This window comes from Squalius cephalus (assembly GCF_949319135.1).
Source record: "Squalius cephalus genome assembly, chromosome: 17".
NCBI lineage: Eukaryota > Metazoa > Chordata > Actinopteri > Cypriniformes > Leuciscidae > Squalius > Squalius cephalus.
The window spans coordinates 34,400,769-34,472,857 of record NC_137138.1 but is presented as its reverse complement, the minus strand read 5'-3'; the positions used below and the strand labels follow the sequence as shown (position 1 = coordinate 34,472,857).

The 72,089-nt window shown below is 38.5% G+C and overlaps 1 protein-coding gene across 1 annotated transcript; it reads left to right on the top strand.

Annotated features, from left to right (window-relative positions):
- Positions 1-20,981: 20,981 nt before the first annotated feature.
- On the top strand, positions 20,982-66,232 carry pdlim4 (PDZ and LIM domain 4). Its single transcript, XM_079847175.1, has 7 exons — positions 20,982-21,159; positions 29,265-29,416; positions 43,961-44,042; positions 52,197-52,396; positions 57,719-57,882; positions 62,821-62,974; positions 65,916-66,232. Exons 1-7 carry the CDS (start codon positions 21,067-21,069, stop codon positions 66,118-66,120), a joined length of 1,050 nt encoding a protein of 349 aa, XP_079703301.1. The 5' UTR covers positions 20,982-21,066; the 3' UTR covers positions 66,121-66,232.
- Positions 66,233-72,089: the final 5,857 nt, after the last annotated feature.

Genomic DNA, 72,089 nt, shown 5'->3' with positions numbered 1-72,089 from the left:
CATAACAGGACAGGCTCAGAATCAGGATCAGAGGTTCCAGATTTACCTCTGTGGTCATGACAAGACAGACTGAAACAGGACAACCTCTGTAGACATATCTGGGCCAATACAGAGTAAAGGGAAGACCTCCGTAGACGTATCTGGGCCAATAGAGAGTAAAGGGAAGACCTCCGTAGACGTATCTGGGCCAATAGAGAGTACAGGGACGACCTCCGTAGACGTATCTGGGCCAATAGAGAGTAAAGATAAGACCTCCGTAGACGTATCTGGGCCAATAGCGAGGAACGGGAAGACCTCCGTAGACGTATCTGGGCCAATACAGAGTAAAGGGATGACCTCCGTAGACGTATCTGGGCCAATAGAGAGTAAAGGGACGACCTCCGTAGAAGTATCTGGGCCAATAGAGAGTACAGGGACGACCTCCGTAGACGTATCTGGGCCAATAGAGAGTAAAGAGAAGACCTCCGTAGACGTATCTGGGCCAATAGAGAGTAAAGAGAAGACCTCCGTAGACGTATCTGGGCCAATAGCGAGGAACGGGAAGACCTCCGTAGACGTATCTGGGCCAATACAGAGTAAAGGGATGACCTCCGTAGACGTATCTGGGCCAATAGAGAGTAAAGGGACGACCTCCGTAGACGTATCTGGGCCAATAGAGAGTAAAGGGTAGACCTCCGTAGACGTATCTGGGCCAATAGAGAGTACAGGGACGACCTCCGTAGACGTATCTGGGCCAATAGAGAGTAAAGAGAAGACCTCCGTAGACGTATCTGGGCCAATAGCGAGGAACGGGAAGACCTCCGTAGACGTATCTGGGCCAATACAGAGTAAAGGGATGACCTCCGTAGACGTATCAGGGCCAATAGAGAGTAAAGGGACGACCTCCGTAGACGTATCTGGGCCAATAGAGAGTAAAGGGTAGACCTCCGTAGATGTATCTGGGCCAATAGAGAGTAAAGGGACGACCTCCGTAGACGTATCTGGGCCAATAGCGAGGAACGGGAAGACCTCCGTAGACGTATCTGGGCCAATACAGAGTAAAGGGATGACCTCCGTAGACGTATCTGGGCCAATAGAGAGTAAAGGGACGACCTCCGTAGACGTATCTGGGCCAATAGAGAGTAAAGGGTAGACCTCCGTAGATGTATCTGGGCCAATAGAGAGTAAAGGGACGACCTCCGTAGACGTATCTGGGCCAATAGAGAGTACAGGGACGACCTCCGTAGACGTATCTGGGCCAAAAGAGAGTAAAGGGACGACCTCCGTAGACGTATCTGGGCCAATAGAGAGTAAAGGGACGACCTCTGTAGACGTATCAGGGCCAATGGAGAGTAAAGGGACGACCTCTGTAGACGTATCTGGGCCAATGGAGAGTAAAGGGACGACCTCTGTAGACGTATCAGGGCCAATGGAGAGTAAAGGGACGACCTCCGTAGACGTATCTGGGCCAATAGAGAGTAAAGGGTAGACCTCCGTAGACGTATCTGGGCCAATAGAGAGTAAAGGGAAGACCTCCGTAGACGTATCTGGGCCAATAGAGAGTAAAGGGAAGACCTCCGTAGACGTATCTGGGCCAATAGAGAGTAAAGGGAAGACCTCCGTAGACGTATCTGGGCCAATAGAGAGTAAAGGGAAGACCTCCGTAGACGTATCTGGGCCAATAGAGAGTAAAGGGACGACCTCCGTAGACGTATCTGGGCCAATAGAGAGTAAAGGGACGACCTCCGTAGACGTATCAGGGCCAATAGAGAGTAAAGGGACGACCTCCGTAGACGTATCTGGGCCAATAGAGAGTAAAGGGACGACCTCCGTAGACGTATCAGGGCCAATAGAGAGTAAAGGGACGACCTCCGTAGACGTATCTGGGCCAATAGAGAGTAAAGGGGCGACCTCCATAGACGTATCAGGGCCAATAGAGAGTAAAGGGACGACCTCCGGAGGGCCAATAGAGAGTAAAGGGACGACCTCCGTAGACGTATCTGGGCCAATAGAGAGTAAAGGGACGACCTCCGTAGACGTATCTGGGCCAATAGAGAGTAAAGGGACGACCTCTGTAGATGTATCAGGGCCAAAAGAGAGTAAAGGGACGACCTCCGTAGACGTATCAGGGCCAATAGAGAGTAAAGGGACGACCTCCGTAGACGTATCTGGGCCAATAGAGAATAAAGGGACGACCTCCGTAGACGTATCTGGGCCAATAGAGAGTAAAGGGACGACCTCCGGAGGGCCAATAGAGAGTAAAGGGACGACCTCCGTAGACGTATCTGGGCCAATAGAGAGTAAAGGGACGACCTCCGTAGACGTATCTGGGCCAATAGAGAGTACAGGGACGACCTCCGGAGGGCCAATAGAGAGTAAAGGGACGACCTCCGTAGACGTATCTGGGCCAATAGAGAGTAAAGGGAAGACCTCCGTAGACGTATCAGGGCCAATAGAGAGTAAAGGGATGACCTCTGTAGATGTATCTGGGCCAATAGAGAGTAAAGGGACGACCTCCGTAGACGTATCTGGGCCAATAGAGAGTAAAGGGACGACCTCTGTAGATGTATCAGGGCCAATAGAGAGTAAAGGGACGACCTCCGTAGACGTATCAGGGCCAATAGAGAGTAAAGGGACGACCTCCGTAGACGTATCTGGGCCAATAGAGAATAAAGGGACGACCTCCGTAGACATATCTGGGCCAATAGAAAGTAAAGGGACGACCTCCGGAGGGCCAATAGAGAGTAAAGGGACGACCACCGTAGACGTATCTGGGCCAATAGAGAGTAAAGGGACGACCTCCGTAGACGTATCTGGGCCAATAGAGAGTACAGGGACGACCTCCGGAGGGCCAATAGAGAGTAAAGGGACGACCTCCGTAGACGTATCTGGGCCAATAGAGAGTAAAGGGAAGACCTCCGTAGACGTATCAGGGCCAATAGAGAGTAAAGGGACGACCTCCGTAGACGTATCAGGGCCAATAGAGAGTAAAGGGACGACCTCCGTAGACGTATCTGGGCCAATAGAGAATAAAGGGACGACCTCCGTAGACGTATCTGGGCCAATAGAGAGTAAAGGGACGACCTCCGGAGGGCCAATAGAGAGTAAAGGGACGACCTCCGTAGACGTATCTGGGCCAATAGAGAGTAAAGGGAAGACCTCCGTAGACGTATCAGGGCCAATAGAGAGTAAAGGGACGACCTCTGTAGATGTATCTGGGCCAATAGAGAGTAAAGGGAAGACCTCCGTAGACGTATCTGGGCCAATAGAGAGTAAAGGGTAGACCTCCGTAGACGTATCAGGGCCAATAGAGAGTAAAGGGACGACCTCCGTAGACGTATCTGGGCCAATAGAGAGTAAAGGGACGACCTCCGTAGACGTATCAGGGCCAATAGAGAGTAAAGGGACGACCTCTGTAGATGTATCTGGGCCAATAGAGAGTAAAGGGTAGACCTCCGTAGAGTAAAGGGTAGACCTCCGTAGACGTATCTGGGCCAATAGAGAGTACAGGGACGACCTCTGTAGACGTATCTGGGATCTGGGCCAATAGAGAGTACAGAGACGACCTCTGTAGACGTATCTGGGCCAATAGAGAGTAAAGGGACGACCTCTGTAGACGTATCAGGGCCAATGGAGAGTTAAGGGTAGACTCAAGGGTAGATTCAAAATCCTGCTGTGTGAATGTGTCCTGACTGAAAACTACTTCGGCGAAGACCTAAAGCAAATGAGAGAGCAAGAAACAGGACAGTGGGATGTTCGGGGAGGAGTTATAGACCACAATATCAGTATTTTAATAGATTATATCAAACAGAAACAAAGCACAAACATTTGCCTGACCAGCAGCACATTGCAAAATGATTTATTTACCCCAAACTCTCTTTGCAGAACACACAGTCCTTGCTCCCCTCGTCTCCCCAACAATTCCCTCCTGCATAATCCGTTTTTTTTCTTCTCCTTCTCACTGCAAATCAGCACACAGACAATTTGGATCTCAATCGATCAGGGTATCATTTTTAATAACAATTTCAGTCTCGCGCGAGAACTCCGGTCTCATGCGTGATCTTGCGCTATTTCCTTATCACTTCTCGCACGTTTGGTTGTGAAATGTAGTTTGCGAACCAGCCTGAAGTTGTTTGCGATTCTATCTTTTGTAAGGTCATGCAGTGTGAAACCTGTCGCCGATCCATCGTGCAGTGTGAACACAGGAATGACTGAATGTTACCCCAGATACCCCACGCAGTGTGAAAAGAACAGTGACCCGACTACTTTGAAAATCGTGCAGTGTGAACTCGGCATTAGTAGCTTCAGGTGCAGCGTCCATGATGGCTTTAGACTCTGCCATATCGGCAAAGAGTAGTTGTAGGAGTCATTTTAATGCAGTTATATATTTATCCATTGGGTGTCACTCTAACAATGGTATATTAGGAGCACATGGGTAATTAGCCAACAGGTGTGTTTGGTGGCAGGAAAGCAAACAGTTTTTGACCATGCTTTACCATCCAGCTATGTGCTTATCATGCTCACAACTGTGTCAATTGGATTATATTGTGTTGGACTGAGCTTAATGCATCCTGTTTTTCGGTTGAAGTCCAAAGTAGTCGATTGCCGAGTTCACGCGCGTGATCATAGGTATTAAACCTATGCGTGTGAACTCTGCAAATCGACTACTTTGGACTTCAACCGAAAAACAGGATGTAAACAAAGGTATTTGCGCTGGCTTAAATAACATCATTTTTATACATTTCTTTCACATCTACTGCAGTCAGACTCACTCATGTTCACTCAGAAGGAATCACTCACATTTTCTGTGCACTTGTAATGACACATCAAGGATGTTAAGAGGCTAAAAGCAGGTTTAGTACTTGCCCCATTGAAGTCAACAGGGTGCAAATTTTAAAAATAGAATAACTCGGTGTAGGCAACTCCGATTTTTGTCGTTGTTCTCTGTATTGACAGCACTCCAAATGTACAAAAAAATGAGCTCAATGTTAAAATTGACCGGAGTTCTCCTTTAACCGTGCGAGGAGCAAAAATGGATTATGGACAATATGTTTGCTCTATCTGCAATACAAATTCACATTTGTATGTCATGAACTCACATGAAGCTGATTGGAAGCAATGTTCATTGATTGGAACACAATAAAGAAGAACACTGTATGCATTTTAACATCTGTGTGCATGGATTTAATTTACACGCATCTAATTACTTGCTCACTTCTACCACCAACATCAGTGGCCTAGTGAAAGGATGTGATAGTATTAGAAAGGCAAAAACTGCCTATTTTGGGCAATTGATTGCAGAATCAGGAGAAAATAGCTCATCTCTTTGGAAGTGCATTAACAAACTTTCTAAACGAGAAGGTATGCGAAGAAAACCATTGTTGGAGCTGAACATAAATTGAACACTTATTAGTACTTGTTTTCTAAAGACCTTGGTAAATTTGATTAATTTATCTATTTGAGAAAGTAAATTCCTCTCAAATTGTAAAACTTCTATTATAACCCCAATTTAATTTTTTAAGAATTATAGGCCAATTTCTATACTCCCTGTAATTTTTCAAATTCTGTAAACTTAAAAAGTCATATTCTTACAATTTATGTGTATGTTAAAGCTGCAGTCCGTAGCTTTTTTTGTGTTCAAAATTGACAAAGTTTACATAATAAACGAGTACATCGTGAATCCATTTTCTAAACCTTGGTTTTGTCTTATCCTGAATCACTACAGTACGCCTATAATAAGTGTTTATATTGGGACTATTTTAGACCGGCCGGGTCACACCTAGTACCTGCGTGACTCGTCATAGACATAAACAGAGAAAAGTAGCTCCGGCTACAATGTTCTTCCGCAAGATGCATGCAGTTCTGTTTATTAACCACTAGGGCACCAAAAGTTACGGACTGCAGCTTTAAGTGAAGTGCGACACTTTATGTGTCAAGCACTTTTTGTGAAATACATTTTATTATAATTTATTATATTTTTTATATATAGGAATTAGGTGAAATCCCCCCCCAAAAAAAATAATAATAATTGGGTCGTGGCTTAATGATCATGGAAAATGTGGGTCCCATGACCAAACCAGTTGAGAACCACTGAAATAGGACACACAAACACTGTTATTTTAACAAGAATACTTAGTATATGACTACCTTGAAAGGCTCAATTGTTACTTAGAACGGACTTGCTCATTTGAGATCATCTGAACTTGTTATATATGAATACCGAGGTCAGGTTTATATTCTTACTTTTCTTTTCTCATAACATTACTTCACATGACCACTAGATGTCATGCTGAATTCAGACAACACTATGTCCATCCATGAAAGTCAGCATTAAATAAAAATGGACCCGTTAAAACTATTATACATTCTGTTGCATAAACATAATCAGCCTTTTTCTTTGTCAAACTTGTAGTTTAAGTGTAAGTTTTTATGCAACTGACTCCAGTTGCAAAATTACATTCTAAAGTGTTCATGAAACTTACTGTAGAAATGAAGCAAATTTCCTTTAGACCCACTTCACCAAGCCCTCGTGTCGACTTTTGTCAGTCCTTGGCTCTACCATTGGAGAATGCATAACAGTTCAATTGAATCATGTGTTTTTTTATTGAAACAAATGACTCAAAAACATTGATTCCAGCATACCAGCATACAACAACAATGCTTCACAAGACAAATATCACATCTTTAAACAAATTAACAAGTCATTAAAAAAAAAAAAAAAAAATTAAAAAAGCTAAATATTTCCTCCTTTTTTCTATTGAGACATTCAAGATTCATAGAATTTAGTCAACATAGTGGGGACATTACAATATAAAGAATTTCTCCATAAAATTTAACAAAATTTCATTCTTTTTATTTTTAATTAACTTTAACGACTTCTTTAGCGATTCCATCTCGATTAAGAATAAATTACATTTAGGTATGCATTTTGCACATTTTTGTTTATGGATGTAATATTTACCATGCAAGATGTAGAAGTTCACCACATATTCAAACATTTTGCTTCTGTGAGTGAAAGAACATATAACATCTTTTAGAGATAATTTATAATTCACCTTTCTTGGGGCAAAAAGAAAAGAACTAACATCAGACCAAAATTTTAAAGATAAATCACAGTTGTGAGCCAAGTCTTCCTCGTGTGCAGTACAAACATTACATTTGTTGTCAATGTCCATGAATTTTGATAACAAAGCTTTACATGGCTAGATTTTGTGAAGTATTTTAAAATGTATCTCTTTAACTTTATTCAGCATACAAAATTTATTTGGATTTAACCATGCCTCTTTCCAATGAATATCAGCGATTTGTAAATCACGTGTGCCTTGATAACCAATCACATTATAGCCTTGACATCACTGAATTGCTGTGAGAGTTGTGATGGTCAGTTAAAGCTACACTGTGTGATTTTTACCCCCATCTAGCGGTGAAATTTTATATGACTACCCAGTGAATATTAGTTTCTGTTCCTCTCAATTCCGAGGGCATTTTAACACCTACGGTGGCCGTATTATTCCAAGATTAACATGGCTTCCAGTTATCGACTTCGTCCATGACAATAATAAACAATACGTCTAAAATGAATAAAACTACAGGACAGATCGTCAGGAGGTAAACGTCACCCTTGGAATCGGCTATCCCAGCATAATCAGATTAGGCTAACGTTACAATGTGTACAAAGTAAAAGCAATTAAAAATAACTAAAATTTACAGTGTCCTTTTTTTTATATAGCTTAAAAAAATGCGCCTTTAAAACTATTCATTACCTGTGATCCGTCGCAGCACAGATTTATGTTACAAGGTAAACAATACTTTTTCACCATTGACGCGAGGATGAAGTTATACTAGAGGTCGTTCTGGCGTTATGCACAACCATGCTATGGTTAGACAAGCAACTATAAAACTTCGAATTTACACAAATGTATTACAACAGGCTGAATTACCTGTCGAGAAGAAAGCAGGCATGCCTTGGCGTCCGTTTTAAAATCTTTTCTCCTCATGAGCTCTTTCCATCTGGGAAAAGTTACTCCAATATTGACTATGGTCTTGCTGATTTGTCTGTCGCATTGACGTTTTAATTCTCTCTTTCAAATGTGAGTACGCACGCACACACACACACACACACACACACACACACACACACACACACACACACACACTATCTTTCAAATCTGCCGGCACTCGCGAGCTCGCGAGTAATCTCCCCCTCGCATTCGTCACGGTGTCACTGAGTGAAAAACGCAAAAGGCGAAGCTTGAATTTACAGGTATGTCCCTCTTTGGCTAATGTAGTTTCAAGATGGAGGGGCAACATGGCGACCGGCACTCGAACCCCTCACCCGTATGTACTTTCAATGGCAGATTATAAACTTAAGAGAATACTTTATTACTTGAAAGAAGTAAATATACATTAATGAGCACATATATTTTTGAAAAAACTAAGTGTTTTTTGCTAAGAATCAACTAAAAAAGTTACACAGTGTAGCTTTAATGTTTGCTGATATCATTAGAAATTAACGTGAACATGCAAACTATCAAAAATAGATCAATCCCTATTTTTTAATGGGCCTTAATCATGGTAGCACCGTATTTAATTTCTGACAGGAATGAAGATGAGGCTGTGCGGGATAGAAGTCGGTACAGTGCATTCAGTGGATTGTACTGTTGTTAAACAACATATTGTTCAACTGACAAAACATCTTTCTGAGATAAAAAAAAAAAACTTTCAGTAGACAAAAAACATTTTGAAAGTTGTGAGTTGTGAAAAATTCATGATCTCATATCTCTCACAGCCCCGTTTTCATCCGAGTCAACTTCAGTATGGTCTAAGCTGACTAATGGCAAACAGGTTGAAGATTATGAGGCACATCTAAGGAGACGATCAAGCAGAAATCAACAAGAAAACTACAAAAGGCCTACAAAACTGGAACAGGAAACGGGAACACAACCTTCAAAATACAAGTCTAGACAGGACACAGAGAGCATATAAGAGTTACGCTTTGACATATACAACAATATTATGTTTGATTGGCTCACAAGGAAAATTTGCATCTTCAGTGACTACAAACTGATTTACCCTGACCGGAGCTAAACACACAAGATCACACAGAAACGTGCTTACATTGAAAAATGTTCCATTATTCAGTAACAGGCTTTATTTAGAATTATAATTATTAATAAAAACTTCTTTAGAAGCATTATAAAGGGAAAATGCAATGTAAACCTATTGAAGGCAGCCACTTTATGGTTTCTATGTAAGGTCCAGATGCATTATTATTATCATCATTGTTTTTATACATCTCAGTTTTTTATTGGGTATTGTTCATCCTTTTTTTTTTTTTTTTCTCCATAACATGAAAAGTCATAGAATCCTATAATAATACTAGAATCTTTTTAATAGGTGAATTAAAATGGCACAGTTGCAGATATAAATGTTTAGGCCATTGCAATTACTGAACAACAAAAAGGTGATTATTGCAATTCAAATTTGTTAAGTGCTTTTCATAGTACATAATGCAATTGATTTATAGTTGTCGCTGAATTTAGAACATTGAAAGATTACACACTTCAGCGTTATATTATTTACGTGTGGATTTAAAATGCTTATCAAAATGTTGGGATTGGTTCATCACAATGCGGGACAGTAGTAGATATAGTTTGATTTGTCTTCGAGAGGACATTTGTTTCCACTGTAGATGCGCACATAACACAAGACAACACATAACATGTTAAATTATCAACATATCATAACACAATCACAGACATCATCACACACACACAAAAGAGAGAGTAAAGATGATGTATATGACAATTATTAGCATGCTGTTTCTGTGAGAGCCTCATTCTGCTGGACAATCACCATCTCGTCTGCATTCATTTGTCCAGAGGAAAGTTTTTCCAGATGCGCGAATGCTTCCAGATGGATGTGATTCTCCAGGGTTTACGGCTTGTTAGTCGTGCACAAGCACAGGGTCGTAAGGTCACGTACCGTTGAACAGACAACATGATGATAAAGATCTCGTTGCTTTGTTCCCTTCAGTCTGCCACAGTCGGCCAGACACAGAGATCGCAGGCCTTGTAGCAACTCGTACCATCATAACTTACACATCATGTCATAATAAAACGTTCATGACGAAATCATTTTCTCAAAATGTAATTAAAATCTTGAGCTCCACATTATGAGAAACGTATTAGCTACATTAAAACTCACCATATTATCATAATAGCTTATTATTATTGTTTATTAAACATAATTTACAGTGTTTTTTAAAATCTTAATCCAGTCTTAAACTACCCATGAATGCACCAGAATTAAATATTCATGCAATTATTACTATTATTATTTTAGGGGATATTATTATTACCTCTATAGCATTATTATTTATGTTTATTTTACTTAAATATACACAAGCCAAATACACTTGTAGGCTTTAGTTAAAAGTTTTTTTCAGTTTGACTACATAAAAAGTATACATACTGTGACAAAATGACAAACAGTGTACAAAGTATAGTCTATGTTGTAAACAAAAAAAACTAAAACAAAAACCTAAAAGTATCACAAACCTGAACAAAAACATAGTGAAGAACTTGTCATAGCATGACGTTTACTTAAAATAGTTTACTTAATTTAGCCAATAATGTCTTTAGTTTATTAGTTATCTAGAAAATGAAAAGCGGCTCTATAGAAATTTAGATCACTAAAATTATAAATAAATTATACATTTTTGTAGAATATAAGCAAGTTTTTAAACAACCTTTTGAATGACTATATCTCCCTTTTTTAAAAAATGTATGTTTAATAATTAGAAAGCAGAATCTTTTATATTTTATTTATTTAGTGCATAAAACTTAAAATGTGGGTCCAAGCGATTCAAAATGGAGCACGTCATAATCACAACATTTTATGAAAATGTTACTTTCACAGTGTAGCCTATTTGTGCTCAAATTTGTTATATTGAAAGATAATTATTATATTGTTTGACTAATACATTATGTGCTGGTATAACCTTATGAACTAAGATTACATTATAAGTTGCTACAGTGGGTTCATAAAGTAATACATCTGTCTTATAACCTATTAAATTACATGAAAAAATATTACATTTAAAAAAACGTTATCACACATGATCTCAGTATTTTATTACCTTTTAAGAAAATTATTACATTGTGAACATTTTATTACATTAATAATATAATACTTATTACATTATGCTTTGTTATTACATTATGAGTACAGGCCAGATTTCTAAATACATTATTAATTAAAGTAAAGATTGGATCCTGACTTAAAAGTTTCATCATGTAATGTGTCTATATTTCTGTCATTCTTTTCAGAACGTACAATCATAATTTCCACCATCTCAAGTAATGAATTTTGTTTTTGTGGAAGAAATGTCAGACTCCTAATTGCATTAGATGCATCCTAAATATGCACAAATAAATCATATTTTCACAATAATAAATGAACATGCATCATTTTTAAAAAATAAAGTATTTTACAGTAAATCTATTCTGACGCGTAACTCAGATCTACGGAAGCCCTGAACCGCAACGTAAAAAATAAAAAAAAATAAAAATTATGTAAAAAAAAAAAAAAAAAAATTATGTAAAAAAAAAAATGCTATCATTTCGAGATTAAAGTCGAAATATTTCAAGATTAAAGTCGAAATGTTTCGAGATTAAAGTCGAAATGTTTCGAGATTAAAGTCAAAATGTTTCGAGATTAAAGTCAAAACGGAAATGTGCCGTTATTTCACATTGCCGCACAGGCATTCATGCGTGTGCGTGTGCGTGTGCGTGTGTGTGTGTGTGTGTGTGTAAAGAAATGCGCTTGTGAAGTCGAACTGCCGTCTATAATAGGCACCGTACGTTCTGGATACATTTTAAGTGCATCATTCTGTATCCAATCATTTGGCCGATCCCGTGATTTCCTCAAATATAATAACCACTGGTGGTTGAGGAGAGATTCCCTGAAATGATTGTAAAGCGCTTTTAAGTGTAGGCCTACAGTAGACATATGAAAGCGCTATATAAATGCCTCATTCATGCATTCATTCATTCATAAAGCTGGATATCTTGATCCAGTCTGACAGTATATTTTATAAAGTCCTATAGCCTAATGCCATGTTGGTAGACCTGTAGAATATCCCTTTGTTGAAAGCCCAGATAAAAGTAAAAAGCTATTATTTTGTGTAGATCCAATTTACACACACACACACACGTTGCGGTTCAGGGCTTCCGTACAGATCTCTCAGACCGCATGAAAACCAGTCAGTTTTATGCAATATAGTGGCTTTAGAGCTGATTCCCTGCAATGTGCATTGAATGGTCAGTGAACAAACTGTTTATGTAAAAGCTCAACTTAAAACGAGACCTGATGTTTGTTTCTCCCTTAACTACTGAGTTAGCACAGTGGATTCTTGCTGTGAACTCTGGAGGCGTCCTGCATGTGTTGAAGTCATCAGGAGTCAGTGTGTGCAGACATGCGACTCTTCAGAGTCAAATACACACCCCTAATGCACTTATTCTGATATAAACATACTCTTTTAAGCCCAGTATCCATGTGCTGTATACATCTTGACCTGCATAACATATCTATCCAGTCTTAGCATGCTATAAACAATTAACTTTTCAACTGTTTCAAAACAGAGCAGAACATCTGATCCTCTCTGTGTGGAAAACTTCAATATTCTCAGATGTAATAAGCACTAATGATTATTATTAATGGCATAATGGCGTATCTGAATTGGCGTAAAAGTTGAACTCAGGACATTTGTGAGCTTCGAGGAGAAGTGTCTGGAGGAACAGGGTATGTTTCGCCTGGAAGTCATTATAAAGGGAAAATACTGGTTACTACTTTACAGCAGCAGTCTCTTATTCCCTGGGGATTTCCAGGAGAAGGCCAGTGTTTAAAGCAGCAAACTGCACAAATAAACATTTTGTAAGAAGAAGTAAGAAACCTTTTCAGTTTAGACTTTATATCTGGTCCATATTGGACCTGAATTGTATTAGTTTCACATTGCCAGACTCATCAGCATTAAGCTGGGTCCGGTTTGAAGTTGAAAAATCTCCAGAGCACATAAAAACCAATGCAATATAAGAGTGGCTTTAGAGCTGATTCTCTGTGCAATGTGCATTGAAGGGTCAGTGAGCCAACTATGTTAGTAAAGCTTAACTTAAAATGAGACGTGATGTTTGTTTTCCCCTTAACTCTTCAGTTAGCATAGGGGATTGCTCTAACAAGATGCCTCAAGCTAATCCTGGCCAAACAAGCCGAAGAACGGGCCAGTGGACACAACACAAATGCCAGAAAACAAACACAACTCTTGACACGGGCCACACAATGGCCTTGGTGAGGACGATGGATCGCTTTATAGTGTGTGTACAACAGTACACAAATCTTAGATTCTTTTCTTGTATATTTTATGACTCTTATCTGTTGACGCAGTGATGCAATAGCACCACAAATCAGATCCCGAGAGGGCGATCAGTGTGCAGTTTATGAATCCTGCTTACTACACACTTACTCAGCAAGTCATCAACGTGAAACAGTGAGTTGTTAGCATTAGTGTGATATGTCAGAATTATGTACAGTTTAGCCATCGTGATCACGACTGATACAGTGCCACAATATAACAAGTATTCCAGAGAACCGAGACATGAGAAAACACACGTTTGATTCAATTAAATTCAAACATTTATAACTTCTGTTCAGTTTGGCAAGTTTTTGCTTTGTTTATTCCCTGAATGCTTTTCTGTGTCTTTCATCATATTGCCTCGCATAAGCATGAACTAAGCACAACATTGTTTATTTATGTGAAAAGGCTATATAAAAGAGTGTTTTGTGTTCATTTTGTTGCTAGTCTTCACACACTTGATGGAAAACAGGCTGATGTTAGAAATTCACTAAGCGATTAACAAGCTTGGCCTTGTGATGACTGGACTTTGCCCTTAGACCAGTTATAAGCCCTTAATGGCTGAATGACTCCAGTTAAATGTCCAGGTTTGGGAGTGGAATAATAATGATCATGACATGATTTTTGTAGTAATAACTAATACAGATTTTCTCAAGTCTACACTCTAAAAAAAACACTGGGTTGTTTCTTCTACCCAAATGCTAGGTTGAGCCTGTTGGGTCATTTTGTTGGGTTATTTTTTCCATAGTTGAGTATTTTTTTGTTATCCAGCCGTTGGGTTAGTGGCTGGGTAAATCTGGTTACAAATTTGGTTTCAGACGTAAGTTATTAAATATTTAACTTTTAAAAAGCAATCTTTCTTTTCTGCACTTTTTTATTCACACACATGTACAGGTTGTTTTAACTCTTGCCTATATTTTTGTGCATTCCTGGGTGTTGTTACCTTATTAATAAATGTTCAGCTTTTGTTTATTACTGTTGCCCTGTGTTGCTACTATAGTAATTATGTGTGCGATTTTAATTTTCAACGTATTCTGGGTTTATTTTAAGACAGCAATACAGTGATTTTTAATCAATAGTTGAGTTTAATGAAAACAACCCAGCATGTTGAGTCAACATTTAACCCAACCAGCTGGGTAAAAACAACCCAACGCTGGGTTTGTCCAATTTTGACCCAGTACTGGGTTGCCAAATAACCCAAATTGGGTTGTTTTTAACCCAGCATTTTTTTTAGAGTGTATAATTTCAGCTATGTTTGGTAAGAAGCTACACATTTTCTTTGTATTTATGATTTTTTTTTTATTGGCGTCATAAATGGACAAAAGAGAATCTCAAAGGTGAGGGAATCCTCTCATTGGTTGCTGAAGAAACTCAATCAGGAATTCAAATGCTGGGTTGTTTCAACCCAAATTTGGGTCAAATATGGACAAACAAACCCAGCCGTTGGGTTACATTTTTAATCACATTTTTTAACCCAACGGTTGGGCTCGTCCATATTTGACCCAAATTTGGGTTAAAACAACCCAGCATTTTTTAGAGTCTTCTGAAGTGTTCAGAGCAGATTCTGTGTTAATAGAGACCTCGTTCTGTCAGGTGACCTGACAAAAGAGTAAGGCTTTGTAAGCATTTTACGATTGTTCTTAATCTCCAACCTTTGATCCGATACCCTCTTTTCCTATGCCAGATTCTCTGTTTCCCATATGTTTGTATGCATTTGTCTATGATTCAAAAGAAACGTACATGTCATCATCTCACAGACCATCAGCTCACATGTGTGAGCCTTACTTGGACTTTGGCATGTCAATTTTTTGATATAATCAAACCATATCAGCGGTCTAGTATTCTGTCACGTCACAAACAGGCAAAACACAGCAGAACTCAAAAAGTGCAGGTACTTTTAATAAGGGTTAAAGCAGATTACCAACACACAGTAAAACATGCATTGTTGTGCTGTATTTATTTTAGAAAGGCTTTTATGTGGAGTTCTAATAAAACATAGTAATGATTTGTGTGTAAGTAACTAGTTTAATACCAGTTTACGAGATAGAATAACATGTTTTAACAAGCTACCTTGGCATTCCCTTGTGAAAAAGAAGTGCACTTAATTGTACAAAATATTCACTCGTTAAAAAATTGTACTTGCAAATAATATAATATTACTGAAATAAGTGTACACTTAAGGGTACAATTTCATGACTAGGTTCTTTTAAAAGGTGTTGTAAATTATTTCTGAAACACTGTTGAAATTTGATGACACTTAAATGACCACACCCCTTCCTTCATTGCTCCGCCCCCAAAACAACACATCTGCTATGCAACACAGGCTGGCGCATCAGACAGCTTGTGCAGGTATGGATGAATCAGCTGTGATTCAACAACAATATTCAACAGCTTGTTGCAATGTTACTCACGTATTCTGACTTTTTTCCTCGCAATTCTGATTTTACATCGCGCAATTCTGACTTTTTTCCTCGTAATTCTGAGTTTTAATCTCGCAATTCTGACTTTTTTCCTCGTAATTCTGAGTTTTAATCTCGCAATTCTGACTTTTTTCCTCGCAATTCTGAGTTTATATCTCGCAATTCTGACCTTTTTTTCTCGCAACTCTGAGTTTACATCTCGCAATTCTGACTTTTTTTCCTCGCAATTCTGAGTTTATATCTCGCAATTCTGACTTTTTTTCCTCGCAACTCTGAGTTTACATCGCGCAATTCTGACTTTTTTCCTCGCAACTCTGAGTTTACATCGCGCAATTCTGACTTTTTTCCTCGCAACTCTGAGTTTACATCGCGCAATTCTGACTTTTTTCCTCGCAACTCTGAGTTTATATCTCGCAATTCTGACTTTTTCCTCGCAACTCTGAGTTTATATCTCGCAATTCTGACTTTTTCCTCGCAACTCTGAATTTACATTGCGCTATTCTGACTTTTTTCCTCGCAACTCTGAGTTTACATCGCGCAATTCTGACTTTTTTCCTCGCAATTCTGAGTTTATATCTCGCAATTCAGACTTTTTTTCCTCGCAATTCTGAGTTTATATCTCGCAATTCAGACTTTTTTTCCTCGCAACTCTGAGTTTACATCGCGCAATTCTCACTTTTTTCCTCGCAATTCTGAGTTTATATCTCGAAATTCAGACTTTTTTCCTCGCAACTCTGAGTTTATATCTCGCAATTCTGACTTTTTTTCCTCGCAACTCTGAGTTTACATCTCGCAATTCTGACTTTTTTCCTCGCAACTCTGAGTTTACATCGCGCAATTCTGACTTTTTTCCTCGCAATTCTGAGTTTATATCTCGCAATTCAGACTTTTTTTCCTCACAACTCTGAGTTTACATCTCGCAATTCTGACTTTTTTCCTCGCAACTCTGAGTTTATATCTCGCAATTCAGACTTTTTTTCCTCGCAATTCTGAGTTTATATCTCGCAATTCAGACTTTTTTTCCTCGCAACTCTGAGTTTACATCGCGCAATTCTGACTTTTTTCCTCGCAATTCTGAGTTTATATCTCGCAATTCAGACTTTTTTTCCTCGCAACTCTGAGTTTACATCGCACAATTCTGACTTTATAACGCACAATTGTGAGTTTAAATCTCGCAATTCTGAATTCTTTCATCTTTTCCTCAGAATTGTGAGATATAAACTCGCAACTGTGAGAAAAAAAGTCTTTACCCTTTTTAATTTTTATTCTGTGGCAGAAACAAGCTTCCATCTATGGCCGCTTTGTTCAAATTGAGCTGAAGTTATATTTGTGTGATCAAAACAGCCTGTTTCCAAAAGATTGTTGGAGTTCAAGGCTTCTTTAAGTTTCCATCAGGATCAGTAAATCAGGATAGACTCAGGATTACAAATGACAAATGATTTGCACATTTGCTTTGACGCGTCCAGTGTAGACCAGCATCAAACTGTTGCAGACGAGACATGGCACAACTGCTGATTTTACCTTTTAAAGCACAATTGTGGTGACAAATATAGGACATGTGATATCCAAAATGACAAATGACCATCAGTGATGTGACAATATGAGCCTCAACATCACTGAAGTGAAGTCTGCATTTAACCCATCCAAGTGCACACACATTTGGAGCAGTGAGTAGTGACTGAGATTGTGCACGTCTCGAGGCTCGAAATGTTTAAAAATCCACAAATGCACAAGAAACGATCCACAAATGCGTGCATCCGTCCACAAATGTACAGGAAGCGATTCACAAGTGAATGCCAGGCAGAGTTGTGTTTGTGACATAAAAAGATATTCGTGAATATATATTTTCTTATTTGCAAATTTAACTTTATTTATTTGTGAATTTAAGTCATTTTTGTGGAATTCCTAACATATATTTGTGGATCTCATTATATTTATTTATGGATCATCATAATATTTGGAATAACGGAACAATTCTACCCCTGTTATGATGTAGGCCTACTTAACTTGACTTCTTTTCACATAGTTTGCCATGACAGAAGGCACTTTGTACCTATACCACTGCATCTTTCATGCTGAAGGCTATACATTGAATACTGGGTGACAATAATGCAAAGCTGTCGTAACAGAGCCCGGATTCAGTCCACTGATGTCAATGAAAGTTTAAAATGCAGTAAACATGATGTGGAAATGAGGAAGCAAAGAATCAACAAATGAAATGCCTAAGGCTGTATGTCGGAGCGTATTATTCACTTGCTATGCATATGTGACATCAACCTCAACTCCTTTTTTGACACACAACACTATTAAGTATTAAACAGGAACATCTGTCAAACACAAATTTGTGTTATTCGTAGAAAGGCCTTTGAATTGCCCCCCATTTGATGTTTTCTTATTCCATACGGCTCCCTAAACGTGTTAACACACATACTGTACTCTGATGTTGGACATTGCGTCACCAGTAAATACATCTGCTACTAATATTACATAGGGTTATGCTAACAACATGAGTCTAACTGTTTCCAATATGTTCACTGACTTCAGGAATTGGTTAGGGAATCTATATTACCATCCCGCTGATTCTCATACTGTGAGGCAAATGATTAATTTAGAATTCTTGGACTGCTGTTTGGAAAAACAATGTTCTAAAGAGCTGATGTCAAAGAAAATTGATTACTGAGAAACAATCAGTGGTGAATTTAAAGTCCCCCTGTAGTCGATCATTTTATCCCTTAAAACTCATCTTTGATCACCAAAATGACATTTTTAAACGTTTTTTCCTTGAAAATAAATTTCTTCATGCCTTAAAATAGCTTGAATGGAACTGACACCCTTGCCTCATTTAGTATAGGCCTACGCGGTTCTATGAATATGCAAATGAGCCCCGCCTCCACTCACTCAGCTCAGAGATCCACTCGTGGACGATCACACGTTGATCTGATTGGTTACAAGGTAGTTTGTGACGGGTTCACTGCAGTTTTAAGGAGAAAATACTTAGCGTTGAATTATGAATTTGCACATGGTTTGTCTTAAAGCATATTAAAAACACCACATAGACATATTTAAACCACATTAAAAACTTGATTATCATCAGGGACTTTAACTTTACCCTTTTACTGGTGTTTTAAATGTTCAAACCATCAAGGTGAAGATCACCCATAGGCATTGGTTGCTTTATTGTGAGACATATTGAGACATTTCTTTTCTTTTTTCTTTTTCCCCCCATTTAGTCATCACTAGCCCCGTTTACATGCACACTTTTTTGCTATTCTGATTGAGATCGTTCTGATTGACGGATTCCGGTTGACTGTTTACATGGGATGTTATCTAAACCGATCTGGTGTTTACATGTGCTGACGCTTTCAGTCGAAGTCATTTTCTGACATGCGCACACAGCTTGTCTGACGGATCTGGAAGCTCATTATTTCCACGTTTTCAATCCTGTCAAGATGGTGCATCACTTAATTGTCGCGTTTAGTTGTAGGCATCAGACGCGTTTCCACTGTCGGGCCAGTGCGAGCCATAAACGGGCCGTTTTATTGTATTGTGTAGGCTATTGTTCTTTGTTAATTATTGTCTTGTTTTGTAGCCTATTTGCATCAGTTTTTCATTCTCATACTCATATCACACTCATGATAGCATATAATTAAATATAGGCCATCATTATTGTAAAAAAAAAAAGAAGAAAAAAAAGGAAGTTTTATCAGAAAACTGATCGGAAAGAAATCACTGGAAACAGCCTGATCGATCGCAAAACAAGAGCGACTGTTTGCTGGCATTTTTGTTGTTTAATTGAATTTTAAAACCCAAGAATAGATGTTTTACCACAGGTTTACAATAAAAATCGATACATTTATCATAATGAATTAATTTGTGTCAAAATTGCACACTAGTCACAGAAATAAAGTGGTTTACCGTTTATGACGTTTGTGAACGTTTACAAAAGAAAGAGGACACAAAACTTATTCGCGTCTGTTTCTGTTTATTTGGTAGCCTAGTAACAGGACGTATTTACATCACATTTAGAAAGAATGTTAATTTCTACAAATATGCCACCAAAAATATGACCTGAGGAGCTTTAGCACTCTCTCCCAGAAGGATACAGTTATATTTTCAGTCAGAGAAAAAGAGGATAGTCCGAGACATAGGCTACTGAAAGATAAAATAAAAACAGGATTATGATTTGTCTGATTTCTTCAAGCATATTTTCCATGTTTACTATGGTAATGTTTAGCGTGCATAGTTTTTTTGCATCGGGTATAAATATTCCTACCTTATACGGTGATCAGAATCCACATCAGATCACAAACAGAAGGCATTATGTTAGCTGACAGAATTATCTGGCGCAAAACCAGGCATGCGCAGAAAGACGTACGCTCAAAGTAATCGGAACAGCTCGTTTACATGGTGTAATCTTTCGTTTGATCGGTTCATGAAAAGGTTTATTCCACCCCCTTCAATCCGACTGAAATTTCAATCGGTTTGAGCATTTTTATTCCGATTGAGGTGTTGACATGGAGCATTTTCATTCTGATTGGACTTGCACCTGGTTATAATCGGAATACAATGCTACATGTAAACGGGGCTACTATGCCATGATTCATTCATATGAACACTGCTGGCATTTCCACTTGTCTTATAGGCCTAAACAAGTATTTTCTTGAGTTCAGTGAATAACTTTTAAAGAACATTAGGGAAAGTTGTGGGAATGTTTTATTTTATTTTATTTTATTATTAAATCATTTCATATAACAAACAGGCATTAACATATTATCATTGTTAAACACATTAACAATAAGACCAAGCAGCATATTGTAATAATAACATAAATAAATAAAATAAATAGCCTAAATATAAATAAAAAGTACAAAAATATGAAAAGCAAATTATAACAAAATACATTACACTGGGTGTTAATCCATATACTGCCCGTAATTTAGAGAGTTTTGCCGTAAATTTGCCGCAAAACATAAAGAAACTTTAATAAATCTACATTTATGTAGATAAAACTTGGCTACAATCAGCCAGAGCCGTTGAAAAACATATTCATATTTAACGGCTCTGCGATCAACAAAGTTGTGGGAGCGTTGAGTTTGTGTATGGTTGTCATGGCGACGCTGGCCCTTCCTCCCCCGGAGCCCCTGTGTGAGAGTTCAGTTGCTCCTCCTCACTCCTCAGTCAAGCACTGGTTTATTAAAGAGTGAATGAGGACTGCAGTTTTCCTGCTGTGGATACTGGATACTGTCTGAATCAAATATGTCTCACACTGTGACTCTCGCCGGTCCCTCGCCGTGGGGTTTTCGCCTGGTGGGTGGACGGGACTTCAGCACACCGCTCACCATCTCCAGAGTACGTCTTTTCTCATTCTTCTCTTTTAATGATGGACTGTGTCGATGCGCGGCCCCTTTACAACCGGCGTGCTATTTCATTGTTGTAACGTGGACATTTGGGTTTAACGTTAACTTACTTCTCTAAATGTGGCTTTACTTCTCAAAATGAACTCGATGAACTTAGTTTTTCTTGTTTGTCGCGTAGGTTCGCCTCGCTTTTACAGTAGTTTATCTCCCACTCTGTAACGAAGATATTTCAATTTCACTTAAGCCATTATTCTCAGCAAACTTAATAGAGTTCTTGTTTCTGTCCCGTTAAAATATCAACGTTATCTCCTAAAATTTCTTTGGAGAAAATAACGTTAACAGGAAAAAATGAGACAATAGTTGACACTTATTTGAGCATATAGCTGTAAAAATTAATTTGGCCTTTGAACAATTTTAAAGGATAGCATAAATGTTTGAGCTCATATTGAGACCTCTCACTTTGTAAACTTTGGTACCTTGGCTTTTTATTATTAAAATGATTATTATTTTTAATATGCTGGAGACTTGAGGAGAAGTCTCCATTTAATCTAACTGATGTCTAAGAGAAACATTTGAGATATTAAAGTAATCTTCTGTGTTAATATCAATTTCCTTTGGGCATTGACTTCGATGCTTCTCAAATGAATGAAAAGCTGAATCATGCTCGACAAACCCTGTCATTTACTGCACATTTGTGGTCAGTAAATGCCTATGTCAGAAGAAATCTTATTCGACTGCCTTACACTTAACATTTAGAAAAATGGCAGCTGGTTGTCACCGATTAATATTTACAGCCAGTCAGGGCTTTATCTGTGGTCATGGATGTTTAGTCTAGTCCAACCAACCTTCCACTGTCCAGTGGATGAATGAAGGTGATGCCGGTACTGTTTTCTAAAAACAGTTTTTCGGCTAAAAACTCAGTTTGAAAGTACTATCTATCCCCTACAATAGCCTATACCAAAAACAAAAAAACACTGGGTTAAAAATAAAATAAACTTTGGGTTGTTTTTAGCCCAACAGCTGGGTAAATATAGGACAGAACACATGTTGGGCTAATCTTATACCCATACAATTGGGTTGTTTATTTAACCAAGCATAATGAGTTGATTTTATTAATTCATTTTTTACAACAATACTATCTTATTATAATTGACTTGGTAGGCCTACTTACAGATTAACTTAAATCCTCCTTTTGAAAAATACTCTGCAGGTTTTATTAAGGGAAATTTAAGACTTTTTCAAGACCTTTTTAAGACCAAATAAAGACAATTTACTGAATAAATTAAAAGGAGAAAACAATACATCAGTATGTCTAGGGAGAGACACAAGTTGCATTAGCAACACTTCAGAGTTTGAAAATACAACCTTAAAAAACGATTTCGATATCCATTACTTTTTAATTCATTTTACAAAAAAATAAAGTAGCTTGAACTGCTCTCATCCACTAGAATATAAGTTTTACTGTATCTTCTGATCACACTGCAAAACAATCATGTTCTTCCTCAGTATTTTTGTCTCGTTTCCCAGTGCAATGTCTAAAGATTCTTAAATCAAGATGCAATTACTGGAAATACAAAATGACTTGTTTTATGTAAAACTGATCAAAATGAATCGAGCTCATGCTTAAAAACAAGAACAAATATTTGCTAATGACTGACTCCATAACCTGCCCATAAACAAACAGTTCACAGTTCTGAGAACATTTTTTAACATCCTTATAGTATTTAGATTTGACAAAGGAGTCAGGTTTTTCCATCAAGCGACATGTGATTTACCTTTATGTTGCTTTGCACAGTAACTATTTTACACATGACATAAAACAAACCTGCATTTCACAGAAGAAATGCACCTATTCGGCAACACCTGAGAACCGTTCTCTCCTGAAGAGGATGCAATAGTCTCTCGACCGCTGGGTAACACACTGAAACCCCCCCCAAAAAATGACCCTACAGGCTCAACCCAGCGTTTGAGTTGAGAAATGAACCTTACGTTTTGGTGCTGAAGAAACATCTGCACCATGTAAAGATAGCAGCTTGATGCTGAAAGCTGTTGAGAGGCTCATCAGCACCACAGGACTGAGGATGGATCTGGTGAAGCGAAGCTACCGCTGGAAGGCTTGGCTTCGGATATCTTGCATTTACGTCCTATGAAGGCTTCCATCTGGCACTGTGGATCCAGTTCCCAGTAAATGCTGAGATTAAACCTCAGGTTTTGTTAGGGAAAGTGTCTGTTAGGGTTGCAGATGTTAAGTTGCCTGTTGCCAATGGAAAACCTCCAAATGGAAAAAAAAGTTGGTATTACATTGTGAGTGTAAATGAATAGTCTTGGATTTGGTGCTGGAAACCCAAAGCACAGGACAATAGAGACACCAGAATAACAATATTCATGATTCTGAAGATGAAAATACTGAATATTCTCTGTCACTGACTAGATATATTTAAAATAATGTAGGACACTTTTACTGGTAACATCAGACATTTGGCATTATCACGACACACTAATATTCCCCCATTGCATTATTATACTCAACATTATTTAGTAGTTATTAATGACACTAAAACTTTGAAAACTTGAATGTTTTCTCACACAGTAATTTTTATGTTAACTATCCACAATATTGTCACTATACACGATGCATATTGTTGCATTTTTGTATTGCGATATATTATGACACGATATATTTTTACACCCCTAGTTTAAACACAATCCAAGATGCAGTTTTAGTAAAATGAATGTGGACATTCAGACAATATGGGAAATAAATTAGTAATATGGAGATTTAATTATGCAGTTACTTGGGATATTCACAACCTTGGACCATTGGTTTGTTGTAAAATGCTTTTGCTTCTGTGTTTCTGTTGAACATTTGGGGTTTTCCTGGTGAATGTGAAAGTGCTGAGGTAAAAGTTCATTGAATCATTGCCAAGTGCAATACACAACAAATTGTTAGCACTTGTCCTAACTGACAAATGTGGCTATCCATTTACAGGAACTCAGAACGGTGCAATGTCCTCACTACAAAATTACTGAGAAAATGGGAATCTCTTTTTCATTCCTACGGTAAACTTTAAAGAAGTCTGAACCAGATAGACGTACGTACGCCGTCTTATAAACACATTTACTCTGCTAATCTTCAATGTCTGACTGGCTCCCTCTGGGATTTCACAGGGCTAATTTATCGCATCCAGGGCCTTCCTCTTGTTTTCGCTCTGTAAGGGCATGCAGTAATGCTGGCAGGCTGAATCTCATTGTCCACTTTTGCTCAGCTCCACATTTATAACACACAGACACATTCCAGGAAGCCATGTGACATTATTCAAAAAGAGATTAAGTAGCCACTAGGAGATTCTGAGGCACAGGATTCATCAAAGTTCACAGCGTCATGGGCATGGTGCCAAGCTACACTGCTAAACTTGAGTGTCTACTTTCAATGGGTGGTCTCGAATGGTGGGTTCTTGGCTGTAACTGGAAAAAATGGCTTGGCCTGTTCTGACAGGGTCACAGAGAGTAGGAGGGGGAAACAACAATGCACAAAATCAATCAAACTCTATGGTATTTCAATGCAAATTGGTAGAGATCACCATGGACATGTTGTTCCCCCATTCTTGAAAAACAATTACCAAACCTACACAAGTTAAACCAAAATATGTCCCAGTTTACAATAAACACGGGTTGAGCCTCAGCAAGGATAAACAGGGTTGGTGCCGGCCACAATGAGAGCATGAACCCATTGATTCAATGTTGCGTGGGAAGCGATTTTGTTACTTTGTTGGTACTTGATGTCCGCTGTAATCTGAAGTGATCCTGAAACTAATCCGGTTTAGACCAACTTCTCTATACTTTGAGAGTAATCATTGATTTTCCTCTACTTTTTTGTATTTTTATTCCAAAGGTAAAGTAAACAGAAGTGCCAAAAGTTGTATATTGAAGGCTGGTTCAACATTCAGAATATTGGTTACATTGAAAGCTACTCTTTATGTCCAATGTTTTCCAAAACACAGTAAACCATTATGAATCAGCAGCTTCCGTGGGGTTTGATTGAATTCCCATTGTAATCATCAACAGTTTTAATGGATATATAAAGCTCATATTTAGACTATAGTGATCCTTTCTCCTCATCATTCTCTCTACATTTACAAGTTTTGATAATGTAGGCTATGTACAATGTTTTTAGCTTTTTTTTTAGGCCAAAACAGTGGGGTCACATTACATAACTTGTTCTTTGTGGCTCAGCAGGTTAAACCAAGATGTTTCAAGATAAAGCACCATGTGTCTTAGTCTTAGTATTACTACTTCATACATGCAATGAGGCCTGTTAAATGGGATGAATTAGCTTTATTAGTAGGTCAAGAGCTTCTTTTTGCTAAATATTTAGGGTTGTACATATGTGCTTGGCTTATTATAGGCAAGTGAACGAGTCATTTAGGTAATGACTTGGATGTGGGCTACATCCCACTGTAATAACAGCAGCCCTTGGTCCCTATTCTTAAGACAAGTGTTCTGTACTTACCGACAATTTCAGGCAATTTCCTGGCTTAACATCTAAACTGGTGTTTTTAGACGTCTATGATTACTTCAAGTTAATTGTGATCTATATAGTTAACTATAGTATGTAGTGGTGGATATAGTGCTTAAATTTAATTACTTTTACTATGCAGAAGCATTAAAATCTCTACAAAAGAGTTTACTACTGTATTAAAATGTTTTGATGCCTGATTTCTTCATCCATCCATTTTTCAATCCACTTGATTTATTGTGAAACGCTTTTTTTAAAAGAAAGTAAGAGATGAACAGTGTTAGTAGATTTACAATATTGACCCTAACATAAAATGGTTATTGGCTATTTTTGCATTTCAGTTTCTTAGATCTCAAAGCCAGAGAGTACTGGCTGTGTCAAAGAATGAGATATGATATGAATATGAATATGATATATGTTATTGATGTCATGTGTAGAGAACATGAGGGCTAAAATATAGCCTAAATGCTTTTTTGAAGGAATTCAGCCATTGTTTACTGTAATTGAACAAATTACTGTTCAGTACATTAAAAAATCTTGCTTCTCATGAAAACTGCTTGTCATTAAACCCACGACCAGATCAATATTTCACCATAAAATCCAAAAAAAACAAAAAAGAAATGATGACATTATTTTAATGAGTCTACTATTTTGTTCCTCATTGTTAGTAGAAGAATCTCTTTCGTTACTGTAAAGGCTAGACTCAGCTCTATATTTATGGCTTTTCTGATGTACTGTAGTGCTCGGTAGCTCATCTGGTCCAGCATTGCACCTGTGTGAAACACAATTAAAGAGCTCACAGACTTCTAGAATCGAGTTCAAATGGCATGGTTGCTTTAGCAAATATCTTTTTATCTCATGTTTGCTTTTGTTAACACTATCGGTTATGTTTAGGGTAGGGTTTAGTGTAGGTGGTAAATATGCTATACGCAACAACTCGTTAAAGAATGTGATATGATAATGCTTCAGTGTGTAAATATATAAACACTGGAAATGATATAACCAACATACATGTTTCATGTTCTTTCTGTGAGTAGAAAGCATCCTAACCACTTCTGAAAGTGAACAGCAGTGTTTTACTGTAGCATTACATAAAAAGTAAGTGTCATTTCAACGTCAGTGTAAACCTCTGAAGTAATATGTACTGTAGTTATATCAACCTGAAAACTTAACATCAGGAACATCCAGGAAAACACCTCAAACTAAGGGTGGATGAATCTTTTTGCTATTGTACTTTCTGTTTGTTATTAAAAATAAGAATTTTTAAATTGCAAACAATAGGACAAATACAATAAAACAAAGTTACAAATGAAATATACAGGGCTTTAAGTTTTTTAGGTAGGCCTACATTATGTTTATTTATAAGTAGCACTTAAGTAATTATTAATAATCAAATGTAAAAATCAAACACTGCTTAGTCTTCACTCTATGAATTAAAAATACATTAACTCTTATTAAAGCTACAAAAATGATTCAGTCGAGAGCAGTGAGTGTGGATAACATCTTTGGTTCTATTGTCTTTTGTCACATCGCGTTGTGCCGCTCTTGTCTGGTGTAGACACTGAGTTATTGCATTAAAATCAGTCAGTTATCACCAGCCATTGCAATATAGACGTCGCAATATGTACATTTGCTATATTTCGATAATTCTGATACATCGTGCTATCTTATAGTGGTAAGTTATTTTAAAACTCGATAGAGCATTAACCCTGTAAGCACTATTCACCTAGGCTAATATTTCACCAAGATCATGGTTTGATTACATTTTATTAATGCTGATTTTAATAAAAATAAAAAAACACAGGTTGTTCTGTTCTGTGATGAGAATCAGTTTTTTTCTTGCATTACAGTAATAATACTTACAGTTATGTTCAGTTAGTTTCTGTTTTCATGGACTTTTGGTTTATGTTCAGTCTCAAATGTGTTTGTTTATATCAGGGGCTGTTTACACGACACCGCTTTCAACTAAAACTGTAAAACTTTGTATGCATTTTGGCTGTTCATTTACACGACAAGGTGCAATGTGAAAGTTTTTGAAAACAGTTTAAACAACAAAAACGTGAATCTGTGAAGACGATGACGTCATGCACATGTGTATCATGTGTTCAGTCTATAGTGTTTCATCGCCATCTACTGGCCTGGCAGCAGAATACAGCGTTTTTTATTCGTTTTTGCGATGACAATGATGCGTATGTGTGCGGAAAACTCAAAGGAAAAACTTCTCCGTTTTAAGCATATCGCTGTCGTATAAACATACCCTTAGTTTCCTGCCAGTTATCAGTTGCCATGGACACTCATGTAATCATCACACCTGTTTGTTATCATCTCATCTGTGTATTTCAGGGTAGGTTTACACGACAACGATATGCTTAAAACCGAGCAGTTTTTCCCATTGTGTTTTCACAGATGCACGTTTTTGTTGTTTACACGAAGACCATTTTCAAAAACTTGCATTTTGAAACCCGTTTTCAAACATTTGCGTTTTCAGGCCCCCAAAACACTGTTGTCGTGTAAGGCCCTGTTTACACGAGAACGCTCGCGGGTGAAAACATAAAATATTTTATCAGATGTGCCTTTGTTTTTATTCATGGCGACAGTGTTTTTGGGGCTTAAAAACGCAAAAAAGTGAAACCACCCTCCAGAGTGGAAATCTTAAAAACGCTCCACCGTCGCGTTCCCGTCAAGGGTAAAAATGCAAAAGTCTGTAGTAGAAGGAAGGTTGTACGCAGGCGCGCGGACTTGGTGTTGTTGTGTGGCAGTGCTTCACATTGCCACCTAGCCGCCTGGAGTGCATACTACATCGAATTTCACACACTTTTGCGTCACCATATGCACACAGTTTTTCCCCCCATAACGCTTGTCTAAACGCAGAATAAAAAGTGATAACGCAACGCCACTTTTGCGTTTTCTCTTCAGATCGTTTCCGTGTAAACATAGCCTAAATGAACGGCCAAAACGCATTACAAAGTTTTATGATTTTAGTTGAAAACGCTGTCGTGTAAACGGCCCCTGCTCTGTTTCACCCTTCAGTTGTCGGTTGTAGTGTGTGTTTGTGTGTGGACATGCTGTTACTTTGCCTTCATCTTCATGGATTACCTGAGTTTGTTGTCATTAAAAGACCCTTTTGTTCATTGAAACCTTTTTGAACTCTTCTTCATCTTCGTAACAAAGACAGACACAAGGTTGTGATTTTGTTAAATGTTCGTTTTCAATGAGAATTTAGGGAGAAATGTTTCTTTAAGCAAAATATTATTTATTTTTTCCTTTTAAATTTTGGGGTGAAATGAATCAGACATTTCTTTGTGAGATTTGCGCTAAGCATAATGCCACTGAATGTTGACAGACAAGCTCTTACAGTAACTATGGAATTGCCTCATAAGCATGGATGCATCACATTGAATAGTCAGCACATCTCACACTAGTCAACTGAGTAATTGATCATCTGTCATTGGTGTAGTTGTAGGCTTTGTTTTATTGATGGTTTCCAGTGAGTCAGTAATGGTACTCTTGGCTGCAGGCACTGCAGTGTTTGTCCTGGGTGTGGTACTTCCTTAACCTTTCTTCTGTTTGTCTTTTGTCAGATAACACCTGCGAGTAAAGCAGCGCTGAGCGACTTGTGCCCTGGAGACACCATCCTAACCATCAATGGAGAAAGCACAGAGACCATGACACACATGGAGGCTCAGAACCGCATTAAGGCCTGCACAGATCAGCTTGTGTTGGCCATCAGCAGGTACTGCCTTATAAACCTGTATATCTGACTTACTATCCTCACATCCAGGTGCTGCTTGTTTTCACGAAGATATAGACCTTATGCGCCAGAGAAACGAGGGCGCCGCCATCTTTAGAATATTGTCTTTGAACTTCCGTTTTTGCGGTCGCTCTGTATATCTCTATGGCATTGCTGTCCAGGAGTAATTAGCTTTTGAAGTGGATTTACTTAATGTAAAGTTAACGAAAGTTCCCATGAGGATTGCAATATTTAAAGCAGATGACTTAACAAATGTCAGTAGACCAGGAAGATTTTAAAACGAGCCGGTCATTAATAAACACGCAAAATCGCTGTGAAAATACAGACCGGAAGTCAAAAGACAACGAGCGCGGCGCTGAAAAGGGGCGGGGCTACAGAAGGTCTATAAGATGGCATGCATCTGTTTGACTTTTGTCTTTGAACGTCTCATTTTTTTGCTGTACCTCTGTATATTTCTATGCAACGCTGTAGATTTCTACCATCAGGCTCTCAAAATTATATAAAAATTTGGATTTAGATTTATCAGCGAATATATCGGTCATCAGCTTGAGGATTTGAGGTGAAGAGGATTTACTTATTGTAGAGTTAATGAAAGTTATCGTGAGCATTGTAATGTTTTAATCGGATGTCAGAACAAATGTCAGTAGACCGGGAAGATTTAAAATAACGAGCGATTCATTCTAGGGATGCACCGATATGCAAACTTTGGCCGATACCGATAACCGATAACTCTTTATATTTGAAAGCCGATAACCGATATATTGGCTGATAAATGTAAATCCATATATTTATATAATTTTCAGAGCCTGATAACAAAAACAAACATCTCACCATTAAAAGCCATGTCCCAAACGATGTTCTCATTATAATTTTATGTTGCCGATATGACAGATTTTGCGCTGAACTGTATTTTCCTTCTTGAAGTGATTCCAATCATATTTCAGCAAATTCAAAGCCATCATGTTGAACAGTGCGCATCTGAAGTGCCTCAGCTGAAGGAAATAATACATTATTTATCGGCTTTAATATATCAGCCAAATTTTCTTATCGGGCCGATAACGATAACAGTAAAAACTAACATATATCAGCCGATACCGATATGGTGGCCGATATTGTGCATCCCTAGTTCATTCATAAATCAATAAAATATATAAATCAGAAGAAACAACAAAAGCGCAGCGCTAAAAAGGTGCTACATACGGTCTATAGAAACAGTCGTGCAGTGTTTTGAGACGTGCGCTTAGGACTGCACATGCGCATTGGAGGATCTAGCCTGATAATTCATCTATTTTAACGCTATTCGAGAACAACTATATTTATAATACAGTTCATGTCAGATTTTGTTTCTAATTTAATTGTGAGTTCAGCAAGTTTTTGAAATTTCAGGATTCCCCTATTTAATTAGATTGGACTTGGTCTTGGATGGAACAGACTTTTCTTGAAATGGACTTTGTTTTTAGTCAATTTTGTGTTGACAGAACAGAAACAAACTGTGCTCAACCTTAGAAAACTTTGAGCATTATTTCCCCCCTAATGTTAAGCTGTCACCATGCCAGGCTATACCATCGAAATGACAATATGATAGAAGACTATCCTTTTCACACACACAAAATTTTTGTGTGAGAGTGTGAGATTCACCGAGAGGCATCATATGCTACATCTTGCCATATTTGGTGTGTGTTCTCTGAGCAAGCAGCGCGTGTTATTTGGAAAAGCCCTGACCTCTTGGAAGACCTGCTCATTTATCATCTTTCGACATTAAGTGGTACATTCACATAGGAGTAGTAAATTTATTTAAGGATACTCTGGGTTGTTTATACTGAGCATTCGACTGGGAACGGTTTCCTCCGATTACATTTCAAAACTTGTTTTTTACACCAGCAAATTTTCATTACTAGAGTAACTTTAACTAGATTTACTAGTTGATTGCCTGTGCAAAACTTTCCAGCTCAACACTAGGATTGCTATGTGTTTGCTAATGTCTTTAATGTCATTTTTATGCATCGATGCAGGATCATTCACATCAGCATCGCAAAAAAACATTATATTTCATCGCTCTAGTTGGGTATTTATTCAGTTCCTTAATCACTAGCATGAGCAGCTGTAATAGTGATGCTTGCCTTGCCAAACAACACTAATTATTATTGATCTAGGTTTCCATTTGGAAATTGAACTCTAAACAGTCTTAGAGAGAAAACAGAATTCCACGTTTTGTCAACATTAGTCTTTTTTCATAGTCTGCATAGATAGCTCTGTGAAGGTCATGTGACACCGTTGTAAATGCAAAAGTATGGCCCCCTGTATCTATTGGTATGTGACCTTTAGCATATGCCAATGACTCATTTGTATTTGTCTGCGCTCTTGCTGGCCTGATAAGTACGGCTTCGTTCCAGTGTGCGTGATGTGCTCGAGCGGATCACAGGCTGCAGCTTCTGTTTTCCGTGTGCTCGGATGGAAATGCAATTACATGGGACACGGCACCCAGGATCACACTGAATCATATTCTCCTTGAGACCGTAGAGATGTGAAAACAAATTACTAAAAACCCAACCACTGAGTTTCTTGTTCACACTGTTTATCTTGTCTATTTAGCATTTAAAAAAATAAAGCAATGTATGTTATTAGCTCCTGTTTCAGATTAGAGATTAGAGATGATGAACTGAAAAAATGCATGTCTGTCTTTGGTTCACTGCAGTTTTAAGGAGTAAATACTCAGCAATGGCTTATGAATTTACACATAGTTTGTATTAAAGCATATTAAAAACCCTTCACAGACATATAAACAACATTAAAAGCTTGATTTTCACCACAAGGGGACTTTAAACATTTTAAACATCATATTTTCTCACATCAGGCACAAAGAGAGATCACCATAGGTTGATTTGCCCCCAAAACCCCATGGCTCATGGGTTATTATTATGACATTTCTTTCTGAATTTCAGTCTTTCTCTTCAGGAAAATGGACCAAAAAATATTAATTGCAAAAACTTTCTTTCTTTAGAGCAGTGGTTCCCAACCCTGGTCCTAGAGAACCCCCAACACGGCACATTATTGATGTCTCTCTTATCTGGTCACCGTGATTTTTTCACCAAGGAAGACATATTTTGTTGATCCTGGAATAACATTCATGTCCAAATATTTTGTCCTAAACCTAGCCCCACCCCTAAACCTAACCCAACCCATCAGTTATCCCTAAAATCAGAGGGGAATGATATGTGAATAGCACTGATTTAGAAGCACCTAACCCTGGCCGTAAGCCTAAATTTGACTTGTCCCTCAAATCTGATTGGTTGAATGGAATGTTGATGTTGATCCAGGAACATGTTGTACTTGGTGAAGTCACGTTCACCCACACCTATCTGAGGTCTTGGAGTCTTTATGAGCTGATGAGTTGAATCGGGTGTTTTTGATTTGGAAGACATCTAAAACTAGTTCTGGGAGTCCTCCAGGACCAGGGTTGGGAACCACTGCTTTAGATTACGAGTGCATCCAAAGCAAGCAGATTAAAGTTCATGGCTGTAATGTAGACTAAAGCCTATTGGTGGCTAGGGACATGCCATTTGTCCTATACCTTCATGAAGGCTGTGACACACCAAGCCATTTCGCCTGCGTCTGGGCCAAAAAGTTGTGCTTGAACAAAAACCACAGCCAACAGCCAACTAGCACAAATGTTCTGAGAAAATAACCGTCTATACCAGCAGGTGGCAGTAGTCTGTATTCGACGTAGAGTCCTGCACGGGTTCGGGTACCTGCAATTTTTTCTCAAACGGGTGAAAAATATCCAACTGTGTCGGATACGGGTGCGGGTCGGGTCGGACACGGTGGAACACGGGTCTAAACACGGGTTTAAAACAATCACATGCAAACGTAAAAATGCATGCATATTTTTAGGAACACATCTACAAAAATATGCCTGTATTTCAAGTTGATAAAATAATTTTAAATCCACATCAGTTTATTTGTGCCCACGCGCCACGCCCTCCCAGGAATCTATAACGTTACCTAGGCTACTTTCAGTTTCAAATTCATCATAACCGCGCGCGCGCGTTCTGCTTGCAGTTGTCCAGATGGATGCTGAGGAGTTGAAGAAAAGAATAGCTAGTGGAGATTGTAAAGTTGTCGACAATACGTCATCAGAAATCTGGAGTTATCTGAAGAAAATATTGTGAATGGCTTATTTGCTGCATGCATTTTCGTGTTGGATAGCCGCAAATGTGGAACTTCGTCGCTGAGGAAGCACGCAGATAACTGTGGTAAACCAAGCAGTTCTATCGAACAGTATTTCTTCAAATTTAACACTGTTAAGTAGGCCTATGTGTGGTGTGCAGGGCGTGTTTGAGCCCAAAATTGTCTGATGTAGGCTAGACGAAATTGCGTGGCAGATAGTGTTGTAGCCGCGTCTGTTCAATTGGTAAAATGTTACAAGGTTACTCAGTTTTGTGGTAACGTTACCCATGTTCTTCATGTACCGGCCTTTTGACAGCTTCGGCTGAAGTTGTCCTTGTATTAATTGTTATAACTTCTGTATGAACTGGCAATAAACATTTATGTAATTGTGTCTATAATGTGATTGGCTAAACTGATTTTATTTCGGGTGCGGGTCGGGTGTCGGTTCTATTTTAAGCGGGTCGGGTCGGGTGCGGATTTGAATTAGTGCTGCTGTCGGACAACGGGTCGGATGCGGTTTTAAGCACTGCGGGTACGGGCGGGTGCGGATTTACAAAATCGGACCCGTGCAGGACTCTGATTCGACGTAAAAAAAGGGAAAGCCGGAATTAGGACTGTAAAAGACTGTAGTGAGACTTCCACGACACAAAATCGGCACAATACCAAAGGATTCTTTCTTTTTTATAACAGCGGAAAAAACTTAAAATATGGTTCATACAGACGACAGTAAGACATCATTCAAAACTGAAAAGGGTCTATTTTTATTTGTGTACACTCTGAATAGAAACATCGTTGTGCTTTTGTAAAATGAAGAAAACTAACAGGATGCCGCTTTCTGCCGTCCCGGTTTCCCTTCCGTGAAGTTTGTGGATCTTGTCACAAAAATTCATCTAAACTTAGCATATGCTGCTAGCAAGCTCTTGTGTGCATCTGAACTCTTGTTTTGGCCTGATGCGTAGATGGTCTCTTTTTTTTCTTCTTATGCTCTTTTTCCTGTTGTGGTGGTTAGCAAACAGCATTGCATTACCAGACGCCCCCTTCTGGACTGGAGTGTGTATCGCCTGTGACTGACTGTATTCGTCGTCTGACTGTATGATCCGAACCGTGATGCCCATACCGTGATACATGTACCGTTACACCCATATCACCCATGTACCGGGCCCCCCACGTCGGGAGTCTGGAGCCTTAAGTCGGCTTGGCTCCCTAATTTATGCCTGGTCAAAGGTGAAAGCCCACTGGGTGACCCCTCCATGCTTGGAGTCCGGAGCCCCAACTCGGCTTTTGTTCTGAGTTTTGCTCGGTCAAAAGCTGGACAGGAAGTGGCGGTATCCCGGAGCCGGGCGGTCCCTGGAGCTCAGGACTGTGGGGAATGTAGGGTCCCTCTGGGACCACTCCATGCCTGGAATCTCAAGCCTTAACTCGGCTTGGCTCCCGAATTATGCCCGGTTATACATAAAGGACAAAACGGGCTCTATCTCAAGTATGGTAAAGTTAAAAGGTTAGTAAGGTAAAAGCACACAAAGAAATGTTATCATTAAACACTTTCAGAAAATGTATTAAAGTTACAATTAGAGGGATTCCTCGTTGAAACACAAGGTGAGCTTAAATGGTTCCACAGTGAGTAATGGTGAAAAATGAAAATGTTTTCCTTTAAAAATGTAAGATATGTTTACAAATACATGCATGGATCTTAAATATACTGTGGACTAAGTATCATAGTAATTTTCATTGTGCCCACATTGAGAAATGTTAAGTTTTTTTCATTCAAGGTTAGCTTGTGTTTGCATGCGTTTTGTGGCGTTGTACCATTTAAGCCCGTCTTTAAAAAAAATTGTAATTTATGAAAATAATCTTCTCTCTACAAAACAATTTATGATGTATTTATTTGTAAATTAATGTAAAATGATTGAAAATTCTTTGGCAGTCTAGCCTTTCTGTAAGGCTAATGGTTTGACCTAGAGATTGGCTTTGAAGGCAAGCTAATAAAACTCATCTTTCAAAGGAAAATTATATAAAATTATAAAGTACTATTTGTTCATACACAAAGAACAATACATTTAGCTCTTGACATAATATCAATGTAAACCAAAGAAGTGGCTGAAAATTGCAGAAATGTGTTGATTTCTGAAGGGTCCCGAAAGACCAGAGTTTTGGGGTGACTGTGTGTGACAGCACATGGGTGAGGCTAACTCATAACTCAACACTGCCAAATGTGATTGGTATGCAATAAAAAATGCCAGGGAAGTAACAAATCACTTGATTGGTTAAAATAATGAGCAGCATAAAAAATTATTTTCTCTTTTTTTAATTTGACTTCAGAGTTGAAAGTGGGCTTAAAGGGTACACTTACCCTAATTTAAACAATATAATTTAAGGCAGAAACTATGAGCTTATTAAAGCAATGAATACTTATTTAGAAAAATGTAGCATTGGTATCCCAGCAAGCAATTGTGCGTTTAAAAGGCGTATGATAGGCGTCCAAACACAGCCTAGACGTCTAGGCTAAAACAAGGCAACATTTGGGTTGTCAGTGAAAATGTAATCGACGTCTAAACCATCGCCCAAGAATAGACTAGTCATCAATTAGAAAACAAAGAAATTAAATGAGTGAAGAAATGAAACCAAACACCTTGTAGTCACTATTTACTTTGCTTACATGATGGAATATCAAACATCTCGCAAGTTATTTGGGCAAAAACTACATGTAACCAAATTCAAGGTTATTCTGGCTAGAAGTGGGTTACTCATAGCCGGACTATATTGGGGCTATAGTTAACCTGACATTTGGAAAAATGTAGTATTGGAATATCCTTGTATTTCTGGCTGCTACATTCAGTGATGCCATGTCTGGTTCCTGAACATACCGGATGTGTCCCCGGTTGACTTCTGAGTCAGCACTGGACAAAGAGGTCTAATGAAACATGTCATAGAAATCCACCCAGGCATATCCTCAAGCCACTGTGAAGGCAGAGAACAGCTGCTGGGAATCTCTCCGTATCTCCCTAGCCTCCTCCTTTCTCTTTGAGGAAAGTTGCAGTCTGGAAAAGGCAGAGAGTGCGGATGACAAAGATTTGTTTCCACAAGTCATGAAGCTGTCGGAAAGAGCGTGCTGGGCCAAGCAAGTTGAGTCATAAGACCTGGGTCAGGAAAGTGCAGGGGAGCAGAGAGAATAAAAAAGAGGTATTAAAGGAGAGAGAAAACGGGGCAGGGCTAAGTGCTTAGTGGACAATGACGCATGAATGAGGAATTGTGTGTGGATTTGAAAGCTTAGAGGAAGAAACAAAGGGAGGGGAAAACTACGTATGCCATTTCTTGACAGTTGAAAAGGGAATTTTGCAGGGATTGGTGATGATGTAATTGAAGAGAGGTTAGCTGAGCACTCGTCAAATACCTGTGGGGGGTTTTTTTGCGTGGGATAAAAATCTAGTAGTTAAAAAGTGTCCGTTTTCAAGCATGTTGTCTGCTATTGGTTCAATAAACAGGGCAACCTGAGCAAAGTCACGCTGTTGGCTGAGTTGATATGTTGGGATGTTCTGCGAAGGGGAGAAAATCTTCTTTCTTCAAGCAGCTTAAAGGTTTATGTTCTGTTTTTCAGGTTGTTTCTGGCTTTTAAGCCCTTTTCGGACGGGATTAACTTTACAAGGGTAGATGGAGTAATGTGATTTTACCACAGGACATCTGTAATAGTTAATGGCCAATTCTCACGGGATAAGAGATCTCAGTAAAACTAGCAGAAGTGGGAGAGTAACTTGATTTGCACATCGCCATCACTCCTGTCATGTGTGTATTACGCTGCTTTCTGATGTGCACAAACAGCCTATATTTATATATATAAAACAGTTATGTCCGGTCGAACGATGTATTAATTAACTTCAGATTGGATTGTGTTGGTAATAGACACTCACAGTTTTGCCACAGACTCGTCCCAGCGTCTAGAACGCAACTGATGCTTTATCAAGCGTCTCCATACTTGGAAAACCGCGGAATACTACTTTTAAACAGGAAATGACGGAATATTTACGTACGTATTTACAGCGGGTCTATTCCCACGGGATCAGTATCACCTGAGGGAATTTTTCCGGACCTTTTTACTGAAGGTAAAAGTCGCCGTAATCTTTACTGACGTTGTCCGTATTGATCACTGAGATGCACATTCGGACGGGACTAAAATCACAAGAAGCTCTGGTAATTATACTTCACCCCAACTAAACTAGTCCCATCCGAATAGGGCTTTAGCTCCTGTCTCATTGGTTTCCTTGGTTTTTGATTAATCCTTGTTTGTTACCCTGGCTACTGATAATGGTTACTTTGTGTTTGGAGACTTGTGTGTATATATAGCCCTGTGTTTGCTTCTTGAGCTTGTTGGTTATTGTCTGTTTTGGTGCGTTATATATCATACTAAAGCATACTTATATCATACTTTTCCATTCCTGATTAAACATGCCTGGGGTCTGTACCATGAAGCCGGTTTAGTTGGCTAGTTTGTGCCAACCCCGGGTCTTAGGCACCATAAATGCGGTATAACTCACTCTCCACAGCTAACTCTGTAGCACGCTTTATTCTGGGGAAGCAATCTCAAAATTTAAGCAAGAAGGAGAAAAAGTGCCATCTACATCTCAAGTCTATTTATGACACAACGAGAACAAAACATTGTGCTTTTGTAAAATAAAGAAAACAAACAGTATGCCGCTTTCTGCCATCCCGGTTTCCTTTCAGTAAAGTCAAATCAAGTCACCTTTATTTATATAGCGCTTTTTACAATACAAAAAAGTTTGTAAAGTTTGTAGAGCTCATCACAAAAATGAATCGAAACTCAGTGTATAAGTGTTTCAGTCTTAGTTTGTCGGTTGTTGTCTTTGCACGTTGTGTGAAGCTATTGCGCTCCTGCTCTTTTATTATGTTTCATGTTCCTGCTCCTGGTTTTGACCCTCTAGTTGGATTATCTTTGTTTTCATGTTCAATAAATACTGCTGCAGCTGGATTCACGCCTCTCTTTGTCCCCGCTTACACGTAACAACAAGCTACTAGCAAGCTCTTGTGTGCTGAATCTGAACTCTTGGGCTGCGTTCCAGTCCAAAACTGTCATGCCCTTCACTCGCTAACTTCCCTCCATCTCGTTCACTCGGATGTACGTTATTGCTTACATTGCACGAGTGCCCCCTACTGGCGGAAACTGCGGTGGGCTGAACTGGAACGTCCTAAGCCCTTGATCACTGGGAATCAGCTGTGGAGTTGATTTATTATTTAATTTCTTTTCCCTACAAGAATTTGTTTAATGCAGCATCCAAATGTATAGGTGTGTTTGGGTTGTTTAAAAAAAAAAAAAAAAAAAATTATAATTAATATATCATAGAGTTGTTTGTTGTGGTGGTGATTAGACGAAATCTGTGGTGACGTCACAATCGTACTGCATTGTGGGACATATAGGTGCCTGAAGTGTACATATGAAGTAGACTCGCTCCCTCGGTCAAAATCGAGGGAACGAGGGTCTGTCCATATAAACTTCCCTCGTCCACTTCACGAAGCGGAATGCACTTCAAAATGGCGGCGGGGATTCCCCTGAGTGGAAGTGCTTAGGGAAGTTCACAAGGCCCTGTCCCAAATGGCACACTCCGGACTTGTGGACTTCCTCAGAGTCCACACTTTGGTGACGTCATGTAGTGCAGACCTGTAGGGCCGTTGGCGCGAGTCCACGAGGGCGCATTGAGAGGTATTTTTGGGACAGACTCGATCATCACGCTAGAAATAACGGTCTGGTTGTTGTTGGACAGGAGAAATCACATTTTTGTGCTCCGACGTCTTATCTCCATGTCCACTACACAGCCGGCTTTTACAGTTCTGTATTTTGATAGTGTGCATGCCACCTGGGCATTAGACAATAGATATATCATGCGATGTATACAGTTGTACATAATAATAATGTTCCATTTGAACTAATTACAATTTTAACACATAATGAAAATGTGCATGAGTTTCAGATGAAGTTACAGGTTTCAATATTCATACTATGTTTATGACTCAGTAAAGCCCTGACATTCGGTTCTATTGATTTAATGAATCATAATGCGATCGTATTATTCAACGCGCTATTATTATGTCTGAGACATCAACCACTGGTCGATGACCATAATGTTTGTATAAATTGTAGGTAACAACTGGTAAAATGTACATCTAGGTCATAAAAACCGTAATATTTTCTTCTCAGCCATGTCAACAATTGTCCGTGAGCGAAATCTCCTCAAATCCGTTGTCTGATTGGCCTTTCGCAAGGATTCCTGGGTAGTTAAAGTGTGTGGCGCCTGCATCTATGTGGAAGACCGCTTCAAGGGTACAAAGGGGGCGCTGTTGAGCACACTTCAGAGCATCACAATGCTGAATGGGACGGCCTACGGACTCGTAGACTCGGCGAGCACACGCAATTTAAGCCCACGAGACCAAAGTCCTCATGAAGTGCGCCATTTGGGACAGGGCCTAAAAGTGGAGTGGAACGCAGCCTAGTTTTTTTTACTCTTTTACCTGTTGTGACGGTTAGCAAACAGTGTTGCATTACCGCGCGCCCTCTTCTGGACTGGAGTGTGTTTCACTATATTTCACGCATGCGATTGGCTGTTCACACTTTCATGTGCACTCGCTCCATAGTTATTCATGAGCTCAGGATCAAAATCTGAGTTGACAGAGAAAGTTGATGATCAGTGTCATGTTACCAACAAAGCCTGATTGGATTGGTTTGGTTTTGTCAACATGAACCTCTAATCCTGTGTCCCAGAGTTTGTCTCCAGTGCTTCACGCAAAGATGGCATCATCCAGATAGGAGGTCAGCCTATAAATGGCTTACTTATAGTTGACCGTGATGCATTAAACGGAGATAAAAGGAAACATTTTACTATCCAAAAAATAAATAAACGCAATTATTTCATGCACCAGGGCAGAAAGAGCATCTTTGTAAAACACACGGCTAACAATTTATCATGCAATAATTTGCGTAAGAAACATTTTTACAGAAATTCTACTCCTGTTTTAATGAATGAGGCCCAACAACTTCAGATTCAAGTACATACACAATACAAACGTGCGTAAGTACCAAATACTCACTGATCTTACCGTAAGAGTGTTATGGAATTTGACATGACACATTTTGAAACTCTATTTGAGCAGTTCATTGCTGTGTTTTCTGGAAACATCTGGGTATTAGTCACCTTTCTAAAATAAAATTGGAAATGCAACAAATGTAGCAAAGCCAAAGTAAATCTTTCACTATATTGCAACTCAGTTACTCATTGAAGAAATCCCATCCAGAGGGGAAAACATTTTATGTAAGACACACACTTAGTACAATAACATTTTTAGTTTCAATATAATACATATATTTTTGAGCCACTAAACGCATTCTTACCTCTAATTTAATGAGTCACAGCACTTGTTTTGTATCCCACGGCAAGCAAAATAAATTTTACATCAGGAATAGTTCAATGATTATATTTTGAAACAGGTTGAAAGAACAGAATGACATGTTATTGTTAAGTGAATGAGTCTTCTGCATTAAAACGATGCGATTGAAAACATCTCAGTGATCATAAATACAAGAATCAACCGATTAATTCCATGAATTCAATATTTCTAAATGAGGATTCATATACATGTCTGTCTATATCTATAATGTTGATCATATGTATATAATTTACATTTACGTTTTAGTTTTTAATGAAAGCACATAAAGTGGTATAACCACACCTAATTCATACATAAAAAGTCTCACACACAAACACTCGTGAGATCACGCTGAGAAAAAGCCCACGTGTCCCCATGAGGAGGTCATTTAAGTGTTTGTGTCTCATAGTCGTACTGATAAAAGACAGATTTTGAACAGGCTCACAATGCATAATTATGTGCCACATTCTGACTTCAAAATTGCTTGACGGATTATAATGGAGAAAGACTGGAAACAAAACGGTACATTGTGCGTCATCACTGCCCACTACATCTGCCTCGCTCATTTTCCTCTCATTCCCAACACACAATACTTCACGTTGTTGATGGAGTAAGAGTATGACTATTTATTTGTCTGTGTCTTCTTACGTGACGTTTGTAATGTTTCCAAATGTAGAAGGCCTTTTACTTAATGTGACACATTAGTCTTCGCTGAGTTTAAACACTGTGGCTGGTATGACCCAATCACGGGAAGTAATTCCATAGCACAATTATGGTATATATAATAATACTGCTATTATTTTTTTAATTAGCTTTTCCCTCCCCAGTGAAATAAATACTTTTACAATGAAAAATATTTTACATCTCATTTTATTATTTAATCTTTTTATTTGGAAATCGATGGACACAAGCCTAAAGGCATTCATCACAAGTAAATGATCTGCGCCAGTGCAAGTTGTTAAAAATAGACTCAAAACTAATCTTAAGCCCTATTTGTATGGGGACTAGTTTTCTAATCGATGTTTGTCACAATTCTTATCACTCGACTCGATCTGTGACCTCATGTATCGATGTTACAGAAGGTCTTCTGCTGTGCTTGCGTGCATCACGTATATGTCTTTTAATTTATTATTTTTTGATATAATTGTAATTTATTATAAAAACCTTATTTAAGTAAACTATCCGAGTTCATAGCAGTGGCTGTTTATAATAAACATGCATAAATTAGCAAAGAAATCTAAGTATATTACTCTTATCTCACACTAATATTAAAATGATTAATGAACGAATTCATTTTATAATGTTTTTTTTTTTTTTTTGTCGGATGCCATCCATATTGAAATTAAATGAAAGATTGCTGAAGATTGGTGTGCAAACGGTAGCTCAGGTGACACTAATTTAAACTACTCCCACCCAAATGTGACAAAAAGCTCTCCTGTTCCCACACGTCTATTATACTACGCAGCCCTACATGCAACAATAACTATATGTTCCCACTACAGCCATTTACAAGCCTCCTGTCCGCTGAAAGGGTCTCTTCATTCGAGTGGGTATATGGAAAACATTCTTTAATCAGTCACATCCAGATGGTCCTAAGTCACTCTGACATTCATTTCTAAGTCATTGCCTCACTTTGCCACATCCAAGCCAACTCAGAAGGGGGTGCATTCATGCTCCAGTGATGAGGTTTCACTATGGGAGGGCCCACAGAGCTCTCTTTGTTGCTCAGATCTGTGTATAGCTGTGTGCATGTAGGTGGAAGTGGAGTGGGGGCAAAGGAAAACCAATGTCTTTGTTCTGCCTTTTGGTCAAAAGACGCTCAATATCTTTAGTTTTACAATTTAACTTGACCATTATGTTGTTGTTGTTGTTTTCTTGCATTGTGACAATATTTTATTCAATTATTTTATTAGTAAGCACATTTACTGTAACCCTCATATTCTCTTTACTATGAGTAAAAAATCTCATTCTCGTTCAAATGACAATCTTCCCAACTGGACATAGTGTGTGTATATATATATATACATATATATATATATATATATATATATATATATATATATATATATACTGTATATATTGGTTAATTAGAATCAGAACAAATGAAAGCAATACAACCAATACTAACATGGTTCACAGTTAAAATTGTACTTTACAAATTTTCTTTTAATTTTGAGGTGAAATATCATGACATGGACATATCTGGAAGTTTTTGTGAGATCCATCACCTACCTCAGGAACTCTCTCCTGTTAGCTTATAAATGTAGTTGTTTTTTGTCATTTGCATGTACATTTATTCTCTAAAAGGCTTTATAAAACATACAGTATCCCCCAGTTTCACAGACAAGGTTTGAGCTAGTCCCAGACTAAAATACATGTCTGAGCTGTTTTAACTGAAAGCATACATACATCTTAAAATACATCAGTGCCATTGTTTTGTCTGAAGATGCACACCAGCAATGTTTTTTTTCTGAGGCACATTTATAAAAGCTATTTAAATGCCATAATTGAACTAAGGCCTAATCCTGGCTTAATCTAAGCCCTGTCTGTGAAACCAGGCCATTACTTGGGCAAAATGGATTTTGCTTTCGGTTAAACTTTATTAAAGAACATCTGGACTTTGTTATCCAGTTGTTGAAGACATTTTGACTGGCGAAGTATAGATTTCATACCACATCAGAACAACTGAAGAAAATCATCTGAGTGGGATGAAATGCATGCTTGGGTGCACTTCTACTTGAATATTGTAAAGTGACAGGACTTGGATGAAAACACATTCTAATAGCAGCACCAAATGCCAGCCACGAGTGTGAATAGATCATTGATGTCAGTCAATATTGTTATCAGTTATAGATAAAGAGAAGCGACTGTTTTCACTGATGTATGTCGATATTTGCCTTCATTCACCTAACCTTTGGTTTTGTTCTTTAGATCTGGAAAGGTTTGGTCTCCAACTGGAATAGAAGAAACCAAGACAAGTCCATACACCGGAATACTGGAGTCTGAGTCACAGGTATAACCCTCATATTTGATTTTCCCATAGGATACTATTCCAGACAGCTTCATTTACATTTTAATTGAAGGGATTAAGCAGAAACTTATCCAGAGAAATTCACAAAATGCTGTGAGCATGTTGTGATCTGTTTCATTGCCTAGCAACAACTGTTTGCTTCATAGAAATATAAACAACTACACAATGCCTAATTGTCTTTAAATGCAAAACAAAAAATTATATTACAAAAGCCTTTGCAAAATTTGAGGACTAGTTGAAGTCAAATATATTTATTTTTTGCCTTCTGATTGAACGAACTATAACAAAGATGAATAAATACTGAAACAATGAATTTCTTGTTTGTTAATTTTAAAGTCCCCCTGTAGTCAATAATTGTATACCATAAAACGCATCTTTGATGACCAAAATTACATATTTAAATGTTTTTTCCTTGAAAAAAAATCATCATGCCTTAAAATATCTTGAATGTAACTCGACACCCTTGCCTCATTTAGTATACGCGGTTCTATGAATATGCAAATGAGCCCCGCCTCCACTCACTCAGAGATCCACTGGTTGACGATCACACGTTGATCTGATTGGTTACAAGGTAGTTTGTGACGTCAGAAACACCAGCGATTTCAAAGCGTGTTTTTGAGACTGTCTTTGGTTCACTGCAGTTTTAAGGAGGAAATACTCAGCAATGCTGTCGACTTATGAATTTACACATGGTTTGTCTTAAAGCATATTAAAAACACCACATAGACACATAAACAACATTTAAAAGCATGATTTTCACCACAGGGACTTTAATGCATTAACTAATTTTAGTTCACCTATTATAGTGTTACTTTTAAAATGAAGGGATGGACATGTTTATTTGACCCTTTAGATATGTTAATATCGTCAGTAAGACGATAGTTTAGTTTACACTATATAGTACTTCTTGAAGTCAAAGTAGCTGATGAAGTTTAACATAGGTGCTTTTTTATAGTCATGCTGGTGCACGTCATATGACTACCTCAGCCAATAGAATTGGTGTGTTTGCACACATGCTTCAGACACTGGTTCCTCTAGAAGCGTTTCCATAGCGTTAACACCACGTTGCAGCAGCATAGAGGTCCCTCAAAAGGGAACTAATAAAGACCAACCTCTGCTGAAGTGTGTCAAAAATGGATAATGTCACTCCCTAAATATTATATCAGAAGAGGAGAATATTATTATAACCATTAATTTTTAAAACGGGTAATGTCACATTATAACAGTGTATTACATAGACAGTGAAGGCATGATATTTTCACATCAGAAAGATGACTTTTTGGCTGGTGCTCTATGGAAATTAAATGTAATAGTCCACAATATTGCCTTTGAATTCTTCCATCCTAAAATACATTTTCAACATGACGCTAATGTTTTCTTTGTATTCACTCGTGTAATGAAAAATAGCCCGTGTCAGCCATTTTGTGGCAAATGAGACAGATGGTTTCAAATCGTTCTTGGCCCTGACACTGGAATCAGATGGGCATTGCACAAATCTTCAGTAAAGTCACATTCACATTTGGTGACTGTATGTCATAACGTCTATAAAGTGTTTCAGTGATTTCCAGAGCAGATGTGTGCCTCATGCTGAGATGTAAGTCATTGTGGCTTTTGCCATGGCCACTGGAAAGTATGAATGTTGAAAATCTGTAAGAATAGCGATAGAACAAGTCACGTCATTTCCAATGGAAGGAGACACAGCCAAGCATGTGGTCGAGCCAAAGAATTTTTCAGAGACTGTATTTTATCCCAGACTGTGTAGGTCGGAGCATAACTGAGGTATTGTTTCATTGCTCGGAAGTCTTGTCACCAGTTGTAATATGAGACAGCATTTCTTTTATGAATGGAACAAAATTGCCCATTCCTTAAAGATGGTCACATATGATTCACCAGGCTTTTTAGGCCCTCTTTTATAGCCATAGTTATTTATTTATTTATTTGTTTTGGTTACCAGTTATTGCATCATCATTACTCCAGTCTTCAGTGTCACATGATCCTTCAGAAATCATTCTAATATGCTGATTTGCTCAAATGCTCAATTATTATTAGGGATGCACAATATATGAACCACCATATCGGTATCGACCGATATATGTACATTTTTTATGTTATCGGCCGATATATTAAAGCCGATAAATAATGGATTATTTCCTCCAGCTGTGACACTTCAGATGTGCACTGTTCAACATGATGGTTTTGAATTGCTTGAAATATGATTGGAATCACTTCAAAAAGGATATCGGCTACATCAAATTATCATGAGAACATTATATAGTGTGCGTGAGACATGGCTTTTAATGGAAATACTTTTGTTTTTGTAATCAGCCTCTCAAAAATTATATAAAAATCTAATTTATTGGCCAATATATCGGTTATCGGCTTTCAAATATAAAGAATTATTGGTTATCGGCCCAAAATATTCATATCGGTGCATCCCTAATTATTATCAATTAACACTGGTGCTCAATTATCAATAATGGTTCTTATTATTATCAATGTTGAAAACGTAATATTTAATATTGTTATGGAAACTGTTCTTTTTAAAAGTTCTTTTAAATTGTTATAATAATTCAGGCTTGGTGAACATACAAGACTTGTTTCAAGAATGTATTTATTCCAAACTTTTTACCAGAACTGTATCTCATCAGTACTGAAGTCTTCCTGAATCTAAGAAGCTAGAGTTTGTTGTGTTTTATGTTACCAAATATCTCAAAAATATCACATTGTTTGGTGCATTTTTAAGTCTTGCATGAATAAATCCTAAATTGTGTTATTTTTGAATGAATATCTCTATATTACGTATTCGGAGAGGGAACGGTGATGTTACGGGGCTGATGCTGGGAGTGGCTTGTTTAAGTCTGTCAACAGTGGCCATATGGTTTCCATCAGGTCCTCCCTTCAACTTCCCTTGCAGTGCTCAGGTCGATATCAACCTTCATAAATCACAGGTCATTTTTCCCAAAGCAAGCCTTAATTAATAAAAGTAAGTTTGAGGTCAGCTTTGATTTATACAGTTCATTGCTAGCAGTAGCAAACCGCCTTGTTTGGTTGGTTCTGAATGTTCTGGCTCTGTGGGCAGTCACCCAGAACCAAAGGGCATGCTGGGATATCACTGTAAAACAGGTCAGTGAAATCTGATGATTGTCAGGATTTATGAGCAGACACAAACACTCCTCATAAATATCTCCCTGGTCTTTTTGTGTTTATTTTGGGCCCTCACTGGCGATTATGGGAAACTAGCTTTAACCAGCAACGTTTACTTTTGGAATGCAGTGAGAAAACTGTTCTTATTGGTTGTGTTTTGTGTTGAACCCCTTCAGACCTGATTTTTTACCTACATGATACTTATGAAGACATAAAATCATATTAATAAAAGTTAGGGGTCATATCTTTGGATGATCAGGGGCCAATGAGTGACCAGGCATTTCTCATATTATTAAAACTTAAAATTGTATTGGTTTACACACAAAAAAAACATGTGATATCCATATAAATGGACACAAGGTCTGAAGGGGTTAATTGTGTCACCCACGTCCCATTTTCACGTTTGCTTTTCACTGGCATCTGTTGCATTAAGTAAGCATTAATTAAATGCAGTATAAATAACAAGCACTACCATGATGTATGTATAAATAATAGGGATGCACCGATATGAAAACTTTGGCCGATACCGATAACCTATAATTCTTTATATTTGAAAGCCGATAACCGATATATTGGCTGATAAATCTAAATCCAAATTTTGATATATCTTTTAAGAGTCTGATTTCAAAAACAAAAGTCTCACCATTAAAATCAATGTCCCAAGCACACAATTATGATGTTCTCAAGTTTATGTAGCCGATATGACGCAACCGTATTTTCCTTTTTTAAAAGTGATTCCAATCATATTTCAAGCAATTCAAAACCATCATGTTGAACAGTGCACATCTGAAGTGTCTCAGCTGGAGGAAATAATACATTATTTATCGGCTTTAATATATCGGCCAAATTTTCTTATCGGGCCGATAATGATTTGAAAATTCTCATATTTCGGCCGATACCGATATGGTTGCAGAAATATCGTGCATCCCTAATAAATACGTTACAATTTTAACAATTTATCTTTTTTTGCATTACAATAACTTGCATTAAGTGAATTACATGAATAAAAAAATCAGCTAAAATGTGCTTAATAGCAAAATACACATTCTTATTTCTTTAATAATACATGTATTTTTTTTCATATTCATATCTCTCATTTGTAATTCTTTTCATGTCTGCTAATAGGTTTCGTGAGCATTCTCACCCATTCAGGACTTCTTAAGAGTCAAACTGTGTTGTATAGTCGGCTGATAAGGGTGTGCTGTAATATTTCCCCTGGTATGAGAAGTATGATAAACGTAGCGTGTAAAAGGAGCGTCTGTTTCAACCACGGCTGCTGCTTCAGTCATCCTCTAGATTCTCTGTTCTGCAGAATAGGTTAAATAATTCAATTTAATGAGACATTAGCCTTATCCAGATTTATTAAATAACAAAAATCTAAGCTTATGTAGTGAAAATTTATGTTAAAAAAGGTAGAGAGGTACAAATGAATGGTTTTCGATGTTAGACTACAAAACTGGCACTTTTATAAGCTATACACCAGATGTGTAGACTAGTAAATCTGCCATTTTTATTGCAGTTACACCCATTTGTGGCAGACATGTGAACTAAAGGAGCATGCATCTACGTTTCCTTTCCAGCAAAGGTCAGAACAGACGTTATTTCTAAATATTATCATTATTATATGCTTTAGATAACCATAACTAATGTTTCTATTAGTTTCAGTAGTAATCAGCTAGTGGTTAAATCAAAGCAGAGGTAAATAATATATAGAAGATCCACAAAATAGCACAAAACACCATCATGGTAACACACATGACAATAAAATAATGCAAAAACACAATTTAACAACATACGATGTACATAATGTGCATTACTGATAAAAAAGCTAAGAAGAAACAGATTTATTCAAATTAATTGTGAAGTGTCACACAAGCTATTCTGGGAATGTCTGCTTTTCACTGCAAATTATAAGATGATTTGTTCTTTTTTATTTCTAAAAATTGTAAATTTAACTGTGTTTTACTGTAAAATTGCATGAAATGTAAGGATAGATTTTTCCCCACGTATATATATACAGTTACAGTTTTTCCCTGTATATATTAAGGAAACTACAGTTCATGTTCTGTATATAATTTCATTTTCAATGAGGGCATTTACAAAGATACTGGTGCAAAGAATTCTGTTTTTAACATTATGTGTAGAGCTCAAGAGAAAAAAATAGATAAATGATATGAACCTTTCAAACCCATTATCTCGCACGTTGTTTTAAACGAGAAAGCTAGGAGAACAGCCGGCTTCTGTCCACTCAAAGATGAGAAATGCAATAAAACGCTTGTCTTGCTGCCCATTTTGAAATGTAATAAAGATTGATATGAGATATTTTTCATGGTCATAAGGCTAAAAACAACAGAAAACAGAGCCCTCATGATTTGCAGGCGGATCCTCCCGCCTCCTGCTGTGGGACTGAAGTACAGAGCGCTGATGTGAACATGTATTCCTCCGCTATCTATGAAAATACTGCCATTATTTATTCTCCCTCGGGTCGTTCCAAACCAATATGCTGTTATTTTTTCTTGGAAAAAAAGATAAGCCACACATTTTGGTATCAACTTCCGAGAATAAATGTTTCTTAAACAGCAAATCATCATATTAGAATGATTTGTGAAGGATCATGTGACACTGAAGACTGGAGTAATGAAGCTGAAAATTCAGCTTTGATCTCAGGAATAAATTACATTTTAAAATATAATCAAATAGAAAAGTTATTTTAAATTGTAATAATATTTCACAATATTACAGTTTTTACTGTATTTTTGATTGGATGAAGCAGAAGAGACTTAATTATTGTAAATTTTGACCATGATATCAAAACTACATCCAAAATGGTGTCCTAATATTTAAATGGAAAAGTTGTTGACATTTGCCTGGCATTGCTTATTAAAAAACACATTGGTGCATTCAGTTTCACAGATTTTTTGTGATCAGTTGTTTTGTATAATCATAGATTGAACAGCACATTTGCAAAGTTTTGACTAATTTGCTACCGTTCCTTCAGAATTTTTTAAGTGTTGTTTAATGAACTTTTGTTTGAACTTAATGTAGATTTATTACGAGTAATTTCTGACATGCAGAGTTTTAAATTTGGCAGCCATTAATATTAAATTAAGTTTCTTCTTTTCTCAGAATTAGTCTAACCCTTACCCTTATCAGTTACCCTAACCCTAACTCAAATGCGATACATTAGACAAACCGTTTAACAAAACAATAAAAAAGGATAACACAAATAAGTTGCCTTAAATGACTGCGGATGTCATAAAATGGCTGCTAACTTATAATCAAAAGCTGCGCTGACCAGAGGCAAATATGTATGATGGGAATTTGTCTGCAACAGTAAATATTTACATATTTTCTGAGTAAGCTGTTTATTGAGTGCTTGTCAGATCTGTAAACCTGTCAAGTATTGTTCCAATCATACAGTCATCACCATTCAGATTATATTAGCTCTTAGTTGAAACAGTGAATAATTTGCTCCGAATATTTTTTTTTGTGAAGAGATTTGGATGGTATTACAATAGGGGTGAAACAATATATCGTGTCACAATATATCGCAATACAAAAATGCAACAATATGTATCGTGGATAGTGTGTGACACAAAATGTATTGTGTATAATTCACCCAAAACAAAAAGAGTTTTAGAGTCAGTACATTAAACTGCTTTATATAATGTTGAATATAATGTATAATAATGCAATGGGGGAATATTAGTGTGTCCTGATAATGCCAAATGTCTGATGTTACCAGTAAAAAGTGTCTTACATTATTTTAAATATATCTAGTCAGTGACAGAGAATATTCGTCTATAATAATTCAGTATTTTCAGCTTCAGAATGTTATTCTGGTGTCTCTATTGTCCTGTGCTTTGGGTTTCAGCACCAAGTCCAAGACTATTCATTTACACTCACAATATAAAACCAAATTTACCATTTTAATCAACAGTACATTTTTTGCTAACCTTTTATCATATGTTTTGGAGTATCGCAATAATACCATATCCTGATATGTATCGAATCGTGATATGAGGGTATCGTTACACCCCTAGCTTACAATCAAAAAATTGAGGTATTCAACCTGAAACAATGTAGGAAAGGATTAGATTTCTTCGATCAGAAATTGATGGGATCTTAAATCTGATGGGATCTTTCAAATATAAAGAATTATCGGCCAAAATGTTCATATTTCAAAGTACTCTCTCATACAAGTTTCTTAAAATGATAAATCCACATTTCATCCTTTGAATTAGTTTTAAGAGAAGGGATGAGTCAAAATGATAAGATTATAGGTGAATAATTCTAGATGCCTGATCTGAATGATTTACATTTTGATATATCTTATTTTCCGTCAACTGGTTAAAAGTTTACGTGCGGTTTCCCTGGTAACGGATGTAAACAAAGCAGCGCAGTTTCCTTTTAGCAGTCAGTTCCCTTCAGGTGTGTGTGTGTGTGTGTGTGTGTAATGTTTGGTGTCTCGGTATGAGGCTGTTGTATTGTAATGTCCTTTTAGATTCTGTTTTTTAATAAACTCTTCTTTTGATTTCTAGTTTCAACATTATTTGTTGTTCAGATATTCCTCTTTAAAATAAAAAAGTATTAGCTGTATGCAAAGTGAACCACATTTGTTTTTTAGCCATTGAAAATGTGGATATAATTTACCAATTTACTCATGGAGCCGCATTGGGATCTCCATATCTCGAGGATTGAACCATATAGGTCATTTAAAATGAAAATACCAAAAGAAGAGTTTGTTGAAAACCAGAATCTAAAAGGATATCAAGATATCTGTAATACTTCTTGAGTTACAGCCATGCAAACTTGAGGAAAATAACATAAGAAGCTGAAGATGCGCACAATTTACTCTTGAAGCCGCATTGAGATCCCAATATCTATTGAACCATCTTGGGCCTTAAAATCATGGATACCAAAAGAAGAGTTTGTATCGTTACACCCCTAGCCTACATTTAAAAAATACTTTTTTTCTTCTTTTTTTTACAGACCTTTCGACCAATCAGCAGCGGCTATAGTCCCACTCCGAAGAGTCCCTCGCCCAAGAGTCCCATCACAGGCGGTGTGTCCTACAATAACAGCAACTCAAGACCTACGTACAACAATCCAGCCGGACTGTATTCACACAACAACGGCAATGGAGCTCTTCCCAAGCAGATGTCAGGCCTCAGCCTGGGCTCTCCTCACAGGTGGGACATTTTACAGTTTTTCACGCACAGGAATAGCATAATGGGCCCTATTTTAAGGATCTAAGCTCATGGTCTAAAGCGCACGGCGCAAGTGCACTTAGGTGCACCTTTTGCTAGTTTAACGATGAGGAAAATGGTCGGTGCTCCCGGCGCATGATCTAAAAGTGTCGTCCCTATTCTCTTAATGAGTAATGAGTGTGTTTTGGGCGTAATGTGCAAAAAAACAACAACCAGAGTCTCATCTCCCATTGCCTTTAAAAGCCAGTTGGTGGCCAGTCGCGTCATGGTGGATTCACTATTTACATGGAGGAGTTTGCTAGTGGCAAAACTGAACGCGTCTCTAGCGAGGAAACGGATCTGCTCGTGCACGAGGTTAACGCATGCAAGAAGACCATCTACGTTTTATCTTTTATTTGTAATATTTGGCATGTTTGTGTGCTGCTTCGCATCCCTGTGTGTGTAATAAGCAGAGTGTACGCGTGTTGGACTCGCCTATAGGCTCACATCACTAACGCGCTCTTTAAATAACAAATAAAATACTGCGCCATTGACTTTAGACCAGGTTTCAGTTGGTCAGTGGCTCAGTCTATTTCAGTTCCTCAAAATAGCAACACTCCAACAATGCGCCTGAACACACACCTTGTTTTCAGACCAGCAGCCCATGGGTGAACAGATGGGCACAAATGCATCTGCTATTTAAACAACCTGAAAATGACGTGAAAATGAAAACTGCGTCGGGCTGAAACTGGCGCTGGCGCTGCATTGAAACTGGCGCTGCATTGCACTGGGTGTATGATTATGCCCAAAGCATTTTTCTTTGGAATAACAGTGAGACCAGGAACGCAAGGTAAATAGGGTCAGTTCTAAATTCATGATAACTGTACACAGCTAAACTCTAGCCAACACAAACCACACCGGTCTTGCAGTGGTGCCAGAAACACATATTTATGATCCTCACAAGGCTGTGAGAAACATAGTGATTTATCAAGGAAGTGATCTTGGGGATCTTTCCCATGTTGGACATCTACAGTGCAGGTCCTGTCTTCACTCAGAGCACTTGCACACAACAATAAACATTTCAGGCTGAAATATGCTACAGCTCTTCAGGCATATTGTTATGTAAAAATGAGTTCATGAGTTCAGCGAAGCACAGGATTGGAAAAAGTGAACAGTTTTCAGGGAACATCTGCCACACTGATATTTGCAAAACATCCTTGAATTTTTCTGAAGCACTAGTGTATTTGGATGTGAGATAAGGATGATCGAGAACCGTTTGGTTGCGTGTAAAACTTGCTGTTTACTCTGAATATGACAAATCCGCTGTTTATGAATTCCTGGATTCCTGGAGTTGTCATAACACTGATCACTCTCATGGAAACTTCCAACAAGGAAATCCATCAAAGTATCTTCTGTGTACTTGGGGGAAATCAGTTCCTTCAAAGATCTGAACTCATAACAACAGTCAAACTTGTTTGGAAACGTCTACTCATTCTTTATTATTAGTAATGGGGATTTTTTGGGGCCGATCACTATTACGATCACTGTAAGGAGTATTGGCCGATATCTGTCACCGATACTGAAATAAATAATAGGCACACTATTCTTAACAACACTGTATTTAAGTATGAATAAAATAAGAGATGAGAAAGTATCATGAATTGACAACTCTTCATTTATTGGCAAGCAACATGTGCAACATATTCCATTCGCTCATTTAGAGGTGATTAGGAACAGCTTAAAGCTTAACAAATATAGCATTCCTGTGAAATAAATTATAAAAATAAAAAAACAGAGCAATCTTTATCAACAGAAAGTAATCAAATGTAAAACAACACTGCATAGTCTTCACTGTATATATTAAATATGGATTAAACCTACTAAAGAGCAGTGAGTTATTTTCTCTTTGTCTTTTCTTGTTTGATTAACATTTATAACACAGACGGCATCAGGAATTAGGGCTGGGTATCGTTCAAAATCTTTCGATCCGGTGCCATTTTCAATACCTCAGTTTCGATACCGGTTCCTAACGATACTTTTTTCGATACCAATTTTATGAAATCCATTTTAACAAGATTACATAACACATTACCTCAGAAAATGTTGGTTTTATTTTTTCAGTTTGACTCATGCTCCTTAGCCAGTGCACAAAGGAACAAAAAATGTTTTATAAAGCGCTCATGCTCTCCAAAGCTGAATTTTAAAAAAAAATAAAAAATACAGTAAAACTTGTAACATTGTGAAATAGTATTACAATTTAAAATCTTTTTTGAATATATTTCAAAATGTAATTTATTCCTGTGATGTCAAAGCTGAATTTTCAAAATCATTACTTCAGTGTCACATGATCCTTCAGAAATATGAAAACAGTTTTCTGCTTATTATTTTGGAAACTATGATACATTTTTTTCATGATTCTTTGATGAATAAAAATGAATAAAAATGTCAAAAGAACAGCATTTATTTAAAAATGAAATATTTTGTAACATTACACGTTTTAATGTCACTTTTGATCACTTTAATGCATCCTTACTGAAAAAAAAATTCTGACTAACCAACACATTTTTGAACGGCTGTGTACACTCAGGTTATTATTTATTGCAATATAAACACTGTCAGAGTGATCAACAAGGTACCTCTTCATTTACCAGTCGAAGGCGAAGCAACTTTCTGCTATTATGTTTACTCCGTGCACTGTCAAGGTCTTCATCATATCTGTCGTGGTACCGGTCTTTGCAGCAATTATTTTACCGCAGATACTGCATCGCGCGCTGTTGGCATCGAGCCTGGAGAAATGTAGCCACACTTTTGATCGACTTTTCCACATCTTTAAGGTATTATGTGTGTGTGCTCGCGTCTCATGAAAATGTGCGCGGAGAGTTTGTGTGTGTGTGCTCGCGTCTCATTGAGTATGTACGCGAGTGTGTGTGTGCTCGCGTCTCGTATGCGCATGGAGTTTGTGCGTGTGCGCGCGCGTCTCATATGAGTATGTGCGCGGAGAGTTCCGCGCTTCTCGTGTGTGTAGAGTTATGCAAACATGTATGTGCGTGAGCGACTTTATGTGTGTAGTTGTGCATTTCATATGTATTTGTTTGAGCACTGACGTTGACGAGTTAACCCCTTAGGTATCAAAATCTGGTACCGAACAACATGTCATTTTTCGATACTCGATAGTATCGAGGCAATTCGATCGGTACCTAAAAAGTATCGAAACTCGGTACGCAGCCCTATCAGGAATATTAGGCTGCTGTCACTTTAAGAGCTGAATGCACGTATCCAATATACTGATACACATGCGACTTATTTCCCTACTGTTTATTTTCACTTAACACAACCAAGGGTTTTTAAGCAAATACTCACCAAGCGGGGCATTTTTACCAGTTTTTGAACAGTTTTTAACCGTTAAGGCGCAAACCCGAAGCTCAAAGTTCACTTTACTCATCCGTGTTTCACTCCTTCTCGGAGCGCGCGCACAGAAAGCCGCTTGGGGAACAGTATCACTTTCACGGCTTTTAAAAACTCTTTTTTTATTATTGAGCACGTCCTGAGGTTTAGCGACAGTAGACTGTGTTTTAGGACAATCACTGATCTAGCTGATTGGGACGTTACGTTTGGGAATCTAGGGAGGAATGAAATCACACCACTGTGAAGGAAAGAAATCTTCTAAAATCACACAGCTCTAGTTTCTTGCTGTCATTGCTGTAGGTTTGCTGTCGTTGCAATATCTCCAAAAATGTTGCAAATTTATTACAGCAACGACATATATATATATTAGGGCTGTCAAAAGATTAATCGCGATTAATCGCATCCAAAATAAAAGTTTGTGTTTACATAATATATGTGTGTGTACTGTGTATAATTATTTTGTATATATAAATACACACACATGCATGTTGTATATATTTAAGAAAAATGTTGATTTTTGTATAATTTATATATAAAAAATATATATTTATATATAATATAAATTATATATAAATATATACAGTATATGTATGCAAATATTTCTGTGTATTTATATATACAAAATAATTATACACAGTACACATATATTATGCAAACACAAACTTTTATTTTGGATGCGATTAATCGTGATTAATCTTTTGACAGCCCTAATATATATATATATTATATATAATTATCTAAGTAATAAATGATTTCCAACATTAACAACTGCACGTTTATTACAAGATTCAGCTTTACTGTGCCCAAACTTTTGACTGGAAGTGTATGTGTGTATCTGAATATTTGTAACAAATGTGTTGTATTTGAATTTTAAGCCAATTTCTTTGGCTTCCATTACTTTAGAGATGTACTGAAGCTTTTACAAATAACTTGAGAAAGTGTTTAGTTCAGTCAGGGATGGGCAGTTTTTCAGATACATGTATTTAAAATACGATGATATAAAGTGTGAATTGATGGAACTTTTTCTAAATCGTTTACATAGATGGGCCTATTTGTGGGGTAAGCAAATTTATCCGTGCAGCTTTTAGTGGGCAGGAATTACTGGAACGTTGGAGTGGAAAAACAAACACTGATGAATGATACACCACAAACATCTTCAGCTTTTACTTTTATTGTACATAAAAAATAATAATAAAAAAAGGGGTAAATAGTGTCAAATGAATCTAAATTAATTCTAATTTTAAATTTTAGATACACTTTCTCATTTTAATAAACTTATAGAAACAAATAAACTTTACATAAAATAAACATAAAATTACTTAGAAAGCATTGGACTACCTGCAAAAAAAAAAAAAAAAGAGTTTGAAAATCAGTTTATGCTGTGGAATCAAAACTGATTTGTGAAACCATGATATTGTTACTGTGAAGTAAAATTGAGATTTTGGTCATATCGCCCATCCTTATTCTTTGCTAGATAGCAGAAAAGGTTCCCACAGTTTTACATACAGTATGAATTGTTTAATAGTGTTCACCACAAGTAATAGACTACATTGTAACCAGAAATAAGTATATAAATGGCTGCTATTTTGCATAAGTTTATTTGTAATTGCCAGAAAGAAAGAAAGAAAGAGAGAGAGAGAGGGCAGAGATGAGGTTAGGAATGTAAAGTCAGTAGGCCTGTGTAGTTTCTTCATTCACTGTGACCTATACCTGCACTGGATGGCCAATTTCACATGTATTTTGTGTATTTTCAAAATACAAAATACTGTATTTGTATTTAAATACATTTTTCCACACAGTATTTTGTATTTGTATTTTAAATACATTTCCATGTATTTATGCCCATCTCTGAGTTCAGTATGAAAACACATGGCAACAGCAGATGTTAATGTTCGAGATCTGGATGTGTTTTCCTTTCAGCTTCAGCCCTGAACCACCAGTGAATTCATCAGGCAACCGCAATGGTTTCGACCCGCAGTCAGACGTCTACAGGATGCTTCAGGACCACGAGGAACCTGTGTCCGCTCCCAAACAATCTGGCTCCTTTAAATACCTGCAGGGAATCCTGGAAGCTGAGGATGGGGGTCAGTTTTACTTATTCACTTCTCTCAGAATCAGGGTGTATTTCAGCAGTGGCGTGCAACCCAGTTACTCTACAAGCCACTTTGGCAGGTTGAATTGTATATATAATATATAAATTTTTTAATTGTAGTTTTTTAAAAAGGCTTCTGAAATAATAAGTGCAATGTCGTGTTGTCAAAAAAACATTTTGCGCATGATTTTACTCATTCCCGCAGATTTTGAGCTCAAACCCAAAGAGCGGCACATAAAGCCGCCTCTGAGTACTAAAAAAATGTCCCTTAAACAGTCAAATACACACAAAATAATGTCAAAATGCCGGTCTTGGCAAGTATTCACGTAAACGCAGTCAGTTATGTTTTAAGTGAACGTAAATAGTTGAGAAAGAAAACACATGTGTATCAGTATATTGGATCTTTGCATTCTGTCTTAAAGTGACAGCAGCCTAATATTCCTGATGCCAAATTATGAGATAATATTAAAAACATCTATACGACAGTTTTCCCCCATGGTATCGATGTCAAAATTGTGTCCAGTGAAAATGCTGAGTGGCTGTAACTTAGAAAAACCACTGTTGGAATTGTTATTTATCGATAATGTCCTATATTGTAATTTTGTGTGTGATCAAACCGATAATACAATGATTATCGCCTCAGTATGTTCAGTGGAAACAATTACATAAGAATGATAGTGTTTTATTACACTACATCGCTATTTACTTGTCACTAGAAATGCTACACTATTTTGAAAATTGTCTCGCTATTGAATTCCTTGGATTCTGGATTTTTTTGGGGCCAGATTGCTCTCTTGTCTCTTGGAGGCTAAAAGCTCCCATAAATGTTGTGCTTTGTGTCATATAAGCCCAGAAATGTCTAAGCCAGATCCCATGGAGAAGCTTCTAGACCATGCTGTACTTGCGCCTTCGCCATCTCTCGCACACTGAATTAGATCCCATGGAGCCACAGGGATCAGGGATCAAGTGTTTAAGTGTGTAATTAGTGGTATTCGTTGACAGGTTTGGAGTAGTAACCTGTCCCAGCAGTTCTTGGGAATAACGCAGAGTTAATGATCTCACTTTGGCACAACAACAGTCAGATGACTGAGGCGGGCACCATTTAGACAGTTACGCATATTTTTTTATCCGGATGTTTCCTCGTTCAGTCTGAAACAGAAGATAGGAGGAGGCCTTGGCAGCTGTGCTCCACACTTGGCCATATGGCTCTGTCCCAACCATGCCCTGAAGCTAACACACACACCCGGGATTTTCAGCTACGTCTGCATGGAGAATAGTGTCTGACCTGGGATTGAAGTGTGAAGGACATTAATTCTGGCCATCTCTTGTTCCAGGCACAGCTGCTAAGCGCTTACTCTGAGAGATTGGTTTGTTTTGGGCTAAACAAGGCCTCTTGGAAAGTCAGAAGTAGCTGTTCAAAGCAGTTTAAAAGTTACAATTCTGTCAATACAGCGTGTACTCTGCTGCCGTTTGACACAAAATGAGAATTTTTAACTCTTTCCACCCCAGCATTTTTGAAAACAAAAAAATTGGCAAATTAAAAAAAGCTAAATTTTGAGTAAAAAGCTGAAAAAAAATCACATTTTTGTCAAAGACTACATCTGGATGGGATTCAGAACGTCATCAAAACACAGATGTAGTAAATCGAGTCCATCAACACCTCAAATCTTCACAGTCCTAAAGCTCGTCCTGGGTCGACATTTCATTCAGTAACATTAGGCCGTTTTGATTTATATGCTGTTTAATGTTGATGATCACGTTATTTTACATGTGCATCTGCTTACATATGAGATCGCTTGTTTCAGCTTCTTTTTCGCTTGTGTTTTGATCAGGAGATTCTGTACTCTTTCAGAAGATGCTTTATAGCGCCCCCTACTGTGAAAACACGCCCTAAATGAAGCGCTGTCTCATAAATGATGGAAAATTCTGTCAGTGGTGGGGAAAGAGTTAAAGAATGAATTTAACTCTGATGAATAGGTTTGTGAGTGAATTAGTGGAACAGCATAATTTAATGCAGAAAGTGGCAAGACCAAGTTTTGGAGAAAAGAAGAACAACAGTTAACTTTGGGAGTCCAGTAATAGGAAGCCACAATTAAACAATTATGAAACATTATTTAGGCCAGGAGTGGTCAAGTCTGCGTCTCGAGATCAATGCTGTAACCCTGGTCAAACACACCTGAACAAGATCATCAAGGTCTTCAGAATTAATAGAGAGTCACAGCCAGGGGAATAAACACTGTGGGAAAGTGGATTTCATGATACTGTATCTAGCAAAAAATGTTCTTATTATGAGTGTCATTTTCTGATTTCACTGCCTCTTCTTCTGAAATCCCCCATTCTGTATGTTCATTTTTGCATTTGAAAAACATGCATTTTGTCCTGGCATATCCCAAAGCAACTTTAAATAGCATTTAAAGTATACCTTTTATCAGTTCTTGCTTTCCGTGGGAATCGAGCCCATGACACCGGCTTTGCAAGCGATATGAGCTCTTCTGTTTGAGCTGCAGGAAAGCTTTCTTTGTGTTACAGATTTTATTTTGAGCATTGCAAGCAACTTGGTAGTAAAATGTGCATAACACTACGACTTATCCTGGACTTTTGAAATTAAGATACAGTACAAATTGTTTCAAAGTTTTGAAATGTTAAGCACCCTGAGATGTCACCCTCCAGCGGTTAAACTGGATAATGTGTGCCTTGATAATCACATCACATCATTGACGTCATTGAATTGTACGACAGTCAATCATGCTTTGTGGATACCATAAAAATGAATGAGAAATATCGTAAACCGAATCACAAAGTTGTCTGTGATTTCTCTTGTAAAACATCAATGATTTCAGCATAAACTCTTCAATCATTGATCAACTGATCAATCAAAAACCAATGTTTAAAGGGGTGATGAACTGAGAAATAAAATTTTCCTTGAGCATTTGACATATAAGAGGTCACCATACTATAAGAATATCCTGTAAGTTTCAGAACTGATAGTCCAATAAAAGCTTTTATTGACACCAGGCACAGCGAACGACAGGTTTTTCATAGTGGGGATCTATGAGGTCAAAGGGTATCAAACCCCGCCTCCGCAGAAGAAGATCAACGCCTACTTCAACACTACCGGTTCAGCCCCGCCCACCGATTCGCGCATTACATGAAACTCATTATAATATGCAAAACTCATAGCAGTGGGCGTTTACTTCCAAGTCTTCAATGCGGCACGCCCATAAAAACTGAGCGTTTCAGGAGCTAGGCTCAAAACCAGGGGAGAAAATAGCCTATTACTTATTCATTTTGATGTTTTCGAATGTAAAAACCAAGGGAACATCATAAGTTGACCTCAGACAACAATATAATAAAAAGAAAAAAGCCAGTTCATGACCCCTTTAATTGTAAACACGTTGAATATAGTTATGCTCGATTCTTGAACAAATAGTTATTTTTAGCCGGTAACCGGGCGAGTCGGTTCACAGAATCAAACTGAATTACACTTTAGTTCCGGGTTGATGACGCAAGACGCACATCCGAAGTAGCACACACACACACACACACACACACACACCCACCTACCTAATGAGCCAATAAGCGTGTCCAGAAATGCAGCTATGTTTCCGGTGATCCTGGAGACCTTGATTAGTTGGTTCAGGTGTGTTTCATTAGGGTTGGAGGTAAACTCTGTTGGAAGGCCCTCAGGAACTGTTCAGACTGCAGGCCGATCAGATGTTTTCTCAAATCAGATCTTTTCTGGCAGACTGTCCGCACTATTCATTGCACGTGAACAAATACAATGTGTGTGTCCATACATAACCAGCCTTTCTGCATGGGTTGCTTTGGTGCGGACGCAGGCCTACCCACTCTTACATCGCACATGAAAAACTCAGTGACGGAGGATCTTGGGACACACCGCTTGAATATCGTACGAATACTTCTGGCATTTCTGCCTCTGGTTTTGACGTTATCATTGTATGTTGCTTGAAGAGTGATGCAAAAGACTATTTGAAATCCGACAAATTGAGATGCATCTGTCCAAATCTGATTGGAATTGCATTTCAGATCAGAGACCAACTCTTAATGTGGTTTCAATCAAATAATTATTTATTTTTTGCTGTCTAGACTTTCAAATACGAATCTGGATAAAATCAGTCTGAGCGAAGCCTGAGTTCGACAGCACTGCTGTGAGGGATTGAAGTTCAGTGCATTCAATGGATTGTAATGTTGTTTGATTGAACAATTGTTCAGTTTTTTGACAAAAACTCCATAAAACGGTTTGAAAAGTTGAATGTTGTAAAAATTGCGTGATCTCGGACCTTTATACAGTGTGTGCCATTGTAAAGACTGCAAGTCTATCCCTCACAGCCTCGTTTTCATCCGCGTTAAAGGAGTAGTTCACTTCAGAATGAACATTTCCTGATAATTTACTCTCCCCCACATCATCCAAGATGTTCATGTCTTTCTTCAGTGGAAAAGAAATGAAGGTTTTTGAGGAAAACACTCCAGGATGCTCCTCCATATAGTGTCTTCAATGGGGTCCAACGGGTCGAAGGTCCAGATGTGAGTTTCAGTGCAGCTTCAAAGTCTCGACACGATCCAGCCGAGGAATAAGAGTCTTAACCAGACAAACCAGCAGACATTTTATAACAGAATAAACATTTATATAGTTTTAACCACAAATTATGGTCTTACACTAAGCTGTGATGCGACACACATTACGTAATCACGTTGAAAGGTCACGCGAAAAACTTTGGTTACTTCATGCGCTTCAATCTGGGGCTTTTGTTGCAAAGCTTGGTTCTTGTGAATAACACGAATGCTCCATTCTGAAAGGACTCTTTCAAAAGAAGAACACTTGCTTTCCATTCTAAGATCTTATCTCAGTTCAATAGTTAATCACGGTATCATATTCTGTGCCCTTGACTGCAGTTTGTTTTCTCTCCAGGGGTCTCGCCGGTGGACAGGCACGGGGTGCGAGGCTTGCGTTCCCCGGTGAAGTCCCCGGTGCCGAAGCTGGGCAGCCCCATCACGGCTCCTCTGGTGCCCATGGCCGGCCTACAGAAGCTGCCTCAGTGCACACGCTGCGGGAACGGCATTGTGTAAGTGCCATGTGTTGCTGCTTACGGGGGCATGAACTTTTATAATGTTTACTGGGGTGCATTTATAATGTTTGGATGATTTTTACATCAAAAATTGTCAAAATTTAGAAATAAAAGGCATTTTTCCTACTCTGTTTTAAGGAGCGTGTCTCTGTGAGGCTTCAGTGTAAACGCCCACTGCTGTGATTGGCTGACAGCTTTGCATATTAAATAAGCAGTACATGTGGAACTTTTAGCACGTTTTTACAAGTAGAGTTCTCAAGGTTTACAAATCTTGAAAAGTGTTGATTATAGCATCATATTTAGATCGTGGCATGAAAGGGATCTTGTCATTGTAACTCGATTTCTGCACACTAACAAATGCTCTCATCATTACTAACTGTGCAAACACAATGGAAATAAGAGATTCGTTGATTATAACGGGAGTTTTGGCGAGAGCCCAGAATTCAGTCACTGACCCAGACTGCAACATAGTGTCGGCCCAGATCCGATTCCATGGATTCCACACGGATCTGGGCCGGGTGTGGGCCGGATCTGGGCCGAATGTGGGCCGGGTGTGGGTCGGGTTTGGGCCGGGTGTGGGCCGGGTGTGGGTCGGGTGTGGGCTGGGTGTGGGCCAGATCTGGGCCGAGTGTGGGTCGGGTGTGGGCCAGATCTGGGCCGAGTGTGGGCCGGATCTGGGTCGGGTGTGGGTCGGGTGTAGGCCGGATGTGGGCCGACACTATGTTGCTGTCTGGGGATAAACTTGCTCTGTTTGATTTACAGCTCCAGCGATTGTAAAGGGAGCGTTCTTTAAATCGCTTTAAACATATAATTTAATCACAGTTTAAATTACAGATTATTTCATCCTTCTAAGAGAAACAATGTGAAGTTCACCATTTACTCACTGGTTTGATTTACTGACAAAAAAAAAAAAAACAATTCTGAGACAAAAACATCTGACTGGCCTACATGAATCATGACATATCACTGGTCACTGGTGATTTCGGTTAGACAAACGATCTGTAACAAAGCAATAGTGACACAGTAAAACCTTTTTTACTCGCATAAGTGTGTTGCGCCGTTCCTGTCGGATCCAGTATAGAAGACAGCACAGCATCGTTTTGTAATTTCAGTCTCTCTGCAAATCCAGCAAATCCAGTGGCGCTGCACATGTTGCACTCTTCAAAGGCATCTTTATCGCTTAGTTGCTCGATCCAGTGTTACCGTCACTGTTATTTACCTACTACTCGTCGAGCTCGAATCAGTGGGCGGGGCTACTGAACTTTAGGGTTAGTGATGTCACCAACCCAGGAAGAAGCTCGTTGTAGTCCTTAAAAAGTGATAAAAAAGCAAATATCTCCCTTTGCTTTGAACTTTGAGCGTCGTAACTTTGCAGATGTTGTTTATGCTCAAACAGCAACATTACACACTAACTAAAGTTAGAAAAGTCAAATCATAATCAACCACCCCTTTAATGTACAGCAATATTTGCTGAAGAAAGCCCCTAAATGACCATCAAGACACTAGATAGTATTGAATAGACTTTATAAGCCAGTATATGTTTCTTTTATCATCTTTAAACATAAGCCTGTAAGTCGTGTCTCGCAGCAAATGAATGATTTCAACACTCATTGAGTTCGTGATTGTTCAATGAAGCCAGACCTGCCGGAGCATGTGGCACAGGTGTTCCCGATCATGATAATACTGTAAGTCACTCTTCTGCTGTTGGCACTTTCCCACAGGAAAATGAGTAAACAGTGATGTCATATGATAAGAACAGTTCCACAGAAGAAGGAAACAATGCACTCATTGTAAATGCTGTTTATAGATATTATAGCCTTCAAATATGTCCTTGTTCATAGAGATTTTATTATAGGAAGAATTAGTGATAAGAGATTGTCCAATCAGCCGTCAGGTCTGCATAAAAGACATTTGAGACAAACTCTCTTTTATATCATGGTTGGGTCATGACATGTCAGATTTTTTTTTCAGCCCATTTATGAATGGAATTTATTGTTTGCTCGTTTACTGACTAAACATTACCTGCTAATCCTACTTTAGCAATTGCTGACCACCATTTCTATCATAAAATCCTTTTCTCTTTTAAAAGTTTAGTATTAGGATCGTTTTTACAAAATTTGTTGGATCGCTAGTAGTTCCTAAGGAGTGACTAGGTAACGCTTGAGTAATTAGCAATGCATGTTGAGAGTAAAAAAAGACAGTTACGCACATCTCAGACACGCTAATGTTGTGATTATTACTTCATTCGTAATTCTTTATCATTTGTCATAGTTAGTTGAAATTTATTAAAGTCATCCTGAGGTGAAAATCCAGCTTTTAATGTTGTTTATGTGTCTATGTGGTGTTTTTAATATGCTTTAAGACAAACCATGTGTAAATTCATAAGTCGACACCATTGCTGAGTATTTCCTCCTTAAAACTGCAGTGAACCAAAGACAGTCTCAAAAACACGCTTTGAAATCGCTGGTGTTTCTGACGTCACAAACTACCTTGTAACCAATCAGATCAACGTGTAATCGTCAACCAGTGGATCGCTGAGCTGAGTGAGTGAGTGGAGGCGGGGCTCATTTGCATATTCATAGAACCACGCATACTAAATGAGGCAAGGGTGTCGAGTTACATTCAAGATATTTTAAGGCATGAAGAAAAAATATAAACATATGTCATTTTGGTGATCAAAGATGAGTTTTAAGGGATAAAATTGACTACAGGGGGACTTTAAATGTAACCTTTTGTTGAAAATGGCATAAAATATTTTTCAAAACCAACATAAATACAAATAGTACATTTTTTATTTTTTTTTATTTTTTTGTATAAAGATTTGTCCTTTTCTTTCTCCTGGACCATTGACCCAATTACCAAATTAAGTGACAATAAAAGTAACAATAAACGTCATTTAACAAGTGTCTTATAACGTTTTGTAACTGTTTTAACACAGGGGAACGATTGTGAAGGCCAGAGACAAGCTGTATCACCCCGACTGCTTCATGTGCGATGACTGCGGGCTGAACCTCAAGCAGAGAGGATATTTCTTCATCGATGAGAGTCTGTATTGTGAGACTCACGCCAAGGCTCGTGTTCAGCCTCCCGAGGGCTATGACGTGGTGGCCGTCTATCCCAACTCCAAAGTGGAGCTGGTCTAAGCACACACACACACACACACACACACACACACAGGTTTCGTTGAGGATTCAGCTTGGCAAAGTGGAAATGAGAATAACAAACTCTCTTTTTTCAGTCCCTGCTCGACTTTATCCTGGACTCACGTTCTGTAGTTTGCTAACCTCGTACTGAAATCCACTTTCCCCCGCAGCCTTTCTAACACTCTGACTGAGCAATTCTGGGTTTGCTTTAAGAAGAAAGTTTGAAGTGTAAGATAACCGAACGGCCCAGACGAACATCTGTTCACCTAGATTCCAGTGGCACACCAGCGGTTTATTTCTCTGAGCGCTGCGGTGAACTTGAGGTGCTCAAAAAGGCCACGAAGAATGTCTCAAGCCATGTGGAAAATGGAAATGGTATTCATTTATTCAGAGAGTTTGGGACGGTATGTTTATTCTTTGGCTAAGAAGGCAAGCTGTGTGTGTTTTTCTCGATGAGCAAGCTTCCATCACCACCACATCCAGCTTTATCTGAGGAAAATGAGTCTGTAGGAATGGAAAAATATCATTTTGATCGCCTTTGAGCATATTTAAGGCCCTTGCACACTGAGTCTGATTTTTTGCGCATTCGTCATCCTAAAAATTCATCACGCAGAGAAACTTTGCACACTGAGTTTGACACGCATTAATTAATCCGTTGCGAAAAAATTCGGAAAACAATACAAAATGGAGTTTCAAGCAGTGAGGATGATTTTGTTCTTAAAAATACAAAATAGGAAATACATAATGTTTCCTCTGATAACACTGTAATTTCTGTAAAGCTGCTTTGAAACGCTGTGTGTTGTGAAAAGCGCTATACAAATAAATGTGATTTGAATTGAAATTGAAAAAGAGAAAAATAATATTGGGTCCATCATCCAATCCTGAGATTGCGTAGAGAGGAAGGAGAGTTCAAAGTTTATCTCAGGATGTCAGTGGCTCAGTTTGATGCTTATATACATATTAAAAAGAAGAACCACCAATTACCGTGAACCAATTGTTCCTGAACAGTTCTGGATTTTGGCGTTTGCTTGTACGGTGGCTCTGAATTGTCAAAACACCTCTCAAAATGCTCGCTAGGGATGCAAAAAACACAGAAAATGTAACCGAGGCAGTGTGTGAAGATGATTGACACGACGTGAGGTCGTATTCATTTTTAACGACAATTTTGGACTCGGTGTGCAAGGACCTTACATGCAAGTATGTGAATACAATTTGACATGTAATTGCTTTCCTAAAAGTATCAAAACACAATTTCTATTGCAACTGCGCATGGCGTTCTCAGAAAAAAAGCTTGGTTGGATGGTTTTCTCATTCACATCAACTACCATCATAGTGAAGCAACAGTTTTTGAAAACAGATCTTGCTGAATCATCACACCAACCTTATGTAATGTCTTCTTTCGCCTGTTTAGTAAAGTCATCATGTTTTCTGTGTTTAAAGCTAGCCACTGGAAAACATTTGGTGTAATAGACATTTCTAGGTGACTCGTGAACTGATGTTTGTTATGTACAAAAGCAGAGCTGAAGTGTGTTGGCCAAGCATTTGTGACTGCGTTTGCATATTTGCGTATATGTGATTTTAAACTAGATTTCTTTTTTTTTTTTTTTTGATTGTGTGGATGGCTTCTTCGTGTAAAACAAAACCAGAATAGTAAAGTAGATATGCTTTTATTTTTTTGTCTTTTCTTTATCTGGTGACGCTTTTGTAAATTCTGTAAAAAAAAAGAAAGAAAAAAAAATTTGAGAAATGTTTGTTTTTCTAGTTTCTAATGAATGATTTGTATGTGTGTGTGGGTTTTGTTGTATTAAGAGTCTTCTGTAAATAATTTGAATGCTAACAGATCATCTTTAAACATAATAACAACAAAAACAGAGAAGGAATTGTTTTGTTTTTTCACCAAGAACTCAATTCTCATTCCAAACCCTTTCTTTCTTCCGTGGAAAACACAGAAATAGTGCTCTTGCTAGACAGATGCATTTGAGCTTCCAAAGAACAGCATGAAAGTATTACAAAGGTAGTCCATATGACTGCAGATCTCCTGAAGCCATATGATAACGTGTAAGGAACAGACTAAAACTGAAGCCAGTGTGTTGGGGTCAGTTTTGGATCAGTACTTTTGAAGTTTTGAGACAATTTCTCATTTAGGATGTGCATGCAAAGTTTTGACACTGATGTGTCTTAGAAAGACTGTACAGTTTTTGATTATATTTATTGGTCAAATCAAGCCCAATTGATTTCTATGCAATTTGCCAAAAAGCAACAATTTCAGGGGGTCCTATTACGCCCTTTTACGAAGTCTTGAGTTTGTTTTTGGTGTGTACTAGAATATGCTTTCATGCTTGGTTGTTCAAAAAACACGATATTCTTCACATATTTGACATTATTACAGCTCCTCTCTCCCCAGTCTGGTTGAACCATAGACTGTAAAACAATATGGACGACGCCCCTTCGCTCTCTTCCATTGGTGAGAAGTGAAGCCGCCAGTGTCCCGATATGGCGCTGACATCTTGGGGTTTGAGTCTGCGCAGTAGCGATCTTGGGACCAGACCTGCGCAGTAGCGATCTCGGGACCAGACCCGCGCAGTGGCGATCTCGGGACCAGACCCGCGCAGTGGCGATCTCGGGACCAGACCCGCGCAGTGGCGATCTCGGGACCAGACCCGCGCAGTGGCGATCTCGGGACCAGACCCGCGCAGTGGCGATCTCGGGACCAGACCCGCGCAGTAGCGATCTCGGGACCAGACCCGTGCAGTAGCGATCTCGCAGTAGCCATCTCGGGACCAGACCTGCGCAGTGGCGATCTCGGGACCAGACCCGCGCAGTGGCGATCTCGGGACCAGACCCGCGCAGTAGACCCGTGCAGTAGCGATCTCGCAGTAGCCATCTCGGGACCAGACCCGCGCAGTAGCGATCTCGGGCCCAGACCCGCGCAGTAGCGATCTCGGGACCAGACCCGCGCAGTAGCGATCTCGGGGCCAGACCCGCGCAGTGGCGATCTCGGGACCAGACCCGCGCAGTAGACCCGTGCAGTAGCGATCTCGCAGTAGCGATCTCGGGACCAGACCCGCGCAGTGGCGATCTCGGGACCAGACCCGCGCAGTAGCGATCTCGGGCCCAGACCCGCGCAGTAGCGATCTCGGGACCAGACCCGCGCAGTAGCGATCTCGGGGCCAGACCCGCGCAGTGGCGATCTCGGGGCCAGACCCGCGCAGTGGCGATCTCGGGGCCAGACCCGCGCAGTAGCAATCTCGGGACCAGACCCACGCAGTAGCGATCTCGGGACCAGACCCGTGCAGTAGCGATCTCGGGACCAGACCCGCGCAGTGGCGATCTCGGGACCAGACCCGTGCAGTAGCGATCTCGGTTGCGATCTCGGGACCAGACCCGCGCAGTGGCGATCTCGGGGCCAGACCCGCGCAGTAGCGATCTCGGGACCAGACCTGCGCAGTCGTGAGCAGGAAGTAAAGCCGCGAAATCAAGGCCCCGCCCTCACTCACTGTGTGAAATAATTAATTATAGAAATTTAGATATTAAATTTAAAGCTCCAACCTCCTCAGTCCTCCGAAGATCCTGAAAAAAGTCTGTTGGTGCTTCAGTGACTACTTCGCTCAGAGAACCTGTCAATCACAGCTGTCAATCATGATGTCACACCACCGTTTTTATAGCATCAAATAACTAACTAAAAACAAACTTATTTTAAAAACAAACACTTGAACTTACACCAACGTGATAACAACTACAGCAAATGACAGAAACCACCTCTGGAAAAAAGGTATTTGAAGTGTAATTAAATTGTTTAGTTGGTCTCACTGGTTGAATAACACGGGGAGGCGGGGCTTATGACCTATACTAGGACCAGTCACTGGGGGGCGATCGAGACGCTTTGGCTTCACTTTTCAGGGCTTGTGCGGCACGCTTGGTTGAACCATAGACTGTAAAATGCGGCAGAACTTTGTCTTAATATCATTTAAATGGACCCCTCACCCCTCTCACAGTTGTCATGAAGGGCAAAATTAGCTATATAGATTAGCTAAATAAGATTCGACTTAAGTGTAAAGCGCAACTTATGTGAGTATCTGCTGATATTTACGCTACGCCATGACACACTACGCTAATTCTGTTGTCATGAATTGCGCAAGTAGAGACTGAGTATGTTCGTTTGGCCGGAAGCTGGAATTTTACTTTGTAATGTGTTAAAAATGAATATTTTTCTTACACAAACTCATGGTTTTGCTTTAGAAGGTCTTCATTAACCCGCCGGAGCCTGTGGAGTTCATTTATGACCCATAGATGCACTTTTATGAGCTTCAAACTGTTGGTTGCAATTCACTGCCATTATAAAGCAGGATATCTTTTTAATATAACTCTGATTGTATTCGTCTGAAAGAAGAAAGTCATTCACACCTAGCATGGCTTGAGGGTGAGTAAATCATGGGCTAATTTTCATTTTAAAGTGAACTACTCCTTTAATTTCAGGCTGTTCTACAATCACAAAGCCTTTGATTGTCGTGTTTGATTAGGACTGGAGCTGAACTCTTCCTCCAGGAGCAGGATTGGGCATCCCTGGACTAAAGCAGGTCCACAGAAGTAAGAAAGTCATGGAAGTTAGGAATCACAAACCAAGGGTTGGCAGATCTGAAGAGGTTGCCATGAGTGTAGATCCATTTTCCTTCCAGCCTTAATCAAACACACCTGAACAAGCTCATCAAGGTCTTCAGGATCTCTAGAAAGCTCCAGGCGGGGGAGTTTGATCAGGGCTGGAGAGACTGTTACATAAATTCACATGTACAATACTGGTGCCATATTACCATTTGTTGTTTTCCTTCTGTCACAACAAGCCCGTGAGCTTTTGCTCATCAGACACGCTCTACAAAAGTGACCAACATTAAAATCTTTCACTGCATCTGGCTTGCTTCTTCAAAGCTCCTCAGTTTCCACGGTTTAGATGAGCATGTGTTCTTGTAGGAGTTTCCCCCAGCTGAGAAGTGTGCATGTAAATGAGACGGGGTTTGTGATTTCAGCTGTCGAGGTCAAACTGCAGTTCTGATGCACGGCTCACGCTCACGCTCTCCTAATCACAACCAGAACTGGTCCTGCTCCTCACATTCCTTTCCTTCTCTGACTTCTCCTCTATCCCGCACGATCTCGGACCGCAGCGAGGGATGTTGCCATTGCCTGAAATACACAGTGGTTAATATTGTGGCTATATATCTGTGAGTCTATATCAGTTTTGCACAAACACAAGTTGGATCATGCTAAAAATATTGTGTTGGTACATCATACTGAGACGTTTCCTACTCATCACTAAGTGATTGATGGGTTTAAAATATAATTAAATTGGAAATATCAGATGGGTTTCTGGCAATGAATAATTGCCAAATAACTTTTGAACAGATATAATCTATCATGCATTGATCAAGACGCTTCATAAATTGAGGTTGATCCACTGGAGTCATCAGTGTCTTGCAAGCAGGGTCATAGTTTGAAAGATTGTGAAGATACAGAGGCGTGCAGGAGCAGATCTCTCTGCTGAGTCACTCGCTTCACAAGACCAAGTTTGGACAAGGCGTTTGGAAGGCAGATGTGGAGAGCGCTGGCTTCGATTAACAGCAGAAAAATAGAAGCAGATATCTGTGAATCTTCCTCTGCAACATAGCTAAAAATAAACCAGCAGCTTTGTGTCTTATAAAAACCATCAGCGATCATTAGTCCACCAGAAGGTGTCTTCAAAACCCCTAAAGGCCAGCTGGAGCAGGCTCTTCATTCCTGGGCCAACGACTAGTCAAGAACACGGTGAATTACAAGCAAATATACTGGAACATTTTATTATAATGTGTTCTGGCGTGTACGGGGACTGAATATAAAAGTAACTGCAGTCGTATTTTATTCAGGACAAGAAAGTAAACCAGAATGTTGGCATGAAGGGTGTTTCCTTCACTCTAAAAAATCTTGGGTTATTTTTATCTACC

Coding starts and splice junctions, on each gene's coding strand:
- pdlim4 (XM_079847175.1), top strand. CDS start 21,067: ATGTCTCACACTGTGACTCTCGCCGGTCCCTCGCCGTGGGGTTTTCGC. Junction 29,417..43,960: donor CTTGTGTTGGCCATCAGCAG/GTACTGCCTTAT, acceptor TTTGTTCTTTAG/ATCTGGAAAGGTTTGGTCTC. Junction 44,043..52,196: donor TACTGGAGTCTGAGTCACAG/GTATAACCCTCA, acceptor TTTTTTTTACAG/ACCTTTCGACCAATCAGCAG.